Source organism: Haliotis cracherodii, unplaced genomic scaffold, assembly GCF_022045235.1.
Source record: "Haliotis cracherodii isolate W230 unplaced genomic scaffold, xgHalCrac1.p SCAF_16, whole genome shotgun sequence".
Taxonomy (NCBI): domain Eukaryota; kingdom Metazoa; phylum Mollusca; class Gastropoda; order Lepetellida; family Haliotidae; genus Haliotis; species Haliotis cracherodii.
Window position 1 is genome coordinate 22,256,687 of NW_027266271.1, and position 72,089 is coordinate 22,328,775.

Consider the following 72,089-nt stretch of genomic DNA (forward strand, 5'->3'; position numbering starts at 1 on the left):
ACACTGCGACTGCGTGCATGGGTGTATGGGCCTCACCTTGCGAAATGCATTACATCACTTGAGCACCTCAGTTAAGAACCTGAAAAGATTTGCAAAATATCTGCCGACGCCAAGTTGGCGGTACGCATGCTTTGCAAATTGGTCACTCATGGATGCACAAAATTTGAGCTGCAGTTTCTCGAGGATGCATGAATCAGAGTTGTTCAGGGGGATTGATTCTATACCCCAGATTTCGCTATTATATAAGATTACTGGCTCGATTAATGTTTTGAATAATTTGCATGTAAGAGCTACATGCATGTCTTGGTTAAAATGGAGACTGAAGCTTGTGGCAGGCCTTAGGGCCTTTTTCAGGAGAGGTTTAGCACTATTTTTAAGTTTTCCATTTGCTTCAAATGTAATGCCTAAGAAATTAAATCTATACATAACTAGTATTTTTGTATCAAACACAGTCCAAGTATTCTTTTCTTCTATTTTACTTGATTTACCAAACACTACAACATTTGTTTTGTCACCATTTATCTTTAGGTTATTTGTTGCACAAAATACTTGTTTCAAGTAACACTTGAAGTTTTGGGGGGAATCGGTAAATAGTACTTAGTCATTGGTAAAAAACAAATGACAAATGTTTAAACCATTAAGTGTCTTATTACTTTCAGATTTGATATAATGTGGATAATCATTGATGAACATATTACATAATGTTGGAGGCAAAATGCATCATTGTCTTACCCAGATGTTGAAGTAAAAGGATTGTGAAAGAATTGCTCTTGTCAGTTTTCACTTCATAAGAGATATTACTATATATTGCTGATAGTATTTTTCATACAGTACCTCAGATTATATTTGATAATATCTTTGTTAGGGGTAGTGATCTGTCAACTGAATCAAAGGCTTTTTGAAAGTCTACAAAGCAAGTGTTTAGTCTTTTCTTTTAACTTTTTTGAAGAATATTTTAATGTTTAAAGAACAAATACATTATCTGATGTTCGGTAAACCTATCATTGTGGGTTCGAAACCCGGTTCGCCCCAATTATGTTTCTAGGTTTGTCAGCGCCATACCCGTGCACATGGTTTTCACCGAAGTGGTAAACGTCAGAGACCTGCATCACTTCAGGCTTTCTTCCCACATTAAGCTGACACGCCGCGATATAACTGGAATACTGTTAAAAGCGGCGATAAAACACAACTCACTCACTCACACTTACCACGAATTTATTTGATGTATCATATCTCTTATATATTTGATGCCTTAGCCATGTTTTTGTGACTAATTGAGACTAATTTAATGCTGTAGCGCGAAATTTCCATGTAAATTCAGATATTTTGAATGTTTTTATAATCGTTTTTGCCTCCTCAATAATTGCACATAGCTTTTTGTAAATCTTTAATGATACCGTTGGATAGCTTATGTTCAACGCTTTATTGTGATACTACATGGATCTAGTAGTTAGTTTGCTGTTCGTGTTTTCCCATGTTAAGAAACACAGTTTGGCTAAGCGCCCCAGACTATTGTATTCCCTGGCTGTCCAGGAGAGATTGTCCTGTCCGAGGTCGCACGCAAGTATATACATACTCCCGTGTCAGGATCTGGTGTCTTTACCCCCAAGATTCATTAAGCCGTTTTACGGGTCAGTTCGCATCTGGGTGGTCGCTCGAAACACAGGTTTCGTAAGTAAAGGATTTCCGGTCACTTTTGATCTAGTACTGAGTTATTATCCCCCGCCCAACAAAGCGGGGGATATAGAAACGGGCTCCGCCCGTCCGTACGTCACGTTTTGTTTCCGGAGCATAACTCAGAAATTGTCTATCAAGTACATGCTGAACTGGTGCCTTTTGCTATTAAGAAATTTTAGAAATTTTTTATTTTTTACGTTTCCATGGCAACAAGATGGACTTAGGTCTATGAGGGTAGGGTTCGTTTCCGGAGCATTACTCATGTCAGGTACAGGCTGAACTGGTGCCTTTTGTTATTAGAAATATTAGAATTTTTTATGTTTCCATGGCAACAAGATGGACTTAGGTCTGTGAGGGTAGGGTTCGTTTCCGGAGCATAACTCATGTCAGGTACAGGTTGAACTGGTGCCTTTTGTTATTTAGAAATATTAGAATTTTTTAATTTTTTACGTTTCCATGGCAACAAGATGGACTTAGGTTCCAAACTCTTCTGTTTTTTTACTATTTCCATGACAAGTTCCACCTCGGTTAAAAAAGGTTAGGGTTTGTTTAGATTTAATTATGTCATAAATTCTGCAACAGGGGCGGGGGATATATATATATATATAGAGAGAATGTGTTTATTTAAGTGTCACGTGCACATTATATGATAAAATACAAAATGTACATTCATAGAATGATAAAAAGCACTCGGCCATATGGCCTATGAGACACTATAGTCTAAAATATCACAGAACAACAATAAGTTAAGAAAGCACAAATGACAAACAGTCCCTACATTCAATATATAATTAAAACATGAATTATACCCAAACCTGCATGAGAACAATCATACAGGTCTATCAACAACATAGAATCTCGCACAAACATGCATTCAGCCGAACGCATACACACATGTACATACACACACGCATACACACACATACAGACACGCATACACACATATCATACACTTAGACCCACAGACCATACATACACACATACCCCCCCCCCCCCCCCCCCCCCCCCCCCACACACACACACACACAAACACACAAACACACACAAATACTTACTTACAAACATTACAGAAATTACGTTAACTACATAAATCATAAAAGAGCATTCCTTCTTCTGACCATGAGATGAATCTTAGAAGCAAGTAGGAGTTGGCAATTAGGATTTTGCATTAAAAACACATATTTTTCTGTTGGGTTTTATGCGTAAATTCATCGTCTACATTCAGGGCATACTTGAAGACGTCGTACATTATGTCTGAGTACAGTGGGCAGGTGATGGTGAAATGGGCTTCATCCTCGATCTCTAGGGGGCAGAGAGGACAGATTCTGTCATGAAGTGGAATAGGCGGCTTAGAATATCTGCCTGTCGCTACACACAGAGGCAGACTGCAGGCTCTCAGTCGTATGAAGGACTTGCGGTGGTGTGTAGGCATTGTATTAGTTACATAAGCTTCTGGGTACAGGTCTTTCTTAAACATGTGATAAGTCCTACGTTTATTTCCGTTTGTTAAATTTCCTTTATCGTCCCATATGTCAGTAAACCACTTCTGTTCATCCTGAATGTTCAGCTGCTTGCGAATAAGTAGTACAGTGGATTTAAAAGTAACAGCGGTTAAGTATTGCTAAAGTCCCAAGGCTTTACTCAGCCTCTGTACTCGGTGTTCCCAGGATCTCCTCCGGTTGAGTGACCACTTATGTATCTTGTTTGGTAGTCTGGATTCGTGCATTAGTCCTACTCTCATCCACAATCTGAAGACCTCAAGACGTTGTTTGGTTACACAAGAGGTCCAACCCATATCTCCTCTCGTAGCGATGTTCGAAGTTTTACGACTGGCTCCAAGGAAGAAGCGACACGCTCTGTTTTGGATTGTGTTAAGGCATTTGTGTCATAGAGTCCCCAAATCCCTGCTCCATACGTTAGAATAGGCTGGATCAAAGAATTATAGAGGGCAGTAAATACTTCATAGGCCATTCCACCTGCATAACAAAACTTGGTGAAAAGTGCACTCAGAGCTCTGCCTGCTGATTTTGCCAACTGGTTGACCGCTGTCTTGAAGTCCAAATGTTCATGGAACCAGAGGCCGAGGTATTTGTAGGACTGCGTGTACTTCAATGTAATATCACCACATGTAAACGTTACTTTGGAGCATTCTCGCTTGCCTGGTCTGAAGTGAACGATTTGAGACTTCTCACCATTCAGCTCCAATCTCCACTTAAAACACCATTCATGAACTTTGTCGAGCATCATTTGTAAATATTCTTCTGTCGGTGCAAGTAACACTATGTCGTCTGCATAGAGAAGAATACTTATATTCTCATCCTTGACATCAACACCACAGTTCAAGTTCTTAATACTGCGAGCAAGGTCATCAATATAAATGGCAAAAAGGGTTGTGAGAGAAGGCATCCTTGCTTAACACCATTGGGTACTTTAAACCATGGAGTTAAAGAGTCATTTACCCGCACAGCACAATTGACCCCTTCGTATAGGGATTGAATTGTTTTCAACATTGGTCCTCCGATACCTGACATTTTCAATTTATACCATAAGCAGTCTCTGTTTACGTTGTCAAACACTTTTTTCATGTCGATGAAACAGGCGAAAGTAGATTGGTCAGAGCATCTCCTGTTGTTGAGAATCTCATACAGGCTGTATATATGGTCCGGGCAGCTACGTTGTTTCCTGAAGCCATTTTGCTCCTCAGCTAATAAGTGATGATCTTCGATGAAGGCTGATAATCTGTGTTTTAAAATGTCACAATATACCTTGCACGGGACTGAAATCAAGCAAATACCTCAGTGTGTATGTTAGTGGTTGCCGAACATCAGTGGTGCCGGGTTTAACGATAGGGTTGATAATTCCAGATTTCCAAGACTCAGGAACAGATCCGCTCTCGAAACAGTATTCGATCAACCTAAGGAGAATGTCAATACAAACATCGTTCTTAATTGCTTCAGCTGGTATAGAGTCAATGCCTGCAGCTTTTTTGAGTTTACAACGGAAAACAGCAGCCTTGACTTCATCCCGAGTAATCTCACGGTTGATGGCTGTTATGTCATCACGGACCGTTGTGACGTCATCCGTCGTCAAAGAGTTACGTACAAACGACAGGTGTGTATCATCAAAGGACATTGTGTTGGTATTGTCGTTGTAGAGCACTTCGTAGTCATCTCTCCATCTTTTCATGACGAGTTCAGGGTCGGTTATTACGGTACCATCATCGTTCGCAACTTCCATGGGAATACGGACTTTGCGATCGTTTCTAATTCCAATTTTACCAAAGGATTTCCAAAATACTGAGGAATTACAATGCTGTAGTTGCTCCAGTAAAACACTCTGTTCTTTTAGCTGGTATGATTTTTTAACCTTTCTATGTAACTTGTCAAAGTGGGTTCTCTGACTACAGTATAGTCTACGTAGGTTCCGTTTCTGTCCCTGGTTGTTAGCTCGTCGCCACTGGCGTTCCAATTGACACACTTTATTCCACTGGAGTTGTAACTCCCGATTCCAATACGGTTTACAGGTGCGTTTGTGTCGTGTAGTAGGATTAGGTGATTTCGAATTCGTGGAGCAGAAAACATCATGACTCTTGGTAATAAGAGACACAAATTCATCGTATGCTGAGTTGATATCTCTCTGTGTAGACAGACTATCTTCTATACACTGTATGGCAGCCACAACAGCCTCGGAGTTCCCATCCTGTAGAAAAGCACCTGGGATATCTTTCACGTTGAAGCGCCGTATATGCTCCCCCCCTGTAGGTTGAGTGTCCTTATCTCCACTGTGAGCGAACACAGGTACATCAATGACCCACTCAATGATGGAGTGATCAGGTATAGCATTTGGTACTACCAAATGCCTTTCACAGATTAAATCACTCATACACACCACAGAGAAATCAGTATACAGGGGTAATTGTTCGTGGGGCACAAACACATAGTCAGTTACAGACTTACCACGCGTCGATACGTACGTAAAATCCTAAGTCAATCTTGTTGCCATGGAAACGTAAAAAATTAAAAAATTCTAATATTTCTAAATAACAAAAGGCACCAGTTCAGCCTGTACCTGACATGAGTTATGCTCCGGAAACGAACCCTACCCTCACAGACCTAAGTCCATCTTGTTGCCATGGAAACGTAAAAAATAAAAAATTCTAATATTTCTAAATAACAAAAGGCACCAGTTCAGCCTGTACCTGACATGAGTTATGCTCCGGAAACGAACCCTACCCTCACAGACCTAAGTCCATCTTGTTGCCATGGAAACGTAAAAAATAAAAATTTCTAAAATTTCTTAATAGCAAAAGGCACCAGTTCAGCATGTACTTGATAGACAATTTCTGAGTTATGCTCCGGAAACAAAACGTGACGTACGGACGGGCGGAGCCCGTTTCTATATCCCCCGCCAACTTTGTTTGGCGGGGGATAATAAGTCAGTACTAGATCAAAAGTGACCGGAAATCCTTTACTTACGAAACCTGTGTTTCGAGCGACCACCCAGATGCGAACTGACTCGTAAAACGGCTTAATGAATCTTGGGGGTAAAGACCCTAGATCCTGACACGGGAGTATGTATATACTTGCGTGCAACCTAGGACAGGACAATCTCTCCTGGACAGCCAGGGAATACAATAGTCTGGGGCGCTTAGCCAAACTGTGTTTTTAACATGGGAAAACACGAACAGCAAACTAACTACTAGATCCATGTAGTATCACAATAAAGCGTTGAACATAAGCTATCCAACGGTATCATTAAAGATTTACAAAAAGCTATGTGCAATTATTGAGGAGGCAAAAACGATTATAAAAACATTCAAAATATCTGAATATACATGGAAATTTCGCGCTACAGCATTAAATTAGTCTCAATTAGTCACAAAAACATGGCTAAGGCATCAAATATATAAGAGATATAATACATCAAATAAATTCGTGGTAAGTGTGAGTGAGTGAGTTGTGTTTTATCGCCGCTTAACAGTATTCCAGTTATATCGCGGCGTGTCAGCAGTTCTTTAAACATTAAAATATTCTTCAAAAAAAGTTAAAAGAAAAGACTAAACACTTGCTTTGTAGACTTTCAAAAAGCCTTTGATTCAGTTGACAGATCACTACCCCTAACAAAGATATTATCAAATATAATCTGAGGTACTGTATGAAAAATACTATCAGCACTACATAGTAATATCTCTTATGAAGTGAAAACTGACAAGAGCGATCCTTTCACAATCCTTTAACTTCAACATCTGGGTAAGACAATGATGCATTTTGCCTCCAACATTATGTAATATGTTCATCGATGATCTTCCACATTATATCAAATCTGAAAGTAATAAGACAATTAATGGTTTAAAACATTTGTCATTTGTTTTTTGCCAATGACTAAGTACTATTTGCCGATTCCCCCCAAAACTTCAAGTGTTAATTGAAACAAGTATTTTGTGCAACAAATAACCTAAAGATAAATGGTGACAAAACAAATGTTGTAGTGTTTGGTAAATCAAGTAAAATAGAAGAAAAAAATACTTGGACTGTGTTTGATACAAAAATACTAGTTATGTATAGATTTAATTTCTTAGGCATTACATTTGAGGCAAATGGTAAACTTAAAAATAGTGCTAAACCTCTCCTGAAAAAGGCCCTAAGGCCTGCCACAAGCTTCAGTCTCCATTTTAACCAAGACATGCATGTAGCTCTTACATGCAAATTATTCAAAACATTAATCGAGCCAGTAATCTTATATAATAGCGAAATCTGGGGTATAGAATCAATCCCCTTGAACAACTCTGATTCACGCATCCTCGAGAAACTGCAGCTCAAATTTTGTGCATCCATGAGTGACCAATTTGCAAAGCATGCGTACCGCCAACTGGGCGTCGGCAGATATTTTGCAAATCTTTTCAGGTTCTTAACTGAGGTGCTCAAGTGATGTAATGCACTTCGCAAGGTGAGGCCCATACACCCATGCACACAGTCGCAGTGTTTGTTTGTTGTTTAACGCCGCACTCAGCAGTATTCCAGCTGTATGACGGCGGTTTGTAAAAATAATCGAGTCTGGACCAGACAATCCAGTGATTGACATCATGAGCATCGATCCACGCAATTGGGATCGATGACATGTATCAACCAAGTCAGCGAGCCTGACCACTCGATCCCGTAAGTCGCCTTTTACGACAAGTATGGGTTGCTGAAGACCTATTCTATCCCGGAATCTTGACGGGTCCGCAGTCGCAGTGAATAGGTAACACTGCATGCATGGTTTGTGTCCCTGTTGCGTCGGTATGTAGCTGACTTCCCCAATTTCAATAAACATCTCCTGCCTTTAGATTGCTGATCGTTTACATAAAAACCACCACCAGGGCGTGGGAAGAAATCTCGAATGTGATGCACATAACTTCAGCAAATTATATATCTAATTCAAAATATAGGTGCAAGCAGCAATGGCGAGTTCTAAGTGTTTGTTTGTTTGTTTAACACCGCACACAACAATATTCCAGCTACATACAGGCGCCGTGCCTCTTTGTGACATGCCCATTGACCGTCCAGTCGTAAACAAGTTGTTAGCAATGCTACTTTCATCTTCGTATTGTGGGTAGCATTCCTTCAACAACACTCAACATGAGACACCCAGTGTGGACATGGCTGGTTTGATGCAACAGTCGTCCACTAGGAACATGTATATACAATGAAAACACACAGCTACGATGGCTGAAAATGCAGAATCTGGGTTCATCGTTGCCAAAAACAAACACAAGAGTACATTACACCAACATTATATACAAGCGACAAAACCCTTTCCATAATAAAAGAATATCCATTGTACAATTCCGTTAATCCCCCTGAGAGTAAGGTTTGTTTGGTTTGTTTGTTTGTTGTTTAACGCCACAATTAGCAATATTCCAGCTATATGACAGCGGTCTGTAAATAATCGAGTCTGGTCCAGACAATCCAGTGATTGACATCATGAGCATCGATCCACGCAATTGAGATACGATGACATGCATCAACCAAGTCAGCGAGGCTGACCACCCGATCCCGATAGTCGCCTCTTACGACAAGCATAGTCGCCTTTTACGACAAGCATAGTCACCTTTTACGACAAGCATAGTCACCTTTTACGGCAAGCATGGATTGCGGAAGATATTGCTGCATTAAGTGCGGCGTTAAACAACAACAAACAAACAAACATCAGAATCTGTGCTCTAGATGTTCAACCATCAAGCTGTGGGGGTCAAGTAATGGGGAAGCCTTGTTTGTTTACAGTAGTAACCTATACCTTCTTGCTTAGTTCCACACGGAGAGGAATATCTGGAGGGTGGGAGGTGTCATACAATTTTCAGGATAACACTTTTACTGCTTCTGTGAGATTCTGTCTAACTTCGATCTGTCTAGATATTAACAGAATGGCGTCCGCGGTGTACACGAAGACACAGTGACAGGTCGGACAGCTTCTAACTGTAACGCTCTGATTACTTTAGGTGTCAGTGCATGGGGGCTTTAAGTATGCGTGGCCTTTGTTATGAGAGTTACGTTTTTGAGAGTCTAACCGCATTTTCGTTTGCAAATTTGATCAAACTGCGCTGATTATACTGACGTATAACATACATGCCTGCGATGCCTTCTCTGTGCAGGTTTCAGATGAGATCTGAATGAAAAGTACATAAACAAATTTACATAAATATCCTCGATTATAGAGTTCATTATTTTATGCTAACTATTTATCAGCATATAACGGACGTATAATAAACTGGATAATCGAGGGTGACTCATGTACTTTGACACAGAACATGGTTTATTCGATTTAAATATTTGAAAGTAGTTCTTCAGCTTTATCGCGGCGCTCTATGCGATGAAGACGTGGGTAGTATGGCAACAAGTGGTCCACAGTCTGATCACAGATCCACAGAGGGAAGAAGCGTACGTACACTGGTTCTACCATCACTGGCTATTTACTTGTCCCCAGCACAATTTAGTAGTCTTGGGCTTGCAGACCAGTGGTCCACAGTCTGAGCACAGTCTCCTCACCCCCACCCAATCCCCCAGCCAATCCAACAAAGTATTTATTTACTGAGCGCCATCAAACAATCTATTCATTGTCACTATGAACACAAATGTTTGATGTATTTGGGTATTTTTCACAAAGTAAAACTATTCATTTTTGTTCACCACTAACAACAAAGTATTCATTTGGGACATATTTCTAACTTTTCATTTAAAATAGTCTTTCGTTTCACTGGTGTCTCAGTATTGAAGAGTGAGTCAGTGTGCGTGCGTGCTTGCGTGCGTGCGTGCGTGCGTGAGTGAGTGAGTCAGTGCACGTTCATTTTTAAGTGGTAGTTACAAAATATAACGGTCTTTTCGGTGTACCTATTTTCATCACAAGCACAACCCAGTTCTAACCTATCCCCAATTACGTACCGAAACCTTTGATAGTGAGGAAAGCATCCTTTACACATTCAGAAGCTTTTCAGAAATGGAGATGCTTGATTGCCAGCAACATGACAGCCTCTGGTGAAACCAATATCCAAAGTACGCCTACCCAATAACCTTATAACTGTGTCAATAACATCACGACTATTTTTAGATTTTCAAAACTAGGCAAGCTAGACTGTGTCGCTAAAACGCATCCCGTATATTGTCAATTTTGCATAGTGCTTCTATCTCGCCTGAACAATGTCTCGCTCCGACTTCACTCCCGGTATGGAGCATGTCAACGTCGCTTTTAGCGACAGCGAAGGTGATGTCACAACTCTGAAACAACGCCAGATCGACAGCAACAAAAGCGCTGTGTATGGAGTATGTTGTGCCTCGTCCGGACACGTCCCCACCCAGACCCCCGTGGGGGAAGAGGATGACAACGCCCATGTGAAGGCTTTGGGGCTGGAATACGGGGTGGATGATGTGCCCCCACCCCACTTGTGCCTTGTGTTCGGTCTACAGGTGAGTTTAAAACGATGCGAATAATTTGTTAGACAACAATTTGCTTGTTGTTGTTTTTTCTTTAATATCATTGTTTAAGAAATACAGTTTTCTCTACCCCCAATGTTTACTGTAAAGTGTCCTCGTGCTTTAACTGTAATAGTTCAAGGAAAAACTATTAAATATTACACTACTCTTGGGGTAGAGCAAACTTCATTACTTTTCTATGATGCCGAATTTTAAGACGTACCTTGTTTTGTTTTTATTGGAGATCATTTTATTGATTAAAAACCCTCGAACAGAGCCAGCTAATGGGCTGTTCCACCTAATTGCCTGCACCCTTATGTTAAGGGACAACCTATTAATTAATTTACTTTCAAACATAATAAAGCACCCATGACATAAGCGGTTAATGGTTAAATATAAGCCAATAAGTAGGATTTAAAATTAATATTTTATATAAATTTGGTTCGGTTAATCACGGGACCAGACACGTTCCTCAAGTGCATTGTGCGGTCGAGCTCTCACTTCAACATAGCCGTTCTGTGTCTCTGGTTCTTTGGAGTTTTCTGTCTTGTAGCAACTTATGTTTCCATCACTATGTTAAGGGACAGTCGGGTAGCATTGTGGCTAAAGCGATCGCTCGTCACACCGAAGGCCCGGGTTCGATTCAACAATGACAGACAGTATAAATTATGTACATAATAATTACAGTTTTCTATGTCTGTGTACTTCTGTACAAAATGAATATCACAACACTCTCTGTGCAATGGATGGAGGTCATTTATGGTGTCCCCCGCCGTGATATATTGCTGAAATATTGCTAAACGCGGCGTAAAACCATACTCACTCACTAATGTTCGCAGACTGCAACAACTGCAAGATACGGATGCGAAGTATGGGGATTTGAAAACATCTCCACTCTAGGTGCCCATTTGCGTTTTCTTAAATATCTTTTATCATTAAGAAAATGCACCCAAATTTCATGGTACATGGGGAACTTGGAAGACTCCATCTGTCACACATCGTCAAAATGAGAATGATTAGTTTTGGGGCAAAATTACTTTCCGGGAAGTCATCTAAATTATCCTTGCTTGTATACAAGTTGTTATTTAATGTCGACCTATTTGGAAAAAATGTAAAAATGAATGGATTACATATATCAAACGAACTTTTGATGAACTTGGACTTAGCTACATTTGGTTTTCACAAAGTTTCAAAAATCCCACATATCCAAACATCTAGTCCATGAAAAATTAAATGACATTAACCTACAGTGTTGGACCAGTGCAAGGGATAAATCTTCAAAAGGCATAATGTATAGTATCATAAAAAAAGATTGCCTAAATTTAGAATATTATTTAAACGTACTGCAGGAAAACGCTTGGCGAGTCTAACTTAAGTTTAGAACTTGTAATCATTATCTACCGATTGAAACTGGGAGATGGAGAAAAATACTTTTAACCGAAAGGAAATGCTAACTTTGCAAATTATCTGACATAGGTGATGAATTCCAATATTTTGTTTATTTGTCCATCTTAAGAAAACCAAAGAAAACATTTTTTTACACAGATTCTACTACGTCAAACCCAACATGCATAAAATGAATTTACTTTTCAATAATTCACGACTAGAAACATTGAAAAAACTGTTCAAATTCTGAAAAATCATACTGTAACTCACCCTCTTTTTGAATTGCACATATATTGCTACCCTAGTAAATCTGTATAAATATGCATGCATGCTCGGCCAAGATGTTTTTGTATTTATTCTATATTTATATGTACATGTATTATGTTGTTGAAATAATTTTGTACCTGTGATGCCGCTGACAGCGGTCTGAGTGTAAATAAAGTTCAGATCAGTTCAGTTACAAAACATGATTCTGTAACCGGCAATTGCAACGGACGAAAATCGATGGCTTGGGAAGTAGACTGGCGGAGGAAAAGCGACAGCGGTGGTTTTGTCTGACTGCAGGATGTGGCTCAATACCCTAGTCTGAGCAACAGGTGAAGGAACTCAACGGGTTCAAAGATATGGAGTCAAGTACCCGAGGATTAAGACTCGGCTCGTGCTCGGGTACCCGAGGATTAAGACTCGGCTCGTGCTCGAGTACCCGAGGGATAAGACTCGGCTCGTGTTCGAGTACCCGAGGAATAAGACTCGGCTCGTGCTCGAGTACCCGAGGGATAAGGCTCGGCTGGTGCTCGAGTACCCGAGGAATAAGACTCGGCTCGTGCTCGGGTACCCGAGGGATAAGACTCGGCTCGTCCTCGAGTACCCGAGGGATAAGACTCGGCTCGTGCTCGAGTACCCGAGGAATAAGACTCGGCTCGTGCTCGGGTACCCGAGGGATAAGACTCGGCTCGTGCTCGAGTACCCGAGGGATAAGACTCGGCTCGTGCTCGAGTACCCGAGAGATAAGACTCGGCTCGTGCTCGAGTACCCGAGGAATAAGACGGCTCGTGCTCGAGTACCCGAGGGATAAGACTCGGCTCGTGCTCGAGTACCCGAGGGATAAGACTCGGCTCGTGCTCGAGTACCCGAGGGATAAGACGGCTCGTGCTCGAGTACCCGAGGAATAAGACTCGGCTCGTGCTCGAGTACCCGAGGGATAAGACGGCTCGTGCTCGAGTACCCGAGGGATAAGACAGGTCGTGCTCGAGTACCCGAGGGATAAGACTCGGCTCGTGCTGGGGTACCCGAGAGATAAGACTCGGCTCGTGCTCGAGTACCCGAGGGATAAGACGGCTCGTGCTCGAGTACCCGAGGGATAAGACTCGGCTCGTGCTCGAGTACCCGAGGAATAAGACTCGGCTCGTGCTCGAGTACCCGAGGGATAAGACTCGGCTCGTGCTCGAGTACCCGAGGGATAAGACTCGGCTCGTGCTCGAGTACCCGAGGGATAAGACTCGGGTCGCGCTCGGGAACCCGAGGGTTAAGACTCGGCTCGTGCTCGGGTACCCGCAATTATACATCTGTTCAATAAAATTGGCAATTATCCTGTCGTATACAAAATGAAAGAGTCACAATAACATCGTAGATTACTGAGAAAACCAATGTGATCGCGTATCAAATAAAATACCTTTGAAATTTGTATGCTGATTCGCTGAAGCTTCATTGAAATAAAAAAAATGTTAACTTGGGAATAGAAATCGTTTACATCTCAATGTAACACACGCCATGTTCGGGGTGAAAAGAATATTGCACACGTGATCGTCACGTGATGTATGTTGCGATTGGTGATTGGTTGGATTTGGCGGGCTGGCTTCTTAGGTATACCTCATATGATACATAAAATCATTTGATGCCAACGCCGATCGCGAAGGAAATTTTCAATAAATGACAAAATAGAGATAATAAGTAAAAAGGAACATTTTCAATTCTATCACAAATTCACAAGTCAGTATTTACCTTTTTCTTAATTGAAAACAAAACATTGGAAGGTTACTAGGCTTGTAAATTTATAGTTGACTTCTTTAAGACGTTTTCCCGACATTTGAAGAGATGTTAACACAATGTTAATATTCAATAAAGTGATGTCCAGTTATAAATATCTTATGAAAATATTGAAGAAAATATTGATATTGAGAGTTATCTCCCTTGACCGAGGACTCAAACTGGACTCGAGTCCCACTAAACTCAGCCCGTGCCCAAGTACACGAGTACTCTTTGAAGCCCTAATCACGTGAACATGTTGTGCGAATTCTTCAAGGCCGCTCACTTGTGTGGCTTGGGACTTTCATAGGGCACCAACGCCCGCCTCTAGCAAGTATGCACTGCATGTATCCTGTCGTCTCATATTACAAATGAATGAGAGGTATTTCACTCTCCTTTTTACTTAGATATCCTTGGGGTTTAGCAGGGTACCTCTGCTGCAGCCCAACGAGATGTAACGATTACAAGGTGTCTTCACAAATCGTCATGTATTTCAGTTTTGAAAAGTCTACACATTCAGATAAACATATCATGAAAAGTGAAAACTATTTGCATTCTCGTATTTATCATTTAACAATGCAGGCATGGAACCCATTCTTATAGCTGGTGATACGTCACTTTAATGTGCACATACATGTGCCTATTGTTATATCACCGCTGTCGCGGTTGTTTTGTTTGTTTGTTTGTTTGTTTGTTTGTTGTTTAACGCTGCACTCAGCAATATTCCAGCTATATGACAGCGGTCTGTAAATAATCGAATCTGGACCAAACAATCCAGTGATTGACATCATGACCATCGATCCAATTGGGATGCGATGACATGCATCACCAAAGACCACCCGATCCCGTTTGTCGCCTCCTACGACAAGCATAATCGCCTTTTATGGCAAGCATGGGCTGCTGAAGACGTATTCACGGGTCACAGTTGTAGTATGGTGTATTTACGATTAAACAAAACAACCTGCAAAAACATCCATTAGGCCGGGATACTCCGATTTCAGTACCAAGAGTTTTGTTCACATACACGATAAAGACTGGTCACGTGACATGTACATAAACTTGTGGTGTATAAGTCATCACTGAGCCGGTGTAATGAGATATTTATGTTCTGTCATTCCCCAACATTTGAAAGTAGTTCTCTATTTATATACAGTATTTCTTGACTAACTGCTGAAAGCCGTTGTTATGACAACGCCTGTGTACATCTAAAGCCTCAAAAGATACGCTACCTCGAAATAGAATAACACGGCCTTATATTTACATTAAGTAAACGGACTGTTGAAGAATAGAAACATTTAATGTAAACCGTGCCCTGTAATTCATTTGAACTGAAAGAACTTAGTTTTTCTGTCTATTTTAAGAACGGGGCAATACAAATTTGCTTAAATACATTTGCTGGGTGTGAAGGAATTGTCTTCGTAAACATCCCAGCTGAAGCGGAAAATATTATGTTTGTTTTGTTTGTTTGTAACGCCGCACTCAACAATATTCCAGTTACATGACGGCGGCCTGTAAGTAATCTAGTTTGGGCCAGAGAATCCAGTGATCGATATTGTGAACAACGATCCACGCCGTCGGGGTACGATGACATACCACCAACCAGGTCCCCGAGCTTGACACCCGATCAGTTTGGTCGCCTCTTCCCACAGTATAGGTTGCTGGACCTATTCCAACTCGGAATCCCCACGCCGTTGGAAAACTATAAGCTCAAAAGATTTGCATGCTATTGATAGTGTTTTATATATTCTTACAGAGTTATATTTGTTTTATTTTCTTAATTTGGGCGAATTGAAGATCGATTTCTGATACCGTATTTCCTCTGATAAACCTTAAGAGAAAATGAGTTCTTGTCTTGTGGTTACTCTGGGTATCGTCAGTAAAATAGACATGTCGAAGAATCTTAATATCAGGGTGCATTTCAGAATCCTAAATTTTGATTGTGGGTTCGAATTCCTTTTACCATTGAATATGATTCTCGGTTTGTCAGCATCATACCCTTGCCCCTGGGTTTTACCACAGTTGGAAACATCTAAGACCCGCATCACTTCGGAGTTTTCTCACACATCAAGTTGGCACGCCGTGATATAATTGAACTACTGGTCAAAGCGGCGTCAAACCCAACTCACTCAAAGCGGCGTTTAGCCTAACTTACTCAATCCAATCCTCTCGCAAAAGTGCATCCCAATAAATATATTTTTGTTCCACAGCAAGTGCTTCTGAGCATCAGTTCCACCATCTCCATCCCCCTCGTGGTGTCCGGCAACATCTGCGCCGGCGACATGGAGCTGGTCAAGTCGGAGATCATGTCCACCTTCCTCGTGATGTGTGGCGTGTGTACCATCCTGCAGTGTGTTATCGGTGTGAGGTGAGGGCGTGTGTGCCATCCTGCAGTGTGTGGTCTGTGTAAGGTTAGGGCGTGTGTACCATCCTGCAGTGTGTGGTCGGTGTGAGGTGAGGGCGTGTGTACATCCTGCAGTGTGTGGTCGGTGTGAGGTGAGGGCGTGTGTACCACCCTGCAGTGTGTCATCGGTGAGAGGTGAGGGCGTGTGTACATCCTGCAGTGTGTGGTCGGTGTGAGGTGAGGGCGTGTGTACATCCTGCAGTGTCTGGTCTATGTGAGGCGAGGGCGTGTGTACCACCCTGCAGTGTGTGGTCAGTGTGAGGTGAGGGCGTGTGTACCATCCTGCAGTGTGTGGTCGGTGTGAGGTGAGGGCGTGTGTACATCCTGCAGTGTGTGGTCGGTGTGAGGTGAGGGCGTGTGTACTATCCTGCAGTGTGTGGTCGGTGTGAGGTGAGGGCGTGCGCACCATCCTGCAGTGTGTGGTCGGTGTGAGATGAGGGCGTGCGCACCATCCTGCAGTGTGTGGTCGGTGTGAGGTTAGGGCGTGTGTACTATCCTGCAGTGTGTGGTCGGTGTGAGGTGAGGGCGTGTGTACTATCCTGCTGTGTTGTCGGTGTGAAGTGAGGGCGTGTGTACCATCCTGCAGTGTGTGGTCGGTGTGAGGTGAGGGTGTGTGTACACCCTGCAGAGTGTGGTCGGTGTGAGGTGTGAGCGTTTATACATCCTGCAGTGTGTGGTCGGTGTGAGGTGAGGGCGTGTGCACCATCCTGCAGTGTGTGGTCGGTGTGAGGTAAGGGCGTGTGTACACCCTGCAGAGTGTGGTCGGTGTGAGGTGTGAGCGTTTATACATCCTGCAGTGTGTGGTCGGTGTGAGGTGAGGGCGTGTGCACCATCCTGCAGTGTGTGGTCGGTGTGAGGTAAGGGCGTGTGTACATCCTGCAGTGTGTGGTCGGTGTGAGATGAGGGCGTGCGCACCATCCTGCAGTGTGTGGTCGGTGTGAGGTAAGGGCGTGTGTACTATCCTGCAGTGTGTGGTCGGTGTGAGGTGAGGGCGTGTGTACTATCCTGCTGTGTTGTCGGTGTGAAGTGAGGGCGTGTGTACCATCCTGCAGTGTGTGGTCGGTGTGAGGTGAGGGTGTGTGTACACCCTGCAGAGTGTGGTCGGTGTGAGGTGTGAGCGTTTATACATCCTGCAGTGTGTGGTCGGTGTGAGGTGAGGGCGTCTGTACATCCTGCAGTGTGTGGTCGGTGTGAGATGAGGGCATGTGTACTATCTTGCAGTGTGTCATCGGTGTGAGGTGAGAGCGTGTGTACATCCTGCAGTGTGTGGTCGGTGTGAGGTGAGGGCGTGTGTAAATCCTGCAGTGTGTTATTGGTGTGAGGTGAGGGCGTGTGTACTATTCTGCAGTGTGTGGTCGGTGTGAGGTGAGGGCGTGTGTACCATCCTGCAGTGTGTCATTGGTGTGAGGTGAGGGCGTGTGTACACCCTGCAGTGTGTGGTCGGTGTGAGGTGAGGGCATGTGCACTATCTTGCAGTGTGTCATCGGTGTGAGGTGAGGGCGTGTGTACATCCTGCAGTGTGTGGTCGGTGTGAGGTGAGGGTGTGTGTACAACCTGCAGTGTGTGGTCGGTGTGAAGTGAGGGCGTGTGTACATCCTGCAGTGTGTGGTCGGTGTGAGGTGAGGGTGTGTGTACATCCTGCAGTGTGTGGTCGGTGTGAGATGAGGGCGTGTGTACCATCCTGCAGTGTGTGGTCGGTGTGAGGTAAGGGCGTGTGTACCATCCTGCAGTGTGTGGTCGGTGTGAGGTGAGGGCGTGTGTACATCCTGCAGTGTGTTGTCGGTGTGAGGTGAGGGCGTTTGTACATCCTGCAGTGTGTGGTCGGTGTGAGGTGAGGGCGTGTGTACTATCCTGCAGTGTGTTGTCTATGTGAGGTGAGATCCCATTGGAGAGATGGATGTTCAATATATAGTAAATCTGAGTGTATCCATCTTTTGAAAACATAACTGTTTTTACAGATTTTGAATGACACTCTGACAATGGACGTCGTGATTTAACCTCATTCATTACTTTTAGGCTTCCAATAATTCAAGGAGGATGTCACAAGTTCCTTCCCGCTATTGCTGCTCTCATGGCCCTTGAACGATGGAAGTGCCCGGATCTAGGGACAGGTAACTTCATAATTTTACTGATCGTTATCCAAGCTTGGAATTGCTTTGTAAGACATACTTAATATAGATTCTGAAGCATCTCAGCTTCTTCTTTAAAAATATCTTCATTGTACATTGTAGCCAGCTATATATAAATACATTTTTGAATCCCAATAAATATTATCTGGGCCTCAGTATTCAAATTGTATAACCCTTACATTTCCTTTTCAAAGTCCCTACCCATCTTTGATTATCTAGTATACTTCATCTCCATTCTATGATGGCTTCTGTCCTGAGACCCTTCCACAAGAGCTTCGTTGTGAGCCCGATAAAAATGACACAGTTCAAATTAGCCATCCTATCGCATGTCCCTCACAAGCGAGATAAATCCTGTCCTGAACTAAAGATAGGAGAGATGGTGATACCGACGTCACTTCCAAAACGAGGGGGCACGGGTGTCGCAGTCGTCTGAAGCGCCGCGATCAGCTGTATAGAGTTGCGTCCCTTGGGCACGCCAGAAGCCTATGATTGTGTGTTTCGAATCCCGGTTCGCCCCGATTATGTTTCTAGGTTTGTCAGCACCATACCCGTGCTCGTGGGTTTCACCAAAGTGGTAAACGTCTGACACCTGCATCACTTTGGTCTTTCCTCCTACATTAAGCTGACACGCCGTGATATAACTGGAATACTGTTAAAAACGCTTTAAACCCAATTCACTCACTCCAAAACGATCGTATGGTGGCGAATGTGCCCAGGAAATGTTTTATATTAGAATGGAGGTAAAATACCCTGTCTCGCCCAGGGTGACCCACACCAGACCCGAGACTTCTAAAGAGTCATGAATCATCCCTGAAGTATGTCGTCTTTTCGTCCTCTTGAGTGCTGATCCAGGTTGTATAAGCACGGACAAAGGTGGATGACCTTTATATTAGCATCATTAGGTTCTTTGTACCATTTTTGTCATGGCCGTTCACGTCTTCGAATGTAAAGGTCAAATGAGGTGCGTAATGACTCAGCAACCTTGTCAGTAATGAACCGAGGCCTATGCTGACCATTAAACACCGAAATCCAAGTACCCTATTCGACGCAATAAGCGCCCAGGGCACTCTCAAAATTAGAAATGGGGAGCACTTAATAGAATGTTATTTTGGTGAAAAACAGCCTTGAAAGATAAATTTCGTGGTTTATGCTGACAGCCTGAAATGTTTATATACGACAGATATATTTTTCCACAATTTAATTGCGTAGTATACGCGAATAAATAAGTCTTTTGTACATTGATCAATCGGAAGGGGTGCTAATTGGGATTGTTCACCAGCAATTATATTAGTAAATATCGCCGTGGGCGCTTATTAGAGCAGGGCGCTTATTACGTCGAATACGGTTTACAGCTTTTAACCCTCGTCAATAGAGCGTAACACCAAAGTGGCATTGCCCCCGGCTACTGGCGACCTATTTCTTAACGCTACAGAACACTTATTATAAGATGTTTATATATTTTATGTATATTTAAGTATTTTGTAATGAAAAACTTTATGACCTGAAAATATGAAATTGATATTAGACTCGAGTGAAAGAACACTTTATGCCAATACTTTCAATCTGCTTGAATGGCACCATAGTTACCACACTCTATAGGTCAATAAGAACACACACAATAAATAGAACAGTGGACTTGTCATATCAAATAACCTGTTTTATCACACCGAGGCTTGATAAAGGGGACAGTTTCAATATCAACTTTTCGAGTCACTTGATGATATAAGCATTTTATTTGACAAGAATAACAAGATAGCCTCTATATACCAAGACATTCCTTGGTCTCATGTTGGACAGACAGACAGACAGACAGACAAACCCAGACACAGACAGACAGACGGACGGATGGACAGACAGACAGACAACTGTAAAACTGAAAGAATTTTGAGAATCGTTAATGTAGAATATAATTAACCGCCCCCATATTAAAAATGGGGGGGTCATTTTCGGGCAATTTCCAATCCCGACCATTATAGCTCGTCCTTCAAAAAACAGCCTTGTTTGTCTGTAAACTCCCATTTAATCATGTATGCTCATCTATTTATGAACCCCTCGTACAATGTTTCCGTTCAAATGACTGGACATGGTAACTGACCTCCTGTCACTGAAACAATTACCCCTGCATATATTAGTTGTCCCTACTACCACGATGGGGATATGCACACACATACCCCTGAGACCCTGTTCTGAAAAACACAAGATTTATTTTCATCACGCAGTACTGGTATACGCAAAAATATGAACATACTGTATCAATTGTGTGTGGAACTGAAAATAATGATTGCTTGCTGCTATTCTTCATTCTGTCCTTAAAATTACCAGGTGGGCAAGTATTAAACGATGATGGATCCAACTCGTCGCTGACTAGAACTGATGTTTGGCAAATGCGAATGCGTGAGGTAAAGGTCGTTTCATGGATAAATCAATCAGAAACAAACGTTGTAGTTAACGCCACTAAGCGACATATATTGTTTGATACTCCCGTCTGCACCAGACATTCCAGTGATTGATGGTATGATTAACGATCAATGCCGTCGAGGTACGATGATACTTACGGTGGCCCATAAGGTATATGGAGTCTGCTTTTCAATTTTGCGATTCAATAGCTACTTGAAAGTACATTTTCCATGTTTTCGGTTGTTTTTATACATGATTTATCACATATTTGTATGACAAACCGTGTTAATTTGCAAAAGGTTAACAGTAAGTGAAATATCAAAATATTGAAAAACAGACTCCATGTCCCTTATGGGCCATCGTAGATACTCCACCAAATCACCGAGTCTGTCCACCCCAGAAAACACAGAACGTTATCATAAGCTCTGGAAATAGTATGTTGTAACATACCGTTCAGTAAAGTAGTGACAACGTTGCATTACAACCACCAGTATCATATACGTTTATATTTATTTTTCGTAAACAAGAGGGGGCACGGGTGCCCCGTTGTCTAAGGCGCCGCGATTCGCTGTGCAGAGTTGCGTTCCTTGGGCACGCCAGAAACCTATGATTGTGGGTTCGAATCTCGGTTCGCCCCAATTATGTTTCTAGGTTTGCCAGCACCATACCCGTGCTCGTGGGTTTCACCAAAGTGGTAAACGTCTGAGACCTGCATCACTTCGGGCTTTCCTCCCTCATTAAAGCTGACACGCCGTGATATAACTGGAGTAGTGTTAAAAGCGGCGTTAAACACAACTCACTCACTCACTCGTAAACAAGAAACAATTGTAAGATCGTTATTTACATTTGAAATCCAGTCCTGGGTATGAAATTATACTTAACAAACCTGAAACATATTTAAACGAAAAAAATGAATAGTACCAATCTGATATGAAAAACAGAGGTCAACAACAAGTCATGTCTTTCTAACGTCGCCCCAACAAAAAAGAAACATTGTTGTTTGTTTGCTGGGACTCGCCGCTTCGCTGTATAAGTGCAATCAACATGAACGCCCTGTCCAGTAAGTCCTCTTACAACGTTGCAACGTTGGCTGCTGAGGACCAATTCTACCCCGGAATCTCCACGGGTGGAGGCTGTATGTAGTCCATTTACTGTTACTTGAAGAACGAGATACTATTAAGACACCACGCCCCCTCTCATCATGATACTTTCCTGTGGTGATGCCAGGTTTTCTGTTAATTTTTTCACATACAGATTCAGGGCGGTATTATGCTTGCCTCCCTTGCGCAAGTTTTAGTTGGCTGCACGGGGATCCTAGGGATCTTGCTGCAGTTCCTTGGACCAATCACAATCGTCCCTACCATTAGTCTCGTCGGGCTGTCTCTGACTGGTGTTGCTCTGAACTTCTGCCAGAAACACTGGGGGATAACGGCATTGTAAGTCATTGCGAAGGCGTTTTTTTTTCTGTAAAACCGTTTTGAGAGGAAGGGATGAATACAATAACGCACTATAATTATCATTAAGTACAGTAAATTACATTCATAACGAACACGCTTATAACGGAATACGGTTATAACGAACCTAAGTTAGTGGTCCATTAGTTTACAATAATTGTAACATTCTATTTGGTTCAGTTGCACCTACCACTTCTAAAGAAAATATGTGAATTTAAGAAATGCATTATTTTTAGTTGTAGGTCGAATATATACACTTGAAAAAACCCACAATTAAGCACAGCTTGTTAAATATATTATATATTATCCAACAAAATAGCCATTACCAAGAACGGGTGGTGCTTATAATATTTCCAGATGTATAGTTCGCTGTGTAGACTAAATGAATGTGAATAACGTGGAGTTTCAATTAACTGATAATTATGTTGTAAAAATCTTCCTTCATGAATGAGTGTTAACAAATGTTTTGTATATATTATTCATTTATTCTATTTTTCCACATAAACGGTGACTGGATTGAGTCAGTTGTATGTGAATATACAGGCGGGAATATAATAGGTCTATATAATGTCCCATGGAAGGTGTTTTGTTTTTATTTGATGTAAGTTGTATTATTTCTACAGAACAGTAGGCCTAGTCTTCCTCTTCGCCCTCTATATGAGGAACATCCGGGTCCCGTTTCCAGCCTACACACGCGACAAGGGATGTCACATGACCAGATACCCCATATTCAAACTCTTGCCCGTGAGTACTAACCAGTGTTCATTGCTATTTACTATTAGTTTTTGACACATTAAAGGACCATTTACTACGGATTCATACTTCTTATCGGTGTCATTGTTTTCAATCTGGTTAAAATGCATCGTTTAAAGCTGTTTTTGAATGCAGCAGATAATGTCACCGTACACCGATCTCGTGGATTGTTCGTCACTCTGTCGACAATCGGTTCGTCCTTACTGCATTATATTGTCCTCTTTGCAGGTATTTCTAGCAGTGGTGATAGCTTGGTCATTCTGCGCCATACTCACCGTTACCAACGTCTTCCCGACGGAGGGAGATGCCAGATTTGCCAGAACGGACGTAAAGCTATCCGTGGTAGACAGTGCAAACTGGCTGTTTTTCCCATATCCAGGTACAAATATAGGTATAGGCATACGCGGATCCGGTATGTGTTTGTGCGTGTGCTAGTGACCCCTTTTTGATAGACAAATGCAAATTGTTTCCGGATTATGCGCCAGTAGTTTGTAGAAATATCAATCTCATTAAAATCAAATCTTAGTCCTCGATACCACTAAACAAAGATCTGAAGACATCCCATTAGGGGTCACGTCAGAACGACCTTTCATCCGACCAATCAGTGCGTCGCTTAACTGATCGTGAAAGTGACAGTCGGAATGTGATTTCTAATCATGCAACCTCCAAAACTTAATATTGGGTATTCCGAACGAGAGTTACGGGCTTAACGACTGAATGCATACAATCTAGACCATCTATTTAGCCGTTCCAGAATGTTCTTTTGTTCAGGTTTGAAATTTGTAATCGAGAATTTGTCAAAATATGTTTCTCAGCGTAGTCGCCAAAAAGCGACCATTATATTGCTGCACTCGAAAGACAACCCCAGCTTCAATCCCAAACTGTTTGTCTCTTCCAGGGCAATGGGGTTTGCCTACAATAACAATTGCAAGCTTCATGGCGATGTTGGCAGCCACCATCACCTCCATCATTGAGTCTGTTGGTGATTACTACGCATGCGCACGAATCTCGGGTGCAGCTCAACCGCCTGCGCATGCAATTAACCGCGGTATTGCAATCGAAGGATTTGGAAGTCTCATTTCCGGTGCAGTTGGATCAGGCGGCGCAACAACATCCTATAGCCAGAATGTTGGGGCTATAGGGTTTACAAAGGTCGGTAGTCGAATTATTACATGTTACTTTGAATATATAATCACTTGTGCCAAGAAAAAAAAGATATGAGGACATCACATTACGGGTCAGAATGACCTTTCATCCAACCAAAGAAAAGTGACAGTGTTTTCTAATCATGTAACCTCGAAAGGTTTAACACAGGGTATTCCGAACGACAGTTACCGGCGTCACGGCTAAATCAGTCAAAATAATCAGAAAATATACAGCCTTGTGGATACCAACTTCTGGTTTCTTGCAATGAGCGACGTCGAATGTATGTGAGTGAGTGAGTGAGTGAGTGAGTGAGTGAGTGAGTTTGGTTTAACGCCGCTTTTAACAGTATGCCAGTTATATCTCGGCGCGTCAGCTTAATGTGGGGGGGGGGGGGGGGGGGGGGAGCCCGAAGTGATGCAGGTGTCAGACGTTTACCACTTCGGTGAAACCCACGAGCACGGGTATGGTGCTGACAAACCTAGAACTATAATCGGGGCGAACCGGGATTCGAACCCACAATCATAGGTTTCTGGCGTGCCCAACGGACGCAACTCTGCACAGCGAATCACGGCGCCTTAGACGACTGGGCCACCCGTGCCCCACGGATGTAAGTGCTATCACTGACTTCACCAATGTAAGAATTTCCAGATGTCAAGATTTCAAGATGTCAATATTAGCACCAACGACATAGAATAACCAGTCTCGATTATATGGCGAAACAGATTCCATTGGGATTGAAAGGTAAAATACTGATGACAATTATATGAATGGATCACTGAAAATCAGTGATGAAACCAGGCGTTCGCTAAAAGGGTATGCACTACTGGACACTCCATACCTAATCAGGGGCGGTCGGATAGCCTAGTGGTTAAAGCGTTCGCTCGTCACGCCGAAGACCTGGGTTCGATTCCCGACATGGGTACAATGTGTGAAGCCCATTTCTGGTGTCTCCCGCCGTGATATTGCTGGAATATTGCTAACAGCGGCGTAAGACAATACTCACTCACCATACCTAATCATGATTATTGTAGGTTGCTAGCAGGGCAGCCTTCATCACAGCGGGAGTCATCTTCCTCTTCTCGGGACTGATTGGCAAGGTTGGGGCGGTGCTGACGATGATGCCGGACCCAGTCCTCGGAGGAATCGTTGTCATAAGTTTCGGCATGGTGACGGCAGTTGGCTTGTCAACGTTGTCCTATATTGACCTGTCATCTGGGCGCAATCTGTGCATCATCGGATCGTCTTTACTCATTGGCTTGATGGTTCCCCAGTACTTCAGTACAAACCCACAAGCTATAAACACAGGTAAGTGGGGCGCCTCGGCTCAGATGGGTCAGAACGGGTCCAGTACTTCAACAGTAACAGACAGGCTATAAACACAGGTAAGTGGGGCGCCTCGGCTCAGATGGGTCAGAACGGGACCAGTACTTCAACAGTAACAGACAGGCTATAAACACAGGTAAGTGGGGTGCCTCGGCTCAGATGGGTCAGAACGGGTCCAGTACTTCAACAGTAACAGACAGGCTATAAACACAGGTAAGTGGGGCGCCTCGGCTCAGATGGGTCAGAACGGGTCCAGTACTTCAACAGTAACAGACAGGCTATAAACACAGGTAAGTGGGGCGCCTCGGCTCAGATGGGTCAGAACGGGTCCAGTACTTCAACAGTAACAGACAGGCTATAAACACAGGTAAGTGGGGCGCCTCGGCTCAGATGGGTCAGAACGGGTCCAGTACTTCAACAGTAACAGACAGGCTATAAACACAGGTAAGTGGGGCGCCTCGGCTCAGATGGGTCAGAACGGGTCCAGTACTTCAACAGTAACAGACAGGCTATAAACACAGGTAAGTGGGGCGCCTCGGCTCAGATGGGTCAGAACGGGACCAGTACTTCAACAGTAACAGACAGGCTATAAACACAGGTACTTCAACAGTAGACTCGTGAAGATCCGGGTTAGAATAGGTCCTGCCGTAATAGGCGTCTATGCTTGTCGTAAGAGGCGACTAACGGGAACGGGTGGTAAGGCTCGCTAACTTGGTTACATGTCATCGGATCCTAATTGCGTGGATCGATGCTCATGAAATCAATCACTGGATCGTCAGGTCCAGACTTTATTACAGACCGCTGTCATATAGCTTGAATATTGCTGAATCTGACAACAAACAAACAAGACTTCAACAGTAACCCACGGTCTGTAAACACAAACATACGTTTGGCGCCTTGGCTCTGCAACTGGGTTTGCCTCCAGTTGGATATCAACAGGCTGAACACTTCAACAGTATAACCCACGGGGTATAAACAGCTGCAGGTGGTTCCTCAACCGTCAGCTATGGTTACATCACAGGAGTCCGTATCTAAAAATAGACTCGAGCCCGAAGGCGTGTGGAGATGGTCATGAATATGCATGAGGGCGTCTATTTTTAGATACGGACTCCAGTGGTTACATCTACATGAAACGGGAACTTTATACGGGCCGGGTGTCTAAGGCATACACTGTACATCCTAAACTTGGGAACAAAACAAATTTAGTTAAGATCCGATTCTTTTACTTCGATATACGATACCTCTCTGTCTGACAATCCTCAAGGAGGCTTCACTGTTATGAGGGAGTATATGAGATCTTCAATAGACTCCCTGTCTTTATTCATGGCATTTTGTCCTTTGTCGTTGTGGGTTAAGGGGGTAGGTAACCCTCGCGATCAGGGCGTGTCAACAGTATATCGTATCAAGTATCCCCCTTTTTCACACAGGGAACGAGGACTTGGATCAGGTTCTGACAGTTCTGCTGAGGACATCTATGTTTGTGGGTGGGATGCTCGCCTTCTTCCTGGACAACACTGTGCCTGGTGGGTCATAGAGATTGTGCAACAGATATGTGATCAGACTCATGTAACATACACTGCTAAAAATGTAGAATTTAAACGATCTGTTCACTGATGCTCTGCTCAAGTATCTATCATAATTACTCTTGTAAATACAGTGACACCATGTTGAATCGCCCCCCATTACTTTGGAATATTAAAGAGGACTTTGCTATCCGAGTGCGAAATCGGGTCTTTCGGAAGAGCTCGTAAAAATCTCCAAATTCATCAATGCTCCACGGTATTATGCCCATTTTCTGCCTTGTTCTGGAGATTGTAATTAATATTGTTACGTAACATTGATTCATTTTCTCTGGATAAAAGGCGAGGTGAAATGGGGTTATTGCACTTATAAAGCGACGTACATGCGTGCGTGCGTGCGTGTGTGTGTGTGTGTGCTTGTACTAGTCCGGACTGATGCCGATTGACAGTGCTAGCCCACTGAGACACCATGCCGCAGTTTAACATGTATACCCCACTCAGACACAGTATACTGACTCCTTATTTTAGCCCATTAATGCCGAACGCCGGACAGGGTAACAACAAGTACCATCTATTAACGTCTTTTGGTATAACGCGACCGGGGATCGAACCCCGGATCTTCCGCTCTCCGGGTGGAAGCACTACCACTAGACCACGGAGGCGGTCGCAACTCACTGAGATGCCATGCTGCAGTTTAATAGGTATACCCCACTCAGACACGTCATAAAAGCTCCGAGCCGACCCATCCCCGTTTTATCTCTTTACTGCCGAACGCCGGGCAAGGTGACAACAACTACCATCTTCTAACATTATGACGCGACCAGGGAGTGAACCGCCGACCTCTCCGGGCAGACCCTCTATCAACTTCGTCTCCGCGGTCATCGAAACATGGCATAACCATGACAAACCTGATTTTCACTTGTTGCAGGCACGGATGAGGAGAGGGGCATCCTACAATGGCGGAAACAAGCAGACGACAGTTCTGGCAACGGCGATCACACCAGCATATACGATATTCCCATCATCACACCTCTGTTGAGGAAATGTCGATGTTCGCGTTACGTCCCCTTCTTGCCGACGTTTAACTTCCGAGTTGGCTCTCCTGTGAAGTACATGATGAAGAAACTGCGACGAAACAAAGGGCAGATGGCCGACACAAGACAAGATACGAAGTTATAATTTGCGATATCCATACGTATACTGTCGACATTACAGACGACATCCCTCATATTTTTGTTTATTTGTTATAAATATGCAATTTATATGCTATCATAAGCACGTATAAGTTTTAACAAATGTTTTCACAAATTTGGATCATTGTATTGTCTCCACGATTCAGTGCTTTGCCTTTGTCCATAATTAATTTGTTGTTTAACGACACACTCAGGAATAATCCAGCTATAGGCTGCTTCCAATAGATAACCAGTTTGGACCAGTAAATCCAGTGATCGATATTGTGATATCTAATCTGAAATATTGCTGAATGCGGAGGTTAACAAACTTTAACAACAACAAATAAATTCACGTGTTGAAAGCGCACCGTAAGCACTTGCGGTTCTTGAAGGAAGCCTATCGTTTGTTATTCATTACATAGCTGTGGGCATTATAATATATACCATATAACCATTTAACTGTTTAACACATATCTTTTAATATGGGTTATTAACGAAACAGTTCAGTGTAATTATTTTATATGTATTCGTTATTGCTACATACTTGAAATGGACAACGAATTCGTCATGCTGTTGAATGAATCTAATGAGGGAGTGTTTAGGCGAGTCATACCATTTATGACATGACGCTACAGTTTACATAAGTAATCACTGTGAGAGTTAACGATCGTCGTAGCGCTAAGATATCTTAGTGCAAATGTACCCCGGTCCATACACTGAGGATGTGACGTCACATACATGAACGGTTTACATCGATGGAGATCGCTACCTCTTTTATTTGTTTTCTACTGATAATAAACAGCTGCAGATACTATCTTAAGGAAACGGAATTATCTCCCTTGGCCAAATATGGATGTAGTGATAAATAAATGTTCCTGTAAGATTCAGAAGTAAAAGCCTAACCTTAAAGTAACCATATAATATCAATAATATCTAATCAGTTGTAAGCAATCATTTCTGAACCGCCGACATTTGTCAAGAGAACACCATCACTATACTACTCGGCTTTGTTTGGGATAATCAGATTTATTTAAGTATACACTTAACATATTATGAGAATCATTTTTTGTGTATCATTGAAAGAAAAATAAAACAAGCTATCAAAAGTGGAGTAGAATATTACATTTTCAGTATTCTCGAGTCCAGCAGTGTAAGTCGTCTTCAATATGCAGGGGACCCGTGAAGACCCGAGGTAGGATAGGTCTTCAGCAACCCATGCTTTTCGTAAGAGGCGACTATGCTTGTCGTAAGAGTTTGGATGGTTTGTTGTTTAACGCTGCACTCAGCAATATTCAAGCTATATGAAGGCGGTCTGTAAATAATCGAGTCTTGGCCAGACAATCCAGCGATTAATATCTATTGCATCGATCCATACAATTGGGGCGACTAAAGGGATCGGGTGGTCAGGCTCGCTGACTTGGTTGATGCATGTCATCGTATCCCAACTGCGTGGATCGATGCGCCGGATGTCAATCACTGAAATGTCTGGTCCAGACACGATTATTTACAGACCGCCGTCACTTCGATGGAATATTGCTCAGTGCGGCGTTAAACAACAAAGAAACAAACAAAATATAGAGGAGCATTACATGCTTTAGAATGATGAAACTGAGAATTTTGTGACACTGTTTTTTTGTGATATATTTGTTATAATCCTAAATCTGATTTGTCTAATTCATTATTGTTGGTTTATAACTATACACGTATATAATATTTTTTATAAAAGAAGACGAGCATTTCACAATGCACATTGAATTTGAATATTAGTAATAAAATCCATCGACATACAAGCTGTTCTTGTGTATGTTACTTACGCGCATATATATTTCTGGGAAATCGATGACTTATCACTTAATATCTAAAAAGAGATTGGTGAAAAGGTACAGTTCATCTCTTGTTGCTCGGCAACCGTGTTCCCGAAACATTATACATTGAAATATGTCACCAGGGACATACCTGAGGCGTGGTGTTTATTGCCGCAATGACTATCATATACTGAAGAACAAAAGTTCCTGGGACATTGAATAAGATTTAATGCAAAGTTATGTTTTTTACCAAATCTGAAACAATTTCGGTTTGCAACAGATAAAAGACTCCTGTAAGTGTTCAAATGGTTTAATTTGCCATACTGACTTCGGAAAATGCGTGATTTCATAAGAAAAACCCCCAAAACATGAACATGCCAAAATGTCAATTTACATGTCAATAGCGTGTGTTTTCACCTCTGGTTGCGATGCAAGCAACACATCTTCGTCTCATGGAATGGACCAGGCGTCGCACAAAGTCCTGTGGTATATCTTTCCATATCTGCTGGAGCATGTTTCGAAGTTCCTGGAGTGTCTGTGGGACACGTGGTTGACGTCAAAAGCGCCGAACCATCTCATCCCACATGTGTTCGGTTGGTGAGAGATCAGGGGAGCGAGCCGGACAGGGGATGACATTCACGTTTTTTGTTGAAGAGAATCCTGATAAAGTCCAGCAATATGAGGCCGGGCATTGTCATGTTGAAAGGTAATGCCTTGGCCATGACGACGCAAAAACGATGGAACAACAGGGATTTCCCTCTACCACTATCAAACGGGTCCTCTGTCTTGCTGTAATCCCACCCCATACCATAACGCTGCCGCCCCGAACCGATCTTCTTCCATGACACAATGATTGACGTTACATTGACCTCGACGTCGGTACACTCGAATCCGTCCATCGCTGTGACTGAGGTGAAAACGAGACTCGTCAGTGAATAGAACTTGTCCCCAATAGCTGTCTGCAACACTGTAGACGTGCTTGACGGTGGTTTCCTGTCAAAAAGGGACGTTTGGCGGGTCTTCTGGCGACAATCCCTGCACATCTGAGGCGACTACTTATGGTTTGTGAAGATATTCGTCCAAGGCCAGGGATGCTTCTTGCAGTCACAGTTGCTGACTGGAATCGATTTCGTAGGTGTGTTTTTCGAATCCAGTTGTCTTGTCGATTATTGGTAACGCGTGGCCTGCCACTCCGAGGATGGTATCCGACTGCAATCGTCTGTTGCCAACGTTGCCATAAACACCAAATGGTCTTTCTGTGGACGTTAAATTGTCTTGAAGAGGGTCCCGGCGATGACGTGGTGTCAGAATGGGTCCTCGATGTGGCCTGTGACAGTGGAGGTGTCTGCTCGTCAATCGTCGACGCACGGTGTCCGCACTAATGTGTCACTGGTGTGTCCCCATGTTCTGTCGAGCAGTTTCTGCAGCAGGAACAAAGCGACCTTGAAGATGCTGTCGCACAATCTGACAATCGGGTGGTGACCCTTGGTCTTCCACTACGTGGTCGGTCATCTGTAGTGTTGGTGGTCTGGTATCGTTGCTGGAGCCTGCATATGGTCTTTACGTGGACTTGAAATGCTTTGGCTACTTGCCGGGCGGTTTGCCCAGCTTGCAATCGTCCAAGGACTTGGTGTCGCTGATTTCTTGTCAATCTTGGCATGTGGTAGCAATTCAATTACGAATGAATGTAATCCGATCTGGGTGGATTTTGATAGGGCAAGAAATTGGGAAACGCATGTGCATTTCAATTTGCACGGAACTCACGTGCATCGGGTTACCATGGCCGTTGCCGTGATGCGTTTGGGCGATCGGTTTTGGTTTTTTTTATCATCAAATTTCATTTTTCCGGACAAACTAAAGTTAAAATTTGGAAACTTACCCTTTAAATACCCAGATATTTAAATGACAACTTTCCATACAATCTTTCTTGGAGTGACGTTTCTTTTGCGGCTCAGTATATATTCGCGACATGTACGTTGTCACTGTTCCCGACATCGATTTCAATCATACGGGCACTTCACTGTTGGTAGAGCAGACATCTAAACAGATATAGCAGTACAGCAATAGACACAGACAATGTTCCCGACATCGATTTCTACCATACGGGCACTTCACTGTTGGCACAGCAGACGTCTAAACAGACATAGCAGTACAGCAATAGACACAGGTAATGTTCCCGACATCGATTTCTACCATACGGGCACCTCACTGTTGGCACATCAGACATTTAAACAGACATAACAGTACAGCAATAGACACAGACAATGTTCCCGACATCGATTTCTACCATACGGGCACTTCACTGTTGGCACAGCAGACGTCTAAACAGACATAGCAGTACAGCAATAGACACAGGTAATGTTCCCGACATCGACTTCTGTCATACGGGCACTTCACTGTTGGTACAGCAGACATCTAAACAGACATAGCAGTACAGCAATAGACACAGACAATGTTCCCGACATCGATTTCTGTCATACGGGCACTTCACTGTTGGTACAGCAGACGTCTAAACAGACATAGCAGTACAGCAACAGACACAGACAATGTTCCCGACATCGATTTCAATCATACGGGCACCTCACTGTTGGCACAGCAGACATCTAAACAGACATAGCAGTACAGCAATAGACACAGGTAATGTTCCCGACATCGACTTCTGTCGGACGATTGAGATGCCTGTGTTTTACAATATTCTAGCGATATCATGAAAGCGGACATCAAGAATGAAGCTTCACAAACGTTACCAATACGGGGAATGGAACGCGGGTTTTCGGTGTGAAGAGCGAATGCTTCAGCCGTTAGCCTACACCACCAATCCCTATTAGTCAGCGTTCAAAATACATATTCAATAATAAGATATTATATATAACTGGAGAGATGGTACATTAACACTAAATTCGATAGTAAACAGGCATGCATTACTTATAGTTTCATCAACAATCGAGGAAGAATTTGAGGAAGCTTATCATCTCAAATGATAAAGTAGTTTAATTTGCGCACTAATAGTAAGTTAAATTTATTTATTTTCTTGTAAATGACTATCCTAACCTTTTACACTTTAGGTGCGCTTCTATCACATTTTCACGGCCTGTAATCCAGTCTAAGTCTGAGTGAGTGAGTGAATTGTGTTTAACGCCGCTTTTCACATTATTCCGGTTATATCGCGGCGTGTCAGCTTAATGTGGGGGGAAAGACCGAAGTGATGCAGATCTCAGACGTTTACCACTTTGGTGAAACCCACGAGCTAGGGTATGGTGCTGACAAACCTAGAAACATAATCGGGGCGAACCGGGAATCGAACCCACAATCATAGGTTTCTGGCGTTCCCAAGGGACGCGACACAATCGCGGCGCCTTAAACGACTGGGCCACCCGTGCCCCCTTCTAGGTCTGACAAACCAGTAGTGGATACAATGAGTAACGCCCCGGGTCGTTAAGATTCAATGGCGTCTTGCAGCCTGACTACTACGCGATCCCTTAAGTCGCCGCTTACCACCAGCATAGATGGCTGGGGATCTATTCTAACCTGGAATCCCCGGGACCAATCGCACGTTCGGCTATTTCCGTCAAGCCCGGAAAAAAAGACCAGCGCTCTCTGTTGGCAGATTGCCCCTGGGACATGATATTCTAATAAAACTATAAAAAAATGAGAACCAGAACACAACAGAGCGAAACAGTTAAATGTTCCCATACAATATCAACTAACGAAGACGAACATAATTATAGTCTATAAAATCTTTTATTACAAAATACATTTCTCTCTTCGCTAAAATTAAAACGAATATTTTTCCTGATGCTGATTTCTGTCTAGAGCTGGCTAGATTTGCTTTTGTATATCTATCTAGATTGGTTTTGTTTTCAAATTGAAAAAAATATATATTCCACAGTCATGGTGCAGGACTACAACTAACGCTGCAGTCGTATTTTTATAAAGCGTGGCGATTTTCGAATTCCTCTACCTGTACTGGCGCAGCGAAGCAACGTTTGATTCATATAGTTTGTATATGATATTCATATAAATTCAGACGTGTTCAGACGTGTTCAGACGTGAATAATCTATAATACATTAAATGCAAATTCACGCACCGAGCTTTAACGCCTACGCCGTTAAACTTTTTCGATTGTTTGGTTCAATCGGTGACCTAACTATTTTATGGTCTCTGGTTCAATACATTTGTATTTTCACTCGGCGAATCACATGTCCCATAATCGAGACGTCATCAGCTAGGGTAACACGTTTTACCGGAATAGCTAGACTAGCTCCGTATGTGAAACTGTGTTGTCCGCATAAACTTTAATCACACTCACACACGAGCTGTGAAAACAAATGCACCAATAATAGCTAGGGTTATTACCCAACTGTACTGTGACAAAAAGCGGACAAAGGTTCACGAACCGGTTTGGTGACGGGTACCTGTTTAGAGTTACCTCCCTTAGTCGCTCTCGTTGTTTTCTGCAGTTCCAGCGTGGCAAACTCAAATGCACGATGGCAAATGACAGGCCACAAATATTATTATTAGCCATTTTGGCAACGGCATTGACAAGCATCAGTTGTCACACCGATGAAGAAGAGGACTTTCAGCCAGCAGGTGGCCACAAGGTGGAATTTGGCGAGGCAAAGGCACCAAGGTGAGGCGCGAAACGAATGTGCTGGTATTTTCGTTATATGTAAACAAATCGTATTTTCACTCATGCGGCCTGCAACAGCATGTACAATCAACGTGTAAAAAGTTTGCTATTCTGTTATTATAATGTCGTTGAGATTGAACTATCTTGGGCTTAATTTATATTTAATGTTTTGTGTAGAATAGACAGGAAACGGCTGTTTAGTAGCATCAGGTGCCACACCCCTTTGGCAAACCACGTTCCTCGATGGCGGATCTAGTTTTCAGACACCTTACATGTTAACTTAGTGACTGGGTATTATGTGTAACCTACCTTTTTCAAAGTGTCGACCCACCTCTTTACTATGTGAAGTACTAGTTACTTTGCTTGCTTACTGAACATGAATATCAAATTACAATTATTCATTAAAGAATATGTTGCCATGTAACTGACCTGTTGTCTCACAGAACCTAAACAGGCTGGCTAGCTGGCACGGATATATCCCTGTGTTATGGTTGTTCGATCCCCTGAGAAGTATTTCTCAATACTTGTCTAAAAACAATCCCAAATATACTAAAATTAATTAAGTCTTACTTTTGAGAACATTTATTTTAACACTTGCTTGGATGGTCAAATGACCATGTCATGTTAATGTTATTGTGATAAGGCCTTGCCGAATGAGATGAGTCGATCAGGGGCCATCTTGGTCCCGTCACATGACTTTGAGCCCCTCCATTACATTAAGAATAGATGTACAACATGATCAGTCGCATGACTTGACAGACAGGGAGTTTACAAACAGCAACCGATACATCATCAGGGCATACGATTGTTCGGATACATCATCAGGGCATACGATTGTTCAGATACATCATCAGGGCATACGATTTTTCGGATACATCATAAGGGCATACGATTGTTTGGATACATCATCAGAGCATAATATTGTTTGGATACATCATCAGGGCATACGATTGTTTGGATATATCATCAGGGCATACAATTGTTTGGATGCAAAATTACAATCCGATCAAGTTTGATTAAATGTGCATGGCCATGTGCATTAGTGAAAAAATAAGTTTTTAGGTAAGTTCAATCTTCCGCTGGCTTTTGAAACTGCCAGTCATTGTGGACTGGCAACTCTAAAAATTACCAGTCCCCCCTAATTTTTGCCAGTACCAACTTTCAACAAATAAAAGTATGCATAAAAATTATTAGATTTTAATTCTTTCAACATCATGTTCATTGCAAAGATGTCATCTCTAACTTAGTTAGATCTATACGTCATTCACACAAACTTCAGCCACAATTTTCTCTTTTTTTTTCACTATTTCGAGGCGAAATTGCTACAAATGGTAGTAACAGACAAGCTGACTTTGTTCGAAAAATGTACTAAAATGAATATCACCGATTTTGTTTTTCAACAACAAAGATTATAAGGTACTTTATTTGCCGGTCCACAGGGACTGGCAGTTAACTGAGTCATATGAATTACCGGTCCACGCCTAATTTTATCGGTAAAAAACTGGTAATTACCTGTAAACGGGAACGCTGAAGTTTTGTTTACTTAATGAATATCTTACCTGGATTTTAATGCACAACATAACTTCAGCGAGAACACTTTGTAGTCTTCAGTGGGCTTTGAAGTGTCCACTTTGATCACTTAATTAAGTGGGTAGTCACATATTTTTTTAGGGGCTTGAAAAGAGATGCACGAAAACATGTGACATGGAAATAACGGTGTCATAATGGTTCATATGATCATATGCTTGTGATGTCACAGTTGACCTGATCACACTTCCAGTGACCACACTGAGTGCCTTCTGGCAGTCACAATTATGAGAATACATCCTTTGAACTCGACATGATAAATTTGTTACATGTGTCACTTGCATGGCGTACATGTTTGCTGAGATCAATCAGCTCTTAAAGGGACCTTTCATTGACGGATCTGTGTTTTTAAATCATGCACGAAATAATTTCCGAGTGCATATATATTTGGTATACTGGTATGTTGTGTGAACTGATGCTCATGAACTCACCACATGTGACGTCACAGATCTATGACCCATGACTCGAGATGCACTATTTGTCTCATACAGGATTATCGTGTAAAGCTTGGAAAACGTGCAGAATATCGTGATAAGAATGAAGACTGTGGTTACACTTGACTGATTGTTAGTTTTTGTCATGAATTGGTACACATTGGAAACATCTTTTCAAAACTTACTTCTCCATATATTTCTTTGGTTTGCGTTCCTGTTGGTGGTGAGTAATAATTTATATAGGTGATTCCTGCAATTTGATCTGTAAATGAAGATAAGTAATGGTAATACTAATAGCTTAAAAGGCTACATTGGGTAATTGTTGTTTACTATTTGATTTTTTAAGATTTTTGCATGCATATTTGTATGCAAGCAACTCATAATGGGTTCGCCCACTAGTCCTTATAACAGAGCTCCAGATAAGCTGCGTATCTGCGGGAACTACGCATCAGAAATACGCATTAAAATATAATCCAAGCGTATCAAATACGCAACGAACATTACAGATACGCCACAAAAATAAAACTTGTGCGTATCATCAAAATATTGTGAAGTAACCCTGCATATTCGATTAGCAAATCAGCAACTTATTTTGAAATTATAAACGGGCATTCCGGTTATGCTTGCCAAACTCCACGATGACAGTTACATCAAAATCATTTGCCATCACACTTTCTTATGGAAGTATCGTGGTATTTTTGAGTCCTGTAAAGCTCTCGAACCCACATGGCACCAGTTTGCAGGGACTAGATGAATAGTGTTTTTAAATATTTAACTTAAATACCCACATGTGTAAAAACTAGTGGGTAACAGAAATTTGAATACGCAGATAGAATTACTGATACCCAATGATTTTAAAATGCATGGGTAAAATACCCACAACAGAAAAAGCTTATCTAGTCCTCTGTTATAATGATAATTTATAGCAAAACCCCTTAGACCAGGCATTTAATATTTTTTGGATTATGGACCCGCCGACTCTAATTTTTGAGAAAATGTAAAAAGAAATATCAGATTTCCATATTTTTTTCCCCCGCCGATAGCTGCATAGTCAGTTATTTTATTTGTTATCATCAACTTTTGGCTTATTTTTTTCCCCCTCCTCCAACCCGGGACTTAGGGCTGAAAAATCCGTAATCCTAAAAATAGAAAAAAGTCCTGGCCTTAAAAGAAGCAAAAATTCTACTAGTCGTTGTGATATCTTAACTATTGGGCAGTTTTGAATGGATTTAAGGACTAGTGGCAATTTCTAACGCTGAGGTTGTGAAATATTTTTCGTATTTTTTATGTAAATACATAGCTCATCTAAAGCTGAGAGAATGCTTTTATTCCAGGTATCTGTTGTGGGATGTGAACCCAGGCGAGGGATTCAACCTGCGCCGTGATGTGTACCTGCGTATGGCGAACTTGGTGGAGAATCTGAGTGAAGACTCCCCCTGGATTCTGGTATTGCCCCCCTGGGGACCCCTGTACCACTGGACCAACCGACACATCGATCAGTCCCGCATCCCTTGGTCGCTCTTTTTTGATGTGCCGAGTCTCAGAAAATATGTACCCGTCATAGAGTTTGAGGACTTTCTGAAAGGTAATGCCGTAAAGCTGTATCAATATTTCTATATTTAGTATTAGTATTGTGACTAAATTAAAATTAAGGGGGAATGTGTCTAAGATACTACGATTCACTGGGCAGGGTTAAGTCCCTTAGGCGTGCCAGACACCTAAAATTATGAACATGGGTTTGAGTGAGTGAGTGTCTTGATGTTTTACGGCGCTTTTAACAGTATTCCAGTTATATCACAGTGTGTCAGCTTAATGTGGGAGAAGAGCCCGAAGTGATGCAGGTCTCAGACATTTACCACTTTGATGAAACCCATGAGCACGGGTATGGTGCTGACAAACCTAGAAACACAATCGGTGCAAACGGGGAATCGAACCAACAGTCATAGGTTTCTGGCGTGCCCTAGGGACGAAACTCTTCACAGGGAATTGCGGCGCCTTAGACGACTGGGCCACCCGTGCCCCAACATGGGTTTTAATCCCAACTTCACCGGGATTTTCTTTTCTAAGTTTGTAGGCATAATGCCTGTTTCCATGGGTTTCACAAGAGTTGTAAACGTGTAAGACCTGCTTCATTGCGGGGTTAGCTCATGTGATATAATACTGTTCAAAGGGGCATTTAGCCTAACTCACTCACTAACTGATTAAATTGTAAGTCTTTCCTCGGTTCCTCAAATCAAAGAATGAGTGGTGAAGTTTGATATGATAAAACTGTTTAGTTTCCTATAGTGCCTTGCCTGGGGCTGATCTCTATTATATGTTAAAAAAGAGAGAGAGAAATAAAAAATAAACAGACACAGAAGGCTTCAGTTTTTTTTCATTTTAGGAATTGTACAAAATGGGGCAAAATTGTATTTATTAGATTATAAAAGAGTATGTTCCACTGCTCTAGGGGCGGTCGGGTAGCCTATTGTCTGGAAGGTAATTTAAGATACCGACGTTAACTACAATATCTTAAAAACTATTGGACCTAGTCAAGTCAAAGTTGGTATGAGATTATTAACAGTAATACATAACTGGATATTACATTTAAAGACAATCGGTGCATGAATAAAAAATCTAGCTATCACTATATTTCATCAACAACCAGACCTGTTCGTCATGGGTGGAACAAGCATTCATTGAAACAGCCATCTGCATAATGCTACCCCTGCGTCACAGGGCCATATGACACAGTTGAACCAACCAACTCAACTCAAAAGGTTGCACGGGAATCACGCACGCTCGAATACGGTGTAAGCGTTTGGCGTCTCAACGTGCGTGATTCCCGTGCACCCTTTCGAGTTGAGTTGATTGGTTCAACTGTGTCATATGACACAGATATTTCAGATATTGTAGTAAACGTCGGTACCTTAAATAACCTTCCAGACTATAGTGGTTAAAGCTTTCGCTCGTCACACCGAAGACCCAGGTTCGATTCCCGACATGGGTACAATGTGTGAAGCTCATTTCTGGTGTCCCCCGCCATGATATTGTTGGAATATTGCTAAAAGCGGTGTAAAAAACTATCCTCCCTCACTCACTCACTTGAATATTACTGATGTTTGATCATTATGATTCATTCCCAATTCTTCATTGAACATATCTATCCAGGGCAGCTTGATCTACTAAGGTGGGATCTTTTCATTGCAATACTGCTTCGGGGACACAGTCATGTTAAATTTGCTTCTAACTTCTTGACATTAATGAAATCCATGTATGAGTACATTACAAAACTTCTATTGCATCCAGGGGGCATGGGTGGCCCAGTTGTCTAAGGCGCTGGGATTCGCTGGGCAGAGTTGCGTCCCTTGGGCACGCCAGAAACCTATGATTGTGGGTTCGAATCCCGGTTCGCCCCGATTATGTTTCTAGGTTTGTCAGCACCATGCCCGTGCTTGTGGGTTTCACCGAAGTGGTAAACGTCTTAGACCTGCATCACTTCGGGCTTTCCACCTACATTAAGCTGACACGCCGTGATATAACTGGAATACTGTTAAAAGCGGAGTTAAACCCAACTCACTCACACACTCTATTGCATCCATTGTTGAAGATAAAGTGTAATTGAATGACAAGACATTGGTCTATTTAGAATATTTATTGGCTTAATTCATGCAGGGTTTTACATAGCCTTGTAAAATGACTGACTCACCAACTATTAGGGTGGAAGGGGGGATTTTCTCAATATAGGAGTCATAATTGTCTTTACACAAATACAGTTGAGTTCTTACTATTTTATATCAGTTTACTCAGTTGCATAATCCATGCAGTAGTAGAATCCACATAAGCCATTATCCATTCCAGGGTGCTGTTCTATAGAGTGATCTTAGTGCTAAGGTGATCGTAACTCCCATAATATAACACTGACTTATGACAGTCGTAGCGCTATGGTTGTTTTGTACAACAGCACTCTTTTTATCTCATTTAATTCTGAAAGTTTGCAGTTTTGGTCAGTATTTTTGAAGAGATATCGTAAATGCTCTGTCTGAATTTAGCTTTCCTTAACAAATTTATTGCTTCCTTTGTTAAAAAACTTATTGCTATGAAATATGCAGGAATTATGCGTGACGTAAAACCCTGTTAACAACGGTGTGTGTATGTGCAGTGCTCCCCAAGCCGTGGCTGGTGGACGAGGTCTACTACCTCCAGTACTACAAGGAGGGCTGGGGGGGGGAGTGGAAGGAGAAGATGGACAAGCGGGAGTGCCACACCATGGAATATAGGAAATATACCCTGGTGAGTGGCGCAGTAAGCTGAGGGAAGGGAACAGCTGTAAAAGTAACATTCTTGGTGTGAAATTGTGTATGTAGCAGAAGACGAAACAGTAATAATTCTGCACAGTTCTTTGGGCTGCAGGGTTGTATTAAAATTTATTTTTTAAGTCAATAACACATTCGTGTCTGAGATTGTTGCGTCATGGTTTAAGACACGATGTCTTCAAAGGTGATCTATCTATCTATCTATCTATCTATCTATCTATCTATCTATCTATCTATCTATCTATCTCTCTTTTTTTTTCTCTCTCTCTCTCTCTCTCTCTCTCTCTCTCTCTCTCTCTCTCTCTCTCTCTCTCTCTCTCTGTATATATATAGAAATTTGCATCTATACTGCCTTCGAAATTTGCACTGGCTTGCAAGTCCTAGACTACTTAATTGTGCTGATGACAAGTAAGTATCCAGTGATGGGAGTCCTCATTGTCTAGTAGCATTTGACAGCTTTAATTCAGAACCATTTCTCAATTCTTCAATTTTTCTACAAACTGGAACTGAATAAAACTGATAGAAAATGTAAACGGAGAATTGTCTTTTGTGTTTTCAAACAGGACTAGCTTCAAACATTGAAGATTTGTGGGGTTTCAACTAAGGCTGTATATTTCATAACTAAACATACTATGATTGAATATTCCAGAAAGTTCTTTTCAGTTTGTTACAAATTGATTAAACCTATGAACAAGCACATTTCAAGCATCTGTTAGTTTATTAATGACAAGCAGGACCAAGTGGAGATGATTTATGTGTTGCCTGACAACGGGTGGCGATTCTGTTAAGCTGGGTGTGTCAGAATGCGACTGAATATTGGATTTAAACACCATTAATGTGTATTGATTCTTTTATACTGAATTAGACATTCAATAATATTTTGTATTGTTTGTTGAAGCCTTGTGTTGCAAATGATCTCATCATCTTTGCCTTCTGACTTATTTTCAATCTTAGGCTTATCAAGTATGTAGGTAGTAAGTCACACATGGCTTCATGGGACAAACCAAATATCTTTTGAAAGGGAATCAGGGTTTTTCATCAGAGGGAAGTGAAATTTGTTGATATTTCAAAGTGTTTTTCCCCCCAAGTTTGTTTTTTACAACTTTTTTAATATAATTTGCCTCTGAAAAATTGTTTTGTCGTAAAATTGAGACGTTTAAATTTCTTCAGCATTAATCAAGCTGAATATTGTTTTAGGAACAATCTCACAGATTGGTATTCTGTGATTTTCTTTTTTTGGTATGTAGTATAAATGTTTTAACACTTACACTGCTGAATTAACTTGAAAAGCTTCTTGAAGTGTACATAGATTCAGCATGATTCATTTTACAGTGAATTAATGCATGGATACATTAATTTTAGATATGGACATTTCTCAATACAAGAGCTTCTCTCACAAGACTTTGTACATTTCAATAAAATATTCTTTTTAGAAGATAATAACACATTGAATTTACTCACAATAGGGTTATTCCACTAAAATTTAGGTGTATATTTTAATCTTAAGGCAGTGAAACTTGTAAGTAGTCAAAATGACGAGCAAACCCACTGGCCCTGTTGGATCTAAGAGTGTTGAAATAATGAGGCTTGGAATCAAATTTGCTAGAACTACCGATTTGACTGAGCAGAGCCTAGCCTCATGCCAGTGTCGCCTGTTTTAGACAATTTCAGATAGTTTTAGACAATTTCAGATAGTTTTAGACAATTTCAGATAGTTAGCATGGTTAGGCAACACTCTTAATAACAAAATGGAAACAATTTGATCAATGTCTTTTTAAAACTGTTTCTATGACAACTGTCTCTCGTTTCCCAGAATGAGAAGTCCGGATTATGGGATGGCTGGTTTTTCAACTATGGGGAGGAAGTCCATGCGAAGGCATTCCAGTGCATGTCTGTCCAGGGAATGGCCAGTTTCCTGAAACCCTTCCTGCTCCATAATACCACTGGCATGTAAGTTTGGTGTCGTGTTTATTGCCTTGTATGTATATACTTACCTGTGATCACAAATTCATAATATGTAGCATGATAAGAAGTAATTGTATCTGAGACAGGGATCTATGTCATTTATTCGTCAGGTTTGTGAAACGTCCACATTCCCTGGGTTTAGGAATGAATTTAGGCTGCAAAAAAGCAGTTCTCAGGCAACACTGAAGAAATATATGTGCAGTAAAGAAAATGAGAATTTTACTGTTTTATGTTGACTAATTAAATGAACAATGATGAGTCAAAACCTGTCAAGATATTATTTTCAAGCTTTATCTTAACATTTCCCAAGGATGATAGTGAATCATGTGGGATTTGGGGTTAGAATAGGTCCCACAGTGACCTATAGTTACTGGTGATTAAATGGATCGGGTTGTCTGACTCTGTGACTTTGACATTGTAGGACATTTCTCCTAATATTTATCACTGGTTTGTGTGATCCAGACATGATTATTTATAGATGATGGACAAACAGCTGGAATATTGCTGAGTCAGTGTTTTTAAAATCAGATCTTTAACTCTGATATGATATCTCTTGGAGGTAAGATTTCAAGACCTCTCCATAAAAAGTTGCTTCATGTGAACATTGACCGACCTTTAACCACCCAGTCTAAATGTGTGGATCTTGAGCCAGTCAAAGATGAACTTTCTAAAATGATTTGATTTCATTTCTTTACCACCTCTTTTCGAAATATTGATTTAGCCAAAGTTAACTGATGCAGGACAAAATTATTTCCTTTTATGGTACACCCTTTTGTGTGTAGATGCCATGTAGCTTACACACAACAGATATAGAAGTCCGATGTGATGGTTTGAATGTTTCTCAGACTCGTATCGAGAATTTGGAAAGTTTTTTTTGTCAAAGAACAAACAGAAGGTATCATATTAAGTGTAGCGGTAATTACTCACAGTAATATCACAGAGGAGACATGTATGGATGTACAGGCGAAACATCAGCAAATTGAAGTTAAAATTGATGTAAGGCTTAAACAAATAATAGAATCGGTTTTCAGGTGATGACTTTTGAAATTATAGTGCGGGCGGATGGTGTTTTTTTGTTTGTTTTTGCTTGTTCAAACTAGTAGTAATAAACACTTGTGTACTATCTGGAAAGGGCCTCTCCGCATAAACAGGCATACAAACTCCTACTGCCGCCAGCCAGCGCAGTAAAGTGCTCTTGTAAAGGGAAGTAACTGTGTGCTATATTGGATTTCATTTTTTTAAAGTGTTCAGACTTTTTATGTTTTTTTTGAAAATGGAAATTAAAATGATATGTGTGGAGACTTTATGATGCCTGAGAAGCAAGACTATTATTTTTTTTACCCTTTTTTTCTTCAAATTTTATAGCCCCTTATACATATAACAATTTGTTTTTTATAGGTCGGTCATGATTGATAGGGCGGAGACAGTGATGCATGATCGTTTTGGAGACGTCAAGTACTGGACGGTTAGTAGTCTCATAGGAAACATTGACCAGGAGTCGCTGTTGTCATCTTCCAGTGCCTTATACCTTGAACATTTGTTGGAAATTATTTTGGAGATTTTATGGGTACTTCAATAGGCTTCACATTTTCACTTTGGAAAACCATGAACATTCTGCGCCAGCCGAGAGTGTGTTGATAAGTGGGATTGGTAGTCACTGGTGAAGATAAGCTTTGTTTGTTTGTTTGTTTGTTTGTTTGTTTGTTGTTTAACTCAGCATATTCAAGCTATATGACCGCGGTGGTGAAGATAAGCACTTGACGGACACTAGCGTATTGCATCCAGTGTATGTCAGCAATGCATGTTCATTATAGGGATCAGGGATGTGTCTATCTGCCCATATTTGGCCTGAAGTCTATGACAATTATCAGTAAAAATACCCAAACAGGAATAGAATATTGCCAAATTATGTTATTGTAGTTAAAACTAATGTTATTGCTATTGTAGTGGTGACTTGCCCTTCAATGACAACAGGAGCAAGAAAAAAGAAGAAGCTTTAATGTTTATTTTTACGTTTTTGCATTGAACGAAAGATAAAAAATGGATGTCCCAATTTTGAACAATTTTTTTTCCCAATTTTGTCTGCTAGATAAATTCCCAGCTGATGCTCCAAGGATGGATAATAAGCAATAACCGATCAGTTAACTGTACTGGTGAAATGTCCATGTTTAATTGTGGGGTAAAAAAGTTATTAGATGTTTGTTTTACAGTGTTCAAGCATTCATTTCATGTTTACAAGATTACACATGAAAATTGTTGGGAAAATATACATTTTTATTAATACAGTGGATCAGTGATAAAATCCCAACAATTCTCATAGCTTGTTAACTTAAAACATAATCTTATTTCTGTTGCCATGGTGAACTTCAGGCCAGGAGGAGTATGGTATTTGCGAAACACCTGAAAAAAATTGGGGATGATTTCCGTGGCAAACATCTCGACTCAACAGATGTAGCAGACAAAACTGTGATGAATGAAGACTGGACAAAAAATAAGGTAAGAAGTCCACTTATACTTAGACATTGAACATATTGTATTTGTTGTATGTTCATTAATATTTATTACTACATCATTAACATACTTGCAAGCTTTGTCACACAATTGTCCAAGTTGTTGCAGGTTGCCTTGGAGAGTTGTGTCCTTTTGGTATGTCAGGATCCTGAGATCTTGTGTTCAAATCCAAAATTTGACCCGATTTCAACATTTGTTTTTGTTTGTTTGTTGTTTAACGCCGCACTCAGCATTATTCCAGCTATATGACGGCAGTCTGTAAATTATTGTGTCTGGACCAGACGATCCAGTGATTCACATCATGAGCATCGATCCACGCAATGGGGGTACGATGAAATGCTTTTAATGAAGGTGCTCATGTGATTTGATGCACTTTGCGGGGTAAGACCCGTTTTATTACAATATAGATCTTGATTATTGATCAGATCATCTTCACTGGGCACCGCCATTTTGTTTGAAGCAGATGGAAGTGTTCGTTTGTTGGTTAACGTCACACTCAGCTATAGGACGGCGGTCTGTAAATAATCAAGTCTGGACCAGGCAATCCAGTGATTGACATCATGAGCATCCATCCACGCAAAGGGGATGTGATGACATGCCTCAACCTAGGCAGCAATCCTGACCATCCATCCCGTTAGTTGCCTCTAACGACAAGCATAGTCGCCTTTCATGGCAAGCACGGGTTGCTGAAGACCTATTCTTCATGGGTCCAAATGCAAGTGATATGAGAGATGGAATCTGATTGGTCAAAAAGAGGAAGATAGAAGGGACATAACTCGTAAAAGGCACTGGTGGCGCTATGATCGAAATTCTAGCCTAGTTCAGCAAGGGTGGAATCTGGACTTTTATAGCCAGTTAACTCTCTTGCCCTGGGATGATGCTGATACAGTGAAGCCGCCTCCTGTAATCTGCATTGGCTGCTGGGGACCTGTTCTCAACCAGGCCCCCACAGGATATAATGAGATCCATGTTGTCAGGGACCAGTCATTTATTACAGGGGTGGGTCAGTGGTTACACTAATGTACAGAAAATACTGACCCTCCTGTAATTCTTGTTGTAGTTTGGATGACCCTCCCCAAGGTATATTTCTTTCATGAGTGAGTGAGTGAGTATGGTTTTACGCCGCTTTTAGCAATATTCCAGCAATATCACGGCGGGGGACACCAGAAATGGGCTTCACACATTGTACCCATGTCGGGAATCGAACCCGGGTCTTCAGCGTGACGAGCGAACGCTTTAACCACTAGGCTACACGACCGCCCCTTTCTTTCATGACCCACCCTGAAAAGACAAAAGGCAAAAGCACTTTGTGCTTTATTATAAAATACCCAATTTTGTCATGACCATCCCAGAATGTGTATTCCCTCTCTCCCCTATGATAAATGATTCCTCCCTTATCTCAAAATACTGTTATTTCATCTACCAGATATAGATTTCTTGTCAAAATACTGGTAGGTCTTCAGTGCCTCTGCTTTTCATAACAGATGTTTAAATTAGATATTGGATGGTCACAATGGGTGTTTATTACTTTATTACCGGGGAATGGCCACCCTAGGATATTGGCGGACCTGCCAACTCTACTCCTGTAGTCACTTGGAGTAAGGACATTATCAGACTTATAATGTTATCTTTTGCAGAAAACAAGGGGAGAGGCCAAGGGAGGGCCATATATTGGGGTACATCTACGTCGAGCCGACTTTGCGATCTCCAGAAAAAAAGACACACCAACCTTTTCAGCTGCTGCTGAGAAAATTATTGAGCTTCTGAAGAAATATGATTTGAAGAAGGTTTTTATAGCCACTGATGCTCGGGAAGAATGGGGTAGGTCATCCTTGGATCCTCCCCTGTTACTCATACAGACCCAGGCCATACCAGACCTGTTTGGGATAATCATTTTTTGCATAAAAATACAATGAAGTTGATGTAAAGATACAAATAGAGTACAGTGCAGGATCTTTCCACGTTGAGTTTCTTTTTTTCTGTAATTCGTGGTCACATATTGATATAGTTTTTAGCATATTAGCCCATGGATAGTGTTTGTCCAGAGTGAAAATAATTGAAGTGGTAGGAGTTACCTCCCCTAGGAGGGGATTGTCCGTTTTGTAGTTTAGCTTACTTCCATATCCGGTGGCTAGCAAAGCACACAGTGGCGGTAATTTTTACCTTGTTTCTCCTGGCTCTTTCCCTTTTGCTGAATGTAATTTTTTCCCATGTCATTAAAAAAGACCATCTCTTTCGCCCAATACATGTGTTTCTTCTCATTCATTTATGTTCTGCATTTGCTGTTCCGGTATGTTTGCGTTGTACCTACTTCGTAAGAAATCTAAGGGTTTAATGATGAGCCATGCCCTATTTGGATATAACAAAACAAATTTCAACAGTGTCTAGTAATCCAGTATTAATTTAACTAGCAGAAATCAGACACGAACAAGTTGTATTCATGTAAGCAGTTTTCACCTTTTAACAGTGGTATGACCATCAGATATCATGGGATGCAATGGGTCATGAAAAATGAAGGAAATGGACTCTTAAGAAAAGTATGAATGTAAATATTTTGATGGAAACTGTTTTTGTTTTACTTCTTCCAGAGTTTGATGAGGTGAAGAATCTTTTGTCCGGATATGAAGTCTATCGGTTCAGACCATCGAAGGAGATTCTGGAGAAGTACATGGATGGTGGTGTGGCCATCATTGACCAGTGGATCTGTGCACATGCAAGGTGAGAAGATGAAGCATAGTTGTCTATATCCTTGAAGTAGTTGTCTGTATCCTTGAAGTAGTAGTCTGTATCCTTGAAGTAGTGGTCTGTATCCTTGAAATAGTTGTCTGTATCCTTGAAGTAGTAGTCTGTATTCTTGAAGTAGTGGTCTGTATCCTTGAAGTAGTGGTCTGTATTCTTGAAGTAGTGGTCTGTATCCTTGAAGTAGTGGTCTATATCCTTGAAGTAGCTGTCTGTATCCTTGAAGTAGTAGTCTGTATCCTTGAAGTAGTAGTCTGTATTCTTGAAGTAGTGGTCTGTATCCTTGAAGTAGTGGTCTATATCCTTGAAGTAGTGGTCTATATCCTTGAAGTAGCTGTCTGTATCCTTGAAATAGTTGTCTGTATCCTTGAAGTAGTTGTCTATCCTTGAAGTAGTAGTCTGTATCCTTGAAGTAGTTGTCCGTATCCTTGAAGTAGTAGTCTGTATCCTTGAAGTAGTTGTCTGTATCCTTGAAGTAGTCTGTATCCTTGAAGTAGTTGTCTGTATCCTTGAAGTAGTTGTCTATATCCTTGAAGTAGTGGTCTGTATCCTTGAAATAGTGGTCTATATCCTTGAAGTAGTGGTCTGTATCCTTGAAGTAGTCTGTATCCTTGAAGTAGTTGTCTGTATCCTTGAAGTAGTTGTCTATCCTTGAAGTAGTAGTCGGTATCCTTGAAGTAGTTGTCTATATCCTTGAAGTAGTTGTCTATATCCTTGAAGTAGTTGTCTGTATCCTTGAAGTAGTGGTCTGTATCCTTGAAATAGTTGTCTGTATCCTTGAAGTAGTTGTCTATATCCTTGAAGTAGTGGTCTACAGTCAAGTCCCGTTAATCCGACATCGATGGTTGCATATGATTGTGTCGGATTAACGAGTATGTCGGATAAACGAAATTTAGTAGTATCAACGTTCGTGATCGAAAATTGGACAACTACACGATAGATAAGGATTCAAACACGTTATAAATAATATAAGACATATATTCATACTGTTATGTTGAATGGTTGGCGGAATATGTTTTCTAATCATTCAACCTCTAAAGTTTAACACAAAACAACTGTTACGGACTGTTTGACAGATTCAAAATACTTTAAAATGGAAGTCGCAATGGAATGGAAGTCGCAACTTTGAAACTGGTACCCAAAGCTTAAGAAAGCTGCTTTCTAAGTGGCTAATGTCGACTTCCTGTTGGTCATTTCATTGGTAGGTCATAGTTCGCGAAAGGTTGTTCTGACGTGACTTGTAATGGGATGTCCTTGTCGATAGCGAGAACTTGTATCTGATTTTAATAACATTGAGGTAATCTAAGCATGTGAATTATCCTGTTTTCTTTATTTAAAGTATTAATTGTTTATTGTTAAGCAAGTTTATCGCTGCAGCTTTGTAATATGCAGCTACCAGCCGACTCGCCTCGCATCAAAACACTGGCTGTGTACTCGCGGGCAGATGACCACGGAGTACGCTGATCACTGTGTCGGATTAACGAGACTGATTAATGAGTGATTTCGGTATTTCGTTGCAAATTAGGTGTGTCGGAGTCGGAGTGCGAGACTGTCGGATTAACGGGTCTAAATAGCACTGATTTAATCGGTTCCCATCATTAGTGTCGGATAAAGCCGATTGTCGGATTAACGAGTGTCAGATTAACGAGACTTGACTGTATATCCTTGAAGTAGTGGTCTGTATCCTTGAAGTAGATGAGTGTATATCCTTGAAATAGTTGTGTCTATATCCTTGATATAGTTGTCTATATCCTTGATAGAGCAGGTGCAGCATTGTGGTTGAAGTCACTCGCGGGGCCTGCTGGGTAAGTGTGAAGCCATCTGTGGTGCCCTCCACTGTGATGTTGCTGGAATATTGCTGAAAGTGGCATGAAACCCAGCCCACTGATTGGTTCACTGGTTTCAGTGGGTATGCTAACTACATTTGTCCCTGAATAATCCTCAGTTGATGAGCTGTGGTTGTGTCTCAAGGTACTTCATCGGCACCAGGGAGTCGACGTTCTCCTTCCGTATCCAGGATGAGCGGGAAATCATGGGATTTGACTCGGACTTGACCTTCAACAGCTTCTGTGGGCAAGGTCGCGACAAAGGAGAAGAGAAACCGAATCAGCCTGATGACTACGAGGAAGATTTCTGTCGCCAGCCGTCACGATGGGAAATAGTATACTGATCAGTGGCTCAAACAAACTTTGTCAAATCACATAGATATACATGAACCATGGAAAAATGTTTTATATGATTTGGGCAGCAAAATATGATATAGTCCTCAGGCCAATTCCTCCCCCCACTTTTAGAATGACCAGCCCCTAATGGCTATCGATATTGTATCATATACCGTAGATCTGAAATTAAGATGGTCACAAAAATGGTCAGTATGTACAACCGTTCTGATTAAACAAGATTAATTAATTAATTAGATAATGAATCAGGGAATCTCCAGTATTAGGTATGAGCCCCCATTTATCATCTTAACATGATGCTGGTCAGTCCAAAAATGTTGAACTTGACATATTCAATTGATGTTTAATTCCTGAAGACAGTTTTTCATCTTCCCGAGGCAAGGGAGTTAAGTGACTGTAAAAGTCCAGATTCCAACCTCGCTGAAGTAGGTTGCTATTTCTCGGCTCAATCCTAGCGCCACCAGTGGTAATTACAAGTCCCTTCTATGTCCCTCCAGATTGTCCAATCAGATTCCACCTCTCATATCACTTTCATTTACTTAATATAAAATGGTGAAGACGATCTGATCCATAATCAAGATCTGTTGTAATAAAACAGGTCTTACTTTGCGAAGTACATCAAACCACGTGAGCACCTTGATTAAAAACATGAAACATTAGAAAATTATCAGTTGTCGCCAAGTTGGCAGTACATACTTTGCAAATCCTTCAATCGACCGAAATCTGTATGGCAGTTTACGAACCAGATGTCGATTTTGTAACACCGTTTCGATTGGACTATGCATAGACTTGTTAGTCCAGTCAAAATATAACTCCATAATTCCAGTCTAGTTCGGCAAGGGTGGAAACTGGACTTAAATGGTCAGCTAACTCCCTTGCCGCGGGAAGATGACATATAGCAGGTATTGGCAAACATTACCCCAAATTTGACCAGTGTTATGCTGACAGTTTAGCATGTCTGCCTCATGGTGTTACCATGGTTATGTGATGTTGTACATGTTGTCTGTCAGGGAATATTGTGGAAGTATTGATGTTTGCGAAGAATTGAGAATGTGGAAATAACGAGAGTTGATTTGAAAAATGACAAGTAATGGAACTACAAAACTTGCAAATAGAGAATCTCACCCTCATGTCTTTTGATATCAAATATATCAACACGAGTTGATAAAAGTGGGAAAACTCCGAGGCTTGCTAAGGGTTTTTTCCACTTTTATCAACTCATGTTGATATATTTGATATCAAAAGACACAAGGGTGAGATTTTATTTATCATCCAACATCTTCTTCCAACTTTTTCAGTTTGTAGACAGTAATAAGCAGTGTCTTAAGTGTAAAAAGTACTGCTAACAGCTTCAGTAGCAGAGCCATTAGTGATGTCATTTTATTGTGACATCATGGTAACCAATGACGTCACAATGGTCTGCAAAGCATTGTGATGCAATTTCATTGCAGCGATATCTACACTGTAGATATCACTTGATCTCACCCAAGCAATATCTCCTGTGGGAGCCAGTTTTGGATGATAAATGCTTTGCACCTTAGTTTCAGGGTAAAAGTATGTACCGTACTTGTCTTAGTTTTGTGAATTTGCATAAATAATTGTTATTGATGAACTAATAGAACTATAACAAAAGTGAAATCCACCTTACTGTTTGTCAATTCCAAGTGTTGCCTAATCCCAAAATGAGGACATGCTATGTTAGCATCACAGGTTTTATTACTGTTAGACCTTGTTTTGCGAGATACGGTCAATCAAGATTTTGAAGTCTGCAAACATGGATCTTACATTGTGACATATTTGTTATTTAGGTCTACCAGCCTTTTCATATCACTCATTGGTTTCCTCAGCAATGTTGAACCTGTGTCAAAAGCGTCAATTTGCTTCATCAATCTGTGCTTCTTACCACATTAAGCTGACATGGCGTCATGTGACTAATACTGTGAAGCATCTTAAAACCGACTCCTTCCTTTAATGGTGCCAACTAACCCTTAGACCCTTAGTTTGAAGAGTGTCATGCAGAGAAGGACAACAGTTCATTAAAATAAACCCCCCCCCCCACCTCCCCCCGGTAGTTCTATTGAGGTTTTATTGAATATTTTGTAAATTCCAAAGTTGTGATATGCTTCTGTATACATCTATATAATTATATTTTTTCTGAAACCTATTTGAATTTTAAATTTGAATTATGCCTACAAATATTGACCTATTTTTAAAGTTGTTTGATAGGCATTGCTTAGAAGTTGAAGGATTACAAGATAGACACAATTTTATGGATAATAACTTCTTCAATACTGTGAAAAGCAACATTTCGGGATAGATCCTTATACTATTGTCAAGCAAGGACAACGGTATAAGGATCTATACCGAAACGTCGCTTTTCACAGTATTAAAGAAGTTGTTATCCATAAAATTGTGTCAATCTTATTTTTAAAGTTTTGTGACGTTGCTTTTGCAATCATCGGATTAAACTCATTATGTCTTCAAAAATATCAGTATTTCATCTTAAACTTTTACAATTGGGTACAGAACGTCCACAAATTGTTTGCATTGTAATTTCACTATTTCTGTAAAAGCCAATGTATCAAATGTGTGTGTTATCCACCACTGTGTAGTACTGACATATGGTGAAGCTTGAACATATTCAAATGTTTATCACAGATGCATGTACAAATTGGCTCCAGCATTATCAAGGTTGTTTTTAAGAAATCCTACATACTACCTTTATGAATGCATTTGAATTGATACACTTGTGATGCTAATGGTATTGATTAATCTTTGTGATTGTTAGGTAGACTGGAGGGCTGGGTTAGTCAGTATGGGGTGTGAGTACTGACAAAAATCAGGGGAAAGTCTGAAAACAGATCTTAGCTGTTTCAGGAGAAGATTGTGAAAAATATAAAGAAATGTGTACAATTTGATGAGGATCATGAAACACTGATAGTCATTTTTAGGATTTTTTTTTTATTCCAACCAACCAATTTGGTATCACAGGAAAGATGCCCTTGGGACAAACTTTTTGGGAGGGGCACTGAAAAAGAGTAATATTTCTAAGGCGAGGCTTTTTATATTTTTCAGATTACGGACCTGCAGACTCTAATTTTTGAGAAAATGTTTAAAAAAAATACATCAGATTTCCATTTTGTTTCCCCGCCGATAGCCGCGTAGTCAGTTATTTTATTTGTTATCTTCACCTTATATGAATTTACGGTTGTAAACTAGTAAAGAGATGCATAATTGATCTTTGTTGATCTCGAAGCCGAACATGAATAGCCTCCCTTGACAATTGTCTGTGTTGTAAGTGGTAGAATATTTTTTGTTACAAGGGACTTTATCGTCACAAATGGCACTGAATGTGTTCATAAAGTATGCCAGAGGCATTCTGCATTAAAACAAAAATGCATCTGCCTTTTTTTTCCTTCCTCAAACCCTCGACATGGGGCTGAAAAATCTGTAATCCTAAAAATAAAAAAAGCCTGGCCTAACTATGTAATGAAACCTTCCTCCTTCCCTTTTAACATTAATCAAGGGTGCAGGTGGCCCTGTTGTCTAAGGCCCTGTAAATCACTGTGCAGAGTTGCCTATACGGGACAGAAACCGATGATCATGGGTTCCCAGATTCACCCTGATTCTGTTTCTAGGTTGGCAGCACCATACCCGTGCTCACAGGCTTCATGTAAGGGGTATGTGTCTGAGACCTGCTTCACTTCGGACTTACCTCCCACATCCAGTGGACATGGGATGTAATTTAAATATGGTTTAAAACAGCATTAAACCCAGTTCACTCATTCACTGACTCAACATTAATGAGTGCCCAGTCCCCCACATACTGACAGAAACAGGCATCCAAGTACTGTAACTCTTGAAATTTACGCGAGCGTGAATTAAATGCGAAAAATGCGAGTGGTCTTTGCTCGCATTTTTAAACATCGCGTTTATATCAACAATAAGACATTTTGGAAAGCAAAAATACCAACTTAAACGGTGCTATTTGGTGTGTGATTGGATTAATGTAAGGTTGGATTAAGGTGAGGATTCTAAACCTGACTGAGGACATCTTTAGATAGAAATCCACTGATGCTTGAGAGGAGGGGGTGTCGCGTTCATTTTGAGTCACATTTTTGGCTAGGGTCTATTGGTCGCATTCTTTTGGAGACACATTACTTTCACGATTTAGTGTGTATAATGACATCTTGTTTCCAGTATTTTATAGAATGGTTTATATGTGATAAGTGCTGTACAGTGATTTTACAAGAGACCAATGGCCATGGGACATTTTCATGATTTCATCTGCTTCTGATGGACATTCGAGATCATTACCAACATTGGAAGATTCTTTTCAGACATTTTGGATGACATTAAGTCAGTGTTCTAGAAAATGAACCGATTTGAAACCCAGCTTGAATACGAGGTAGTTGATGCAGGTGCCTTCACATGGAGGAACTGAGAAATAGGTCTCCAGCAACCTATACTGGTCAGAAGAGGTCATCAAATGGATTAGATGGCCAGCTCAGAGATTTGGTTGATTGCGTGTCATCGTACCTCATCGTATCAATCAGTGGATCCAGTCTCAACATTTCTTTACATTGACTTTAAAAATTTAATCTTAGCAAAATATCCACAGTAATATTATAGCCCTGCTTTTATCAATTTCTAATTGAAACTGCTCATTTGTGTATTAAAGATACAGATAAATCTTTTCTCAGATTGGGAAGTTCACCTGACATGACCTCCATTGGAAGGCTTGTCTGACCTTTACACAGATCATAGCTTGGCCATAGCTCAGATGGAAATGATGTAATGGTGTAATACAGTAATCCCTCGCTACAACTCTAGCTTCGGGGTCCAAATAATTGATGAGCGTTATAGATGATCAGCGGTTTAACGAAGGTCGAGTCGTATGTGGTGGATGACCAACAAAACAGTATACATGCTCTGTCTACCTAACACGATCTACATTGTACGTTTCAGAAGTTATTTATGATTCAGTCTTGATTGAGTATTAATATGCGCTCTCAAAAAAACCCAACACATCGTATCCCTTCAGGTGAATAAGCAGGTCGATCTATAACAAACTTGGTCAATTAAAGTATGAAATTTGATATAAAACATCACTAGACATGATGATTTACCATTTAATATGTATTTTCCTATGTAATATAGAAAGGAAAAGTGCAGAGCTGCCACACACATGGCTGTGTTGACATTTGTTAACCATGTTGACTTAGGTGAGGCGAGGTGAAATTGGCTTTAACGTCGCGTCCAAGATTATTGCACTTATATAGCGACGTGCATGCACGTGTGTGTGTCTGTGGCTGCTTGTACTAGTCCTGACTGATGCCGATTTATAGTGCTAGCCCACTGAGATACCATGCCGCAGTTTAACATGAATACCCCACTCAGACACAGTATACTGACTCCGAGCCGACCAGTCCTTGTTTTAGCCCCTTAATGCCGAGCGCCAGACAGGGTAACAACAGGTACCATCTTTTAACGTCTTTTGGTATGACGCGGCCGGGGATTGAACCCCGGACCTTCCGCTCTCCGGGCGGACGCTCTACCACTAGACAGCGGAGGCGGTCCCTGTTGACTTAGGAAGACACAGCATACATGTGAGGATGGTGAGAATCCCACAACACATCCTTTGTTGGCTTCTGTGTTTTGTTCAGATGTACATTTTATATGTTAACTTATTAACATGGCTGCTATTTACAGTAGTTAGGAGGATCATAAATCTCGGTTATTAACCATCTGTTGTGACAATAATTCTATCACATTTCTGCAGCATTTGAAAAACATCAATCTGAGCTCATCACTCTCTCATAAATTAAAAACATATTGTGAATGTACCATTTTTTATGTTTATGTCCCAAAACTTCCGGGTAACCTTTTTTGTGGATGAGTTGCGTGTTACAACACACACCAATCTCATTAAAATCAGACCTTAGTTCTCGCTACCACTAAACAAATATCTGAAGACATCCCATTAGGGGTCACGTCAGACCGACCTTTCATCCGACCAATCAGTGTGTCGCTTACCAGATTATGAAAGTGACAGTCAGAATGTGATTTCTAATCATACAACCTCGAAAACTTTAACATGGGGTATACCGAACGATAGTTACGGGTTTAACGACTGATTCCTTACAATCTAGACCATATATTTGCCATTCCAGAATGTTTTTTGTTCAGGTTTCAAATTTTTAATCAGAATTTGTCAAAATATGTTTCGAAGCCAAGTCGCCAATTTGAAATTAGAGCTGTAAAGCACGAGAAAGCTGCCTTCTGATTGGTCAAAGTTCGCGCAAGGTCGGTCTGACGTGACCCGTAATGGGATGTCCTCAGATCTTTGTTCAGCAGTGGCGAGAACTAAGATCTGATTTTAATGAGATTGCGACACACACCCACAGTTCTGAGATCACACCCATATGCTAAGATAGAGCTGTTTAATGGTTCAGATGGTCAGACTCTTTGACCTGGTAGATTGCGTGTCATTGTACCCGAGAGCCTGGTTTCTTGCTCACAATATCAATCACTAGTTTGTCTGGTCCACACTTGATTATCTACAGGCAGTTGTCTTATTGCTGTGATACTGCTGTGTGTGGCTAAAGCAAGCAACACACACTTATTGGGGATTAGATTGGCTTCCTTTTCAGTGGAATATTTCGAGTTTCATCGATATTACCCTGATTACCTGTCTTTGCATAATCCAGACATTTTATTGTTTTAGTTTTATGTTTTATCTTATGATTAGCCAAAGCTAGTGTTTGTGTTTTGTTTGGATGTTAACAGCTTTATAAGAAGTGTAGCTGCTACTAGATCCACTGCCATTATGATAGATTTTGTTGACATGTTTATAGTTAGTGTCTTACATGTCCACTACATGTTTGTCAATTTTTATTTAGCTGATGAAGTCATAGTAACAATGCTACTTAAAAGAAGATAAAGTAACGTTTCTTTCATACTACAACTACATGTTATGACAGATTAAATATCGTAATATGAACGAATCGGTTGGTCCTTAACTTCTTTTGATTGGTATATATTTCACATAACCTACATAGACTTTTTATAGTTCTTTTTTCTTCTGCTCGTGGGATGTTGATAATTTATAATTGCTCAAAACATTAAAATAAACCTGTAGTACATGTTTTTCTACATAATAGGTTTTGCTGACTCAATAGATTGTATGGGGTAAGTATATTTTTGTTTGATGAAGTATTTTTAAAGCCTTCTTCCATAAATATTGTATGGTAAACTAGTGTATATATTACATTATAAACTTTGTGGAATAAGAAATACATGTGTGTTGACATGTTAAAGATTGCTGTAAAATCAAAACACATGATCATGTGTTAGTATACACAATTGTAATCCATATTATCAAAATGTTTATGTAAGTGTGATGTGAACTGTGATCATGAGATCGACAGGAGGTGACCTATATATAATATGCTACTAAAAGATGAGCATGAACATGTATTGAACAAAAACGTATTTATATCTTTCTAAATACCATACACATTTTTAAGAATTTCAGTCTTCAATACAAAATAATATCCTCAATAATATTCATGAGCCCTTAAGTATTTTGTTTGGAATATATATGCTACTTTAGTCAAAGAGCAAGACTAGGTGACAGGTATATAGTACTCGTACAGTTAAAGAACAACATTAGGTGACAGGTATATAGCATGCTGCTTACATTCAGTTTTATGCTGTGTACAAGCAACTGGAAGTCCAAATCAAGCTTGTATTTTTAACTATGTAATAGAATGATACAGAATATTATTTTTATATTTGAAATCTTTTGATTGTTACTGATTTCATTGATTGCAATCAACATATATTGTATTTCACTGCAATAAACTTTAGATGTTTAATGCTTTGTTTTGTGTGTGTTTGCATCCCCATCAGATCTGGGGTGCAGTTACTTGCCTTATAGGTTAGGAAAAATAGTTGTTAAAGTAATGGGTTTGCGAAATTCATGTAACCTTAGGGTCTGTGTTAAGTAAATTTTCAAAAAACATAATCTTGTAATACTCATGAGTTTGACATAGTAATTCAGTTACTTCTTGTAGAGGCATTTTCAAGTTGGAGTACCAAGTAAGGATAATATATATGCATAAACAACTTCTTTGTTAATATTAGGAGCTACATTTTTTTCATGTAAGTCCTAATTGTTATGAGGAAGTTGTTCATGCATATATCCTATCCTTACAAAGTAATTCAGGACCATTGACCTGTCCACAGTGTCACCCTTCTATTGGCAACAGGGGGCACACGGGCGGCAATTCGCTGTGCAGAGTTGCGTCCCTTGGGCACACCAGAAACCTGTGATCGTGGGTTCGTATCCCGGTTCGCGTCGATAATGTTTCTAGGTTTGTCAGCACCATACACGTGCTCGTGGGTTTCAGCGAAGTGGTAAACGTCTAAGACCTTTAAATCCTTATATAGTTAATATTTGACCGACCCATGAAGATCCGGGGTAGAATAGGTCATCAGCAACCCATGCTTGCCATAAAGAGGCGACTAACGGGATCGGGTGGTCAGGCTCACTGACTTGGTTGATGCATGTCATCCCAATGGTGTTGATCGATACTCATGATGTTAATCAATGGATTGGCTGGTCCAGATTCGATTATTTATAGACTGCAGTCACAACGCTGAAATATTGCTGAATGCGGCGTTAAACAACGAACAAACAAACAAAATATTTTTTTACCCTTTGCACCTATTTGACTCTATTTACCTTTGTTCATAGAGTACCTTCTTTGACCGTCTTTGATCGTGTGACATTACTTAACCGAGCATGCCCTTTCTACGAAGATTTCAAAGAGCGTATTGCTCAAATTGTTTAATCAAGGTTTTCACATTCAAGCCCCCAGTAAAGCTTTCAAAAGATGGAGGACATTTCCAAATTTGACGCTTCAGTGACAAGTATGATGTTCGACTTGTTATTTTGACTTGTACCATATGGTCCCTTGTTGCAGGTGAACACTTGACTTGCCTTTGCATGTGTTTGTTGCGGGTGCCACCGGTTGAGCAGGATACGCTCCACCTTTAGCACCTGATATCTTCACTATTTGATACTGATTCATAAGTTCATAGACATGATACAGTCAGAATCATACCTTCGACTCTGATCTTAGCAGAGATTTCTTGTGGCTGCTGGAACGGTTTTGTGGCTTTTATTTAACAGGAATTTTAAGCGACCTACAGCCATCTGAATCTAATCTACATATTGGTTTGAACACACCTGCAGATCAACTGATGGCGGATAGCAGCCAAAAAGGTCAAAACTGAGTAGCTGAGAGACCAGAGTTTGGAGCTGACCTTGGAAATGTTTCGTTTCCTATACTGACACCAGTAACTCCCATGTTACGAATGTGGATTCATTTCGGATGATACAAGTCATACCCGAATACATGGATGGTGTAGAGAAGGATGTATATTCGATAGTAGTCAAGGCAACGATGGATGCGAACGCCTGGTACCATCAATGATTTTCAGTTAACTAGCTATGAGGAACGCCTGACGCAGTTCAGCTGCAGTTGTCGGCCTTCGTCGGACGTCATTCAGTCGTCTTTGAATCTCGTTCCACAGGTGCTCAATGGGATTTAAATCGTGACTGAGGGCAGGCCACTGCATGGTTCTGATGCAATTGTGCTGGAATTGTTGCTCTCGCAGTGTGGGCACGGGCGTTATCATGCTGAAACTCGTGACTTGGCGACGTGCCAAATGAGGTATGGCGAGTGGTCTCAAGACTTAATCAATGTACCTAGCTGCTGTGACACCATTGCCTCTCCCTGGACCGATGTTCTGGAAGACCACAGGGCCGACCCTCTGTGCAAGACCAATTCCACCCCAAAACATGACGTTCGGACCTCCCACGAGTCTCTCTCAACAACACAAGCATCCGAATAACGCTCCCCTCGGCGTCGCCAGACTTTCTCCCTCTCTGCTATCTGCTGTTGATATACAGTAACGGCTCTCGTCTAAGAAGAGGACTCTCCAATGCTGGTGCTGTGTTGCCCACTGCAGACGGTCCCGGCGATGACGTGGTGTCAGAATGGGTCCTCGGTGTGGCCTGTGACAGTTTCCGCAGCAGTAACAAAGCGATCTTGAAGATGCTGTTCACAATCTGACGATCCTGACGTTGGGTGGTGACCCATGGTCTTCCACTACGTGGTCGGTCATCTGTAGTGTTGGTGGTCTGGTACCGTTGCTGGAGCCTGTATATGGTCCTTACGTAGGCTTGAAATGTATTGGCTACTTGCCGGGCGGTTTGTCCGGCTTGCAATCGTTCAAGGGCTTGGTGTCGCTGATTTCTTGTCAATCTTGGCATGTGATAGCCATTCAATAACGAATGAATGTCATCCGATCAGGGTGGATTTTTTGGGCACGAAATGGGGAACTCATGTGCATTTCAATTTGCACGGAACCCACGTGCATCGGGTTACCATGGCCGTTGCCGTGATGCGTTTGGACGATCGGTTTTATTGTCATGTGCTTTGTTTTTTTATCATTAAATACGTAACTCACTCACTCACTCACAATAAAATGGAGAAATAATACATTAGATACGTGATAATGACCGTCGCAATATGAAGTCGGGGCGGTCGGGTAGCCTAGTGGTTAAAACGTTCGCTCGGGTTCGATTCCCGACATGGGTACAGCACGTGAAGCCCATTTCTGGTGTTACCCGCCGTGATATTGCTGGAATATTGCTAAAAGCGGCGTAAAACCATACTCATTCACCAATATGGAGTCACCTTTACCACAAACACCAAAGAAAGCGATCATACCTTTTTCATACCCTACGTTACTTCACATTCGTGGTTCTCGTACATTTCGGTGCAAAAGAAAAAAATAACTTATTTGTTTCTAATTAATGTTTATTATGGTAACAATGGAAGACGCCCCATCAGGATTCGTCAGCTGTAAATAAACTGTAGTAAATGAACAACATGACATTCTAAAACTGTTTGAGCTATTTAACATTTAACACAAACCATTCAGTAACACAACTGATCTACCATAGCAACAGTGTTAGGAATTAACGAGTGATTTCTCTATGGTGTATGCATCTTCCGTCCCCGGAATATAAATCAGTGCTCCGTGATCATACTGGTTTGAATGACTGCGTAACGCCAGTTCCAGACGATATAGTGATAGAGTTGGGTTTAACGCCACTTTTAACAGTATTCCAGTTATATCACGGCGTGTCAGCTTAATGTGGGAGGAAAGCCAGAAGTGATGCAGGTCTTAGACGTTTACCACTTCGGTGAAACCCACGAGCACGGGTATGGTGCTGACAAACCTCGAAACATAATCGGGGCGAACCGGGATTCGAACCCACAATCATAGGTTTCTCGCGTGCCCAGTGGACGCAACTCTGCACAGCGAATCGCGGCGCCTTAGACGACTGGGCCACCCGTGCCCCCAGTTCCAGAAGAATCCACTAACCCAACACATCTGAGTTCCACCAGTGTGAACATGTTCTCTAACCCTCAGGAGATACGGGTGGCCCAGTCGTCTAATTCGCTGTGCAGAGTTGGGTCGCCTGGCCGCGCTAAGACCTAGATCGTGGGTTCGAATCCCGGTTCGCCACGATTATGTTTCCAGGCTTGTCAGCACCATACCCCTGCTCGTGGGTTTCACCCAAGTGGTAACGTCTGAGACCTGCCTGACTTCTGTCTTTCCTCACACATTAGGCTGTCACGGTGATATAAATACTGTTCAAACCGGCGTTACACCCAACTCACTCACTCCCTCACCTTAACCCCAATGTTCCAGTTTTTGAATCAACCCGTCGAGATTGGACTTGCCTGAATTTCAGCATTGCTGATTATCAACATCTCTTGTGTATCAACTGATGTAATATGGATTCACAAGTTAAAAATTGGCATTAAATGACTTTCTTGACAAACAAAATGTTTCTATTAGGTCTCTGAAAAGCAATAGCATTGGCAATATGAACAAATATTCGTCTAAAATGACTGAACGCACAAAAATTTTGAGCATTGTACAGAATCCATCCCTGTTTGAACTGTACCGAAAGGTGAAGTTAAACGTTTCCCACTGTACTGAATATCCCAAACAGCCCCGGCATCAAAAGTTCCATAACCTGCCTAAATATCAATCGTGTCATTAAGATCGGTGTTTGATCACACTGTCATTTAATATGTCAGGTTCAACACAACATGATAAAAGACACATGCCCGCAGTGGCTTCTCTCTCGGCTACACTACAATAACACTTATGGCCAACCAGAATCCTCCACAAAATACATCTTAAATGCATGGTGCTAATAGCATTGTTTATCCTCGTCAAATATTTCGTCCAGATGTGTTGGTTTCCGGACTAACAAAGAGAGACGATGGCATGATGCCCTTGATGGTATTCATCCCCGGCTGTTATGGCACTCTCCCGCAACCTATATGTCAGTCGGCTGAAATCCCCCTTCCTGGAAGATGCCTCGCTTGCCGTGGGTGTAGTGCTGAGCAGGGACAATGATGAGGATGATGAGGTAGGATGTGAAGGTAACAAACATGTAGAACCAGAACAGGAACCTATCCACGACAACGGCAATCCTCTGCCACTCGGCCACAATCACCTTCTTGAGATGGGGGATAGAATTAACCGTTTCACTATCAGAATCACCGTCAGTAGCTTCTTCAAACCGCGTCGCCTGGCCTGAAGTGGATGCAGTGGAGTGTTGGAACACGACCTGACTCTGGTAGGCGTTTGTGTTCTGGTGGAGGACTGTTTGAAGTGAGCAGGCGTTCTGATTGGGGATAACCACAGCGGGTGCTTGACTTGCATTGGGGCTTTCAATAAGAACGGAAGGAACAATATTACAGGGTGGTGTGTCCTCGCTGAAAGATGCTCCCGGGGGTCCGTTGTGGACAGGCTCGTGGTCGTCCTGGCGATAGTACGGGTCGTGCCATTGGTCAGGATGCTCCCCGATGCTGTTCCTTCGGTTTCTAACGTGTGGTCTGATTGGCTGGTACCCTTCCGAGTTGTTGTTGTGTCTGGTGAATATTGGGCTGTTGATGGGTTTGTTTATGTCAAACTTGGAGTAAGTCTTGCGGATCTGACTTGTGTTATCAGGCCGTTTTGTTACTTCGTAGAAGTGGTCCTCCTGTAAATTAGGAGACATATTCAGTTATTGAAACCTTTGGCGTTGTTCACCTCGTACACATGACCAGTACATATAATGACCAGTACAAATGATCACGGGAACAGTGAGTAACGCCACTTGGAAGAAACCTAGAACTAAAATCAGGGCAAACAGGGCAAATTGGGCCATTTACATTTACTAGTCACCAATAGCGTATTTCTAGATAAACGAATCATGGGTACTGAGTTATGTCCCTTTGCATATACATTGTATTGGGAACAAGCTCCTCCGAGCGCGTGACGCCTTCGTTATAACATTGCTGCAGTCAGCGTGGGAGCTGTCAAAACAAGCATCTTGAAATTTGCACTCTAACCCCAAATGTCGTAACGTATATACTTTTGTTTATGCCTTTGGCAATGCCATCATAATGAATTTTGAAAAGGTTCAAAACATATTTCCCAGTTGAATTAAACTTTTTGTTTGTTTCATCAGATTGGTTCGAGCTTGTAGACGAACGGAAAATCACCAACTTCATCCTTACATTCTTACTCTACCAATTACTTGATAGTTGTAATAAAATAGAAATTCAAATTGACATACAAAGAAAATAATTTAGCTGGGCAAAGAGTATTCGGTGTCACGGCAGTCATCACTTGTTTGTAAACATAACGGTCTGTCGATCTGTCGATTCCAAGCATGGTTGTGGCTGCCTATCACAGTGGGAAGCTGCGACTGGTGGCAGCCACAGTACAGAAAGCTGTGAGGAGCTTGATGTTAGGACATGTTCCAACAGTAAATGCCTGGCATTTGCTGTTTCTGGACCAATGGGCTTTCATTGTAAATCATTAAGGAAACCATCGAGTGATATCTAAAGGCTGAAAAACCCATTGAAAATTAGCATGATAATGTAAGCCTCGTTGATGGATGATGGTGCCCTTGGCGTCATCTGTAATTGATACAAAATATGGAACGGCAGGGAATAATCAGTGTCAAACATTTACCGAAACAGATTCCACTTAGCATAAAAGGCAAACTTATATGAATGGATCACTAAAAGTCAGTGATGACACCAAGTGTTCTCGAAAACTCGCGCAATATGCGTTAGTGATTGTTGCCTAATTCAAACATAAGCATCTTCCCGAGGCAAGGGAGTTAACTGACTATCCAGTTTCCACTGGACTTTTACAGTCAGTTAGCTCCCTTGCCTCGAAGATGAAACATTAGTTGAACATGAATCGAATATGCAACATGGTGACATTGCTTACCAGTACTACGTGTCGTGCAACTAGTTCTATGTCGTGTTTGACATGAAGGACCTTAGACAGCCAGTTAAGAGCTAATGTTCTCATCCAGACAGGAGCACGCCTCATCTTCATCCCACGGTTGTAGACGTTGATGACTATGACGGCCATGATAACAGATACCGACGTCATCGTCATTACCAAGCACAGATAGATACCTGCAAATAACATGTATTCGGGATATTATTATTAAAGAAATAGTTATATTAGAATTACACATGAATATAACCTAGGTAAAAATATTAGGTATTTTATTCATTTATTAATAATACAGCAAACTATGGTTACAACGAACTCAAAGGGACCATTAATTTTAGTTCGTTGTAGCCGTGGTTCGCTATATGCATATATACAGCATACCTACAACAAATAGTCGGGACAAAAAAGTAAGTTCTCTATATCCGTCAGTTCGTTATAAGCGTGTTCGTTATAACCGTAGTTTACTGTAATAGATATTTGGCACATTAACTTCAGAAATACGCCGGTGCACGCGTGTCTATAACACGTATGTAGGTTGTATTCAACAGTTGTCTTGATAAAGTCTCAAAGACGGTATTCATTTAAGGTCATATCTTATTTTAAGTATTCTTATTTATGTCAAATGGAGTAGGGCGGCGGGGTAGCCTAGTTGTTGAAGCGTTCACTCGCCCCGCCGTCAGCCCCGGTTCAATTCCCCACATGAGTACCATTTTATGTTGCCCCCGCCGTAACATGCTCGAATATAGGCCAAAGTGGCGTAAAATCACATTCACTCATGGTTGGTTGATAGGTAAGTATACGTTTACCCTGACAAGAAAACCCTGCTTCAAATCAAAGCAGGAACGTCTGTGCGACGAAGAAAGCTCAAATCATCACTCTGTCGTAATTATAACTTGTTCGACGCGTTGTACCAATGAGGAATCGAGCCCAGGTCTTAGACGTTACAAGAAGAAGCTAAAATCACAAGGCTACCACCAGACCTAACTATTACACATAACTTACCACTGCTCGCTGGTTTCATCAAATAGGTAAACAACCTGCATCCGGGTTTTCCTCCCACATTAAGCCGAGACACACACTTGCTCACTACTAGGTATGCCTACCAATGTTTGTTTGTTTTTTAACGCCGAACTACAACTATATTCCAACTATATGATGGCGGTCTGCAAATAACTGAGTCCAGACCAGACACTCCAGTGATTGACATCATGAACATCCATCCACGCAGTTTGGATACGATGACATGCATCAACCAAGTCAATGAGGCTGACCACCCGTTAGTCCCTCTTCCGACAAGAATAGTCGCCTTTTACGACAAGCGTGGGTTGCTGAAGACCTATTCTACCCCGGGCCTTCACGGGTATTATACCTACCAATGAGTGGCACTGCCTCCGACGTGGCCGGAACCTCCTCTGCCACCAGCAACATAAACATGGAGAACGCCAGGAAGACGTTCAGTCCCAGCGTTACCTTCTCCCCCGACGTCGGGGGCAGCCAGAACGTCAACAGCGTCAGTATCGACAGCATGATACAAGGGACGATGATGTTAAAGATGTAGTAGAATGTTTTACGACGTATATGCAGAATGAACGTCAAATCAGGGTGCGCATCCGGGCAGCACTCGTACTGACGGTTGTTCTTCTGCAACGTCACTGAAAGTAGTTCCCACTCACTGTTGTTGACGTAGTACGCCATGTCGATTGGTGTGTTGTTGTACATGGTAACATAGTCCACCCAGGAACCGCTGTAGATCCACGACCCGAATCTCAGAATACACTTCTGGTCATCAAACGGGAAGTACGTGATGTCCACCTTGCACGAGCTCTTCAGTTTGACCGGTACTGGCCACATGACACTCCCGTCGTTGTGTATCTGGACAAACGTGCCGCTCATGAATCCGGTTGATCCGTCGTCTGCGCTGTAAGATGTATTACCGATACGGGAAATTATCATTTGTGATTTGAGGGGTCGTTTGTTAGATGCAAACATGTATTAAGGACATGATTTTCTTGTACACGCCTCCCACAACGACCACCAAATCACAAATGATCATAAGATAAGAATATATATTATTACATATATATAAACACTGCATACAAAAAACCCAACACGCTCCCGTGGCCAGGGATGATATCAAATATAAAGTTACTTGTTTCATCACACTGAGTGAGGACAAAAATCGAGGAGGAACACTCATGCAAATTGGTGTGGCTCCAGGTATTATATATATATATATATATATAATATATATATATATATATATATATATATATATATATATACTTTTATTTATTGCGGATTGCACAAGTTTCTCAATGCATATATTTTATCAAATGTCCTGGATATTCAGTGTACACTTACGACCGTAAATACTGTTTTACGCCGCAGCTCGCAATATTTCACGTATACCATGTCGACCGTAAATAATCAAGTCGGGGCCAGCACAGGGCCCCGTTCCATAAAGCGATCTCAGCGCTACGACTGTCGTGCGTCAGTGTTAAAGTATGGAAGTTGACACTCGTAGCCCGAAGATCGTTTTGTAGAACAAGGCCCATGTCGGCAGCACAAGAACGATGGATACCTTCGGGGTATAATGGCACACAATCCGCCAGGTCACACCTTGTAACAATGTCCTTATCTGCAGGGTCATTAATTACAGTAAATATACAGGAGACAACGGGACATGTAGCTGATCAAGGGGTAACGTCCATGGAGTGTTCTCCTTACTTGTTGAACATGAAGGTGTCTGGCAGCCACACGTTACTGCCGGCTACGCGGAGTGAGCGAATGTCATTGTAGTTTTTGGGATCCCAGGCGAGGTTCTCGTCCACCCATTCCTGGTGAAAAGTGGAAACAATTTACTTACAGAATAGTGAGTGAGTGAGTTGTGTTTAACGCCGCTTTTAACAGTATTTCAGTTATATCACGGCGTGTCAGCTTAATGTGGGAGGAAAGCCAGAAGTGATGCAGGTCTTAGACGTTTACCACTTCGGTGAAACCCACGAGCACGGGTATGGTGCTGACAAACCTAGAAACATAATCGGGGCGAACTGGGATTCGAACCCACAATCATAGCTTTCTGTCGTGTCCAAGGGACGCAACTCTGCACAGCGAATCGCGGCGCCTTAGACGATTGGGCCACCCGTGCCCCCCTACTTACAGAATAGAGAAAGGGTAATTAATTATCAACAACAGAATAGAGATAACGTGAACAAAAGAAATCCACCTCAGAATAGGATGAAAGCGTCAGTAAAGAATCCGATCACAGACAAGAGCAGTCTCATTAACATCAGATCTACGTTCTCGCTGCCGCTAAACAAAGCGAGAACTAAGATCTGATTTTAATGAGATTGAGAACGAGAAAGGGACATTAAGAAATCAGCAGAATGGCAACCCCCGTTAAGTCTCAGCGCAACTCTGTTGAGCCGCACTGGTAAGTGGGTATTCCTGTGTTTTGCCAAGTCCTCAACTAACTACATACACGCTTCCGACAATTAGTCCCCAGAAATAAAATCTTGGTCCGGGGACTGAGAGGGGAGACAGGCTAGCACGATTCTATCTGCTTCTTGCTCTCTAACCCATGGATGTAACCTCTACAACTGCCAGTATCTCATCTACGTTTACTACTTCAAGTACTGCTACGAACCAACTGCCTTTGAAGTAACCAATTATAAAGCCACTAATTTCCTTCAAAGCCCCGACGCCACTGCTCAAGGCGCCAACGTTTCTCATAGAGACCAACACTAAGGCAATCTATACCACTCAAAATTTGAAAGGGATAGTCTACGCATAGTATCCCATATTGCCATGAAAACCCGGTATGTTCAGCTTCATTTACAATTAAAGTAAGTAATTCAAATGGTTCGATCCCGGTCGCGTCATACCCAAAGACGTTGAGAGATGGTACTTGATGTTACCCGTCTGGCGCTCGGCATTAAGGGGCTAAAACAAGACTGATCGGCTCGGGAGTCCGTATACTGTGTCTGAGTGGGGTATTCATGTTAAAAAAGCGGCATGGTATCTCAGTGAGCTAGCACTATAAAACGGCATCAGTCCGGACTAGTACAAGCAGCAACACACGCACGCACGTGCATGCAAGTCGATATGTAAACCCAATTTCCCCTCACCCTCAACTCATACAATTCAAGTACAACCAATCCTCTAGCTTTCGAATATCATGAAATAACCCCACGATTCCTCTTAATAATTAGTAGTAATATTTTTAATCTGTTTACGTTGATGCCGAATCCAATTTCCCAAAAGTGGAATAACTGAACTCAAGAACCTTTTTTTCCAGTTAAGCAAGCTAATTTAGAGTAAGGTTGAACAAGTGCTAAAAACTACTTAATGTCGTCTCTTTGATCATAGTTGAAAAATCCTCGCTGTCGCCTTACCTGATCAATAAACACATTGCTTGTAAGAACCTGCTGCCGCTCGTCCTGAAAATAAATATGGTTTATAATAATTAAGATCCATAACATTTGATTATGCCCCTTTAAGTCTTTTCTGACTATCGTCAACGAAAAACACCAATGTGGTCGCATCACCATCGGTTAAGGTTTTTCTGGCTCTGGTAATGCAATGTTACAATTATGAGGCCGGTTTGAACAGTATTCCAGTTATATCGCGGCGTGTCAGCTTAATGTGGGAGGAAAGCCCGAAGTGATGCAGGTCTCAGACGTTTACCACCTCGGTGAAACCCACGAGCACGGGTATGGTGCAGACAAACTGGAAACATAATCGGGCGAGCCGGGATTCAAACCCAACAGCGAATGGCGACGCCTTAGACGACTGGGCCACCCGTGTCCCTACTGTTATGAGTATAGGCGACTTCACTGATGATTAATAAGAGAGAGGTTCAGATGCAGTGATCAGCGAGTGAGTGAACGTCAGCCATATTCCAGCTATGTCATGACAACCGGTAAAGAATCGAGTCCTGGCCAGGGCTTAAATACAGCACCGGCAACGATCAGCGCTTCTGACCAAGAGGACATATTTAAGCAGGTCACACATGATAACCCCCAATCGTCAACAGTTGGTTGTCACTAGCACTAAGGGACTCTGTCTGCCCCGGAGTGAGTGAGTGAGTGAGTGAGTGAGTGACTGAGTGACATCCGTCAGGAACACCAGAAAAACAGGTATTGTGTTGACAAAGCTAGAAACATAATCACGGCTAACCGAGTATCGAACCCACGATCAAAATTTATCTTTCTGGCACGCACGAATTGTGGTGCCCTAGACGACAGGGCCTCCAAAGTGGTGCTAATCGTATTTACATACAAATATATTATCTGACTTAATCCTTACTGAAACATTACTTTAAATAGTCTTGATTGTGAAAAAGATATTACCTCTGCTTTAAACATGTTATTCGGAATTTAAGAGCCAACGGGTTTCATATCATGCACAGTGATGCAGGTCTTAGACGTTTTCCACTTTGGTAAAACCCATGAGCACGGGTATGGTGCTGACAAACCTTGAACCATGATCAGGGCGAACCGGGGTTCGAACCCACAATCACAGGTTTCTGGCAGGCCGAAGGGAGGCAACTACGAATTAGACGAGTGGGTCAACACCCTGCCACCCCCACCATCTACTCAGAGTAGACTCAACCAGCCACGTGTTTCGTTTCCAGCATCAACCTCTTTTCACTGATTAGATTTACCGAGGATAATACATTCTAGTGCAATATATACATTTTCATTTCATCTCGTGCAAGAGAAATTGTTTAAAAAAAATTTCTCATTTACAAATTCAGAAAAATGTTGTATATTTAACAAATGATGTCAATAACAGAAATGTGTTGGCCAATTCATTAATTGCTTTTTGATAAAGGTAACATATGACGTCATCTATAGTTTGATGACGTGTCTGCATTCCAGATTCCTGCATTTAAAGTAAAGGATGAGCGCTTGTTAACTAGGGATATCTGCTATCTGTGACGGGGATAGACGTCATTCAGAGATAGTGAAGCATCTCACAGATAACCTAGACTATAGGGGAACAAAATTCTCACCAGTCCGACAATCTGGTTGAGTCGGAGTGCGAACTTGACAATGAGGGTGTAGGAGGCGTTGATGACGGGGCGGACCGACTTCTGGTAATTCCTCATCAGGTCTTCATACAACAGTTGCTCGTCTGGGATGGGGTAGCTGGTCCACACTGGTGGAGAAGGAACAGACATACTGTATCTAAATCACAATGTCTCATGTCTCTGTCTCATGTGTGACTCTCTCTCTCTTTCTATCGTCTCTCTCTCTCTCTCTCTCTCTCTCTCTCACACACACACACACACGCACACACACTGTGTCTAATAACAACCAACAGTCGCCCATTTATTCCTTGCAATATTCAGACACTATTCTCCTCGCCACTTGAAATATTGCGATGATCATAAAGATAGCTCATGTGTGCTAATACGTTTAAGTGAAAACAAGCCACTTCGCCGATAAGGAATAATACTTACAGCAAAGACAAAAAATTGCATAGGGCGATTTTCAAGAAATGTCCATTTTCGTAGGGATAAACAACATGATTGAGTTTTGATTGGTTACAAATCGGGTAAAAATCGACAATCAGCTGCGAGCGGTTATATTTAGCAGTGGCAATAGCGCTTTAAATACATCTGCACGTATATTTCTTTCAGTTCGCGCGTTTAATGTTTGTTTGTTTGTTGTTTAACGCCGCACTCAGCCAAGGGCTGTCCGCACTCATTTCAGCCATATGACGGCGGTCTGTAAATAATCGAATCTGGACTAGACAATCCAGTGATTGCCATCATGAGCATCGATCCACACATCGATGAATACAGTGTGTCGGGTGTCTTCGTCGTGTGTCTCCGGGCCTCTCGCTCGCCGTCCCTTACTCTCTACCTTCCGCTCTCTGTCTCATGTGTGACTCCCTCTCTCTCCCTCTCTCGTGTGTCCGTCTCTACTTCACCACCCATCCTTTTCTAGTAACCCCCTCCCCCCCCCCCCCCCCCCCTTCTCTCTCTCGTGTTTATCTCTACTTCACCACCCATCCTTTTCAAGTACACCCCCCCCTCTCTCTCTCCTCTATGAATATCTGTTATATGTTAATAACACGCTTTATTCTGCACCGGTCATAGAGATTTGTCATTACGAAAAAAATGAATAGTTCATTGAAATAGATTACGAAAATATAACTTAATAATCACAAATGTGTCGCAGGGCAACGGGTTTCGGGGACCG

General features: G+C 41.6%; 3 protein-coding genes across 3 annotated transcripts in view; 2 read left to right on the forward strand and 1 right to left on the reverse strand.

The window, feature by feature from the left end:
• The first annotated feature begins 10,309 nt into the window (after nucleotides 1-10,309).
• Nucleotides 10,310-30,096, forward strand: LOC139463477 (solute carrier family 23 member 1-like). Its single transcript, XM_071244749.1, has 11 exons — nucleotides 10,310-10,616; nucleotides 16,241-16,398; nucleotides 18,451-18,545; nucleotides 20,886-20,962; nucleotides 22,215-22,396; nucleotides 23,038-23,158; nucleotides 23,396-23,546; nucleotides 24,066-24,319; nucleotides 25,345-25,618; nucleotides 27,064-27,159; nucleotides 28,085-30,096. Exons 1-11 carry the CDS (start codon nucleotides 10,350-10,352, stop codon nucleotides 28,333-28,335), a joined length of 1,926 nt encoding a protein of 641 aa, XP_071100850.1. The 5' UTR covers nucleotides 10,310-10,349; the 3' UTR covers nucleotides 28,336-30,096.
• A 4,286-nt stretch (nucleotides 30,097-34,382) lies between these two features.
• LOC139463478 (GDP-fucose protein O-fucosyltransferase 2-like) lies at nucleotides 34,383-51,631 on the forward strand. The gene is made up of 9 exons (XM_071244750.1): nucleotides 34,383-34,764; nucleotides 38,120-38,370; nucleotides 40,927-41,057; nucleotides 42,894-43,030; nucleotides 44,444-44,510; nucleotides 45,416-45,541; nucleotides 47,194-47,377; nucleotides 48,145-48,274; nucleotides 50,267-51,631. The coding sequence occupies exons 1-9, from the start codon at nucleotides 34,622-34,624 to the stop codon at nucleotides 50,463-50,465; spliced, it is 1,368 nt and encodes a 455-aa protein (XP_071100851.1). The 5' UTR covers nucleotides 34,383-34,621; the 3' UTR covers nucleotides 50,466-51,631.
• Nucleotides 51,632-62,079: 10,448 nt separating this feature from the next.
• LOC139463480 (neuronal acetylcholine receptor subunit alpha-10-like) overlaps nucleotides 62,080-72,089 on the reverse strand; it is a 15,608-nt gene continuing 5,598 nt past the window's right edge. Inside the window, exons 2-7 of the mRNA XM_071244751.1 lie at nucleotides 70,895-71,040; nucleotides 69,273-69,317; nucleotides 67,606-67,715; nucleotides 66,252-66,796; nucleotides 64,864-65,057; nucleotides 62,080-63,619 (exon numbers count right to left, since the gene is read on the reverse strand). Coding sequence (XP_071100852.1) covers nucleotides 62,912-63,619; nucleotides 64,864-65,057; nucleotides 66,252-66,796; nucleotides 67,606-67,715; nucleotides 69,273-69,317; nucleotides 70,895-71,040 — 1,748 coding nt within the window. The 3' untranslated portion in view covers nucleotides 62,080-62,911. The remainder of the gene's footprint in view (nucleotides 63,620-64,863; nucleotides 65,058-66,251; nucleotides 66,797-67,605; nucleotides 67,716-69,272; nucleotides 69,318-70,894; nucleotides 71,041-72,089) is intronic.

What these genes read in the sequence shown, in the direction of transcription:
- LOC139463477 (XM_071244749.1), top strand. Translation starts at nt 10,350, where the DNA reads ATGTCTCGCTCCGACTTCACTCCCGGTATGGAGCATGTCAACGTCGCT. An exon ending in GTGCCCGGATCTAGGGACAG is followed by an intron (nt 18,546 to 20,885) that starts GTAACTTCATAA and finishes TAAAATTACCAG; the next exon opens with GTGGGCAAGTATTAAACGAT. An exon ending in CCCACAAGCTATAAACACAG is followed by an intron (nt 25,619 to 27,063) that starts GTAAGTGGGGCG and finishes TTTTTCACACAG; the next exon opens with GGAACGAGGACTTGGATCAG.
- LOC139463478 (XM_071244750.1), top strand. Translation starts at nt 34,622, where the DNA reads ATGGCAAATGACAGGCCACAAATATTATTATTAGCCATTTTGGCAACG. An exon ending in TGATGCTCGGGAAGAATGGG is followed by an intron (nt 47,378 to 48,144) that starts GTAGGTCATCCT and finishes TACTTCTTCCAG; the next exon opens with AGTTTGATGAGGTGAAGAAT. An exon ending in TGGATCTGTGCACATGCAAG is followed by an intron (nt 48,275 to 50,266) that starts GTGAGAAGATGA and finishes TTGTGTCTCAAG; the next exon opens with GTACTTCATCGGCACCAGGG.